A 72,089-nucleotide genomic window follows, 5' to 3' on the forward strand; every position below is an offset into this window, starting at 1 on the left:
CTGTTCTCGGGCGAACCCGACTAGGTGGGTCGATAACAAGAGTGGATCCGAACACTTAGAGTGTTGGACTATGCTGGAGCACTGGAGTACTCGGTTTACCTAGCCCAGGGGCTGCGGCTGCATAGGGTTCAAGTTGCGTTGGAAACCCTCGTTGAAGAACCAGGAGCCTGAAGAAAGAAGTTGCTGGCAGGCGGCCAGTGAAGAAGTTCGTGGTGATCCAAGCCTGGATCAGGGAAGAAGAGGGCCTGAAAGCAGAGGGGACCAAGTTCTGAATCACTAGCCAGTGATTTAGGTGGGCACCAGGGTGGCACCGGACGAAGTCACCTCGACCAGGTGAGTGGGCGCTGCTGGGCTCTGCAGTCTCTCGGACCAGGAGGCGTTGTCGGCGACCAGGATGGAGGTGCGAGCTGTCCCACGAAGGGATCTGCTTCTGACGTCGCTGGACCCAGGATTGGGGCAACAGTCTTGGCAAATGCAAGGCCCACGCGGTGGACCTAAAATGGCGTCTGGAGTGGACCAGGAGGGTCCAGGGTGCTCCTCTGTTGGAGGGGAGCAAGGGCTAGTCTGGAGCAACCAGACCAGCAGTGTTTGTCGTCGTGGAGCGTCGTAAAAGGGGCCACTAGCCAACGGGCAAGTGACCTCGACAACGCGGTGAGCAGCAAAGAGCAGAAGGGCCCCACGCAGATCTCGTGGATGCAGGGGGGCTGAACTTCGGTGCTGGAGCTGCTCAGGGTCGGGGCTTCTCTTACTCCAAAGCACTCAGTCAAGGGTCACTCGGTGGTCGTGCTGGACAAGCGTCGTGCAGTCTTTAAAGATGGCCGGTCCCTCGAGGTCTCGTCACACCCACGGATCACAGCTGGGCTGATGATGCAGGTTGAGGTCAGAGGTGCCAGGGAAGCCGGTTCTCGTCGTGCTGGGCAGTCTTGATCCGGAGGAGAGACTTACAGCAGACCGCGATGCTTGGTTGGTGCCTGCTGCTGCAGGGTGACTACTCCTTAGTCACAAGGGAGAAATCTTAGGAAGAGTCTTGAGTTCCTCTCGTAGAAAGTCGGTTCAGGATTCAAAGATTGATCTAGTTTGGAAGGGGGCCAGTTCCTACCTTTATCCTGAAAAAGGGGGCTGGCACGCGACTAAGTCCTGCCCTATGGGTGGGACTAGGAGGGGGGTGGTTACACCCCTCTCCTTTGGCGGGCTTTTCCCCAGCTCAGGGTCTGGAGTGCCCCTGGAACTGGTTCGAGCCGGCCTATGCATAGTGAGCACCGGGGTGCCACTTGCAGTCACCTTCCTCTGAAGCCCTGCCTACCTAGGATACACAAAATCCTGTCTGGGACGGTGCTGGCACCGCCCCTGACAGGAAACCCTTTGTCCTTGCCTCCTGCTCTGGGAGGACTCCCAGCAGCAGGAGGGCAGACTTGTGTCTCGGTGGCAGCATCCATCTTGTGGAGCTAAGGCTATGTCTGACTTTAACCGGGGTTACAGGTTACCAACATGTCGTGTCCCTCTAGAAGGGTGGAATGCTAACCCCGTCGCCAGAATTGGCGAGGGGTTAGTATTCCAATTCGTATGACACCTTACTCAACATGTTTTGATAAAGCGATACCAGAGTTGGCATATAACCGCGAGGATTATAATGCACTTAAGAGTATATGGTATGCGTTATCATGGAAACGGCTAAGGGATAGATCCCGAAAGCCGTAGACAGGCTCAGCTCATGCCAGAGCACCATCTCACACGATTTCAAGCACTCTGCCTTCAGGATTGTCAAGGCCTGCCATAGGAGTGACTGATAGGAGATCTGTGTGCCCATTTAGGTTTAGATATAGGTATACTATATCTACAGCAAAGGGTGAGTACACCACTTTGCCCCAGCTGTCAAGCAGCCAGTTGTGTCTGTTTAGTTAGTCAGCCCAGGGGTGGCATAATACATGCTGCAGCCCCTGAGAGACCTCTGGGTGCACCTCAGCCCTGGGTACAGGGACTTAGAGAGGGCCCAGTGCCAATTCAGTACCTGGGTACAATTTGGATTGGAGAGAACAGCTAGGCTGTGGGTCTGATTAGCAGGCCCACAGCCAGGGAAAGTCGTAAACCAGTGAAGCAAAAATCTGGGTGATCATAGGATTGCAGACCCTACTCTCCTACACCCCTGATCCCATTGCAGGGATTGTTAGTAAGCCAAAAGCAATCATTCTACTTTAACAATGTATTGGGTAGGGTTCTGAGCTACAATAACCTGCCTTTCACATTCAGCACTCGTGCATTGAACTGTTGGGCCAGCTGATACAATTGGTGCCCAGAAGGTTGGTGACCTCCTCTACAAGATAATTGGCTCCTTCGCCAAGCTCCGCATAAGGGCTGAGGAAATCTTTGTTGTTGGACACCTAAAGATCTTGCCAGGTTTGTTTATGATTTGATTAACTGGGATGCTTCATCTTCATGCCTTACAAACAGAAATTCTCCATATTCAGGCATGTATATGGTTCTACATTTGAACCTCTAGTCAGACCAACAGAGGGAGAGAGCAGCCAATCTTTCCTGCGCAATGCAACGGCACCAGCCAAATGCCTACACCCCGCCGGTGTAATGTCCATTGCCGTGCCAAAAATAGCTGGAGTTTTTCTCCCCTCAACAAGAATTGCTTCTCTGTCTGCCGTTATCATTAGTAAAGTAGTCACAATACGTCAAATATCTGACCAACTCAGAGCAATGGGTGCCCTAACTGATGTCGCTGTTGCCAAAAATTGCTTGCTGATATAGTTAAGCCCGCAGTCCGGTCAGTGCAGGGAGAACTGGGGTACTCGATCGTCGCCGGGCAACCTCCATTACTACTGTCTGCACAGGGTAGACCAACAAAACAAGCCAGAGTATCTTAAGGTGCTTTATATTTTTTGACCAGTCTAGAACTACTTAGATGGCTGGGGTTTTCATTACTTTGAAGTGCTTCTGACCAAACGTAATCAATTATTTGTATCATCCTCAATGTCTTTCTTGTACGTTCCTTAACCCCTTCCCTGCTGGGCTAATTCCCCCGCAGTGCTGGGGGGTGGGGGGCCGCGAGCGGCACAGCTGTGCTCATGACGAGCTGAGCTCGTCATGACCACGCCAGTTTAATGGAACGCCCAGCACAGCAGGGGAATTATTCTCACGTGGGCGTTCCGGGGCGGTCATGATGGCGTTCCGAGGCAGTCATGACGGCGTTCCGAGGCGGTCATGACGAGCTGAGCTCGTCATGAGCGTCCCAGGGCTTAAAGTAATACAGGAAGCAGTCAGTTTCTTTTGTTGACATTGGCAAATCAAACCTTTGACATCTTCTCAAATGGGCTCTATATAATCGCCCTTTTCCGTGCCAATATATTGTAGAGAAACTGGCCACATCTGACCTTTGTCTTGGTTATCATCAAAGTATGGGATCATCTGTGGCTGGCAGATTGAAATGAGTTGCCAAAGGGTAATGTTGACCAGAAGTGTTGAAGTACATGCCAAATAGGAATGTGTACAGTCAAAAGAGTAGTTGGTATTGTGTGAGGCTTCACTGAGGTGGAGACTAAGGTTTTTGAGGTTGGCTTAAAGGTTCGGATGTTGATTCTGGAAAGCACGTCTAGGTCTATGAGCATATTGCAGATCTCGGACTAATGCTATAGGAATCTGGATCATTGCCTCTTATGATGTCTGCATAGTGAGAGTATAAAGGTCATTCCTCATCTTGAAAAGGCTACCAAGAACCTCCAACAACAGAGTCTTGTGGCTAAGGTCAACTGAATAACGTCATCTGTCGGCCTGTATTTTTCTTCATCAGGGTCATGATATTGGACCGTCGCAATAATCTTCTGAGCCATCCTTCAATATAACAGATCCTTAGTAGCCCGTCAATTTTATGAGCCTTCCTTGGGCCCGGATGTTTGCACTTTGTTGTTGTCTTGGAAAAAGTCTTTGGAAGTCACGAGATAGGGGACTCCTCTTGTGGACAATAGTGCGCATGGACTCCATCTTCAGATTTTTCGGCCATAGGGCTCAGATGTGTTTGTCGCGCTCCAGTCGATTAACTTTCGACGCGCAATCCTTCACCCATTCTTCGGTATGGTTTTCGATCGCGTTTCCCATTTGACACGCAGCTCTACAAACTTAAATTCTTCAATTCCGGTGTTCGACGTAGGCCTTCGGGCCTATCTGCGCTATCAGGCCCTTTGGCTCACGGAAAGGACTGCTTTCAAAAAGTGTCCTCAATGTGGATCCAAGTTTCCACACGCTGATATTCACGAGGTGCGTAACCTCTGCCTTTCGCCTGAGCACGAGGCCAGAGACTGTCTAGCTTGTGCCTCTTTCCGCTCCAAGAAAACAATACGGGATCGTCGGGCTCAAAGAACTATGGTTTGATCAGCGACATCGGATGATATCTTCCAAGAAGGCATCAATGGGCAGGAGCAGATCGAAGAGGGCAACATTAGCGCCTCCGAAGCCGACGACTCCGACGTCAAAGACATCACTCCAGGGCAGCGGGTCGTAAGTACCGACGTCGACCCCCCCCCCTCAATTCTTAAAAAGTCTTCGGTAACACCTTCACCCTCGGGCCTAGGTGCACACCAGAACAAAACTTCCCACGCCCCGCCTTCGGGCCCAGCAAAGAAGTCAACACATAAGCCTTCAGGCGACTCTGGATCGAGCCAGCCTACCGTCGGTACCGAAACCCCATCCCCGAAAACAAAAGACAAACCCAAAGAGAAACCACTGTCTTCGTCCGTACAGAAGTCTTGTTCCAAATTGGCGCATTCGGCACCGAAATCCACTGGCACTGAACCTTTTGGTTCTGAAAAAATCATCGGAACCAAACAAACAACCGGTGCCAAAGACCCCAACTAAACCTTCAGAACCCAGGAAGTCTCCGGATTCGAAACCTAAGGAGCATAAAACCACTCCAAAACTTGTGCCACACAGTCGGACCCAAAAAAAAAAAAAAAAAAAATCGCCACCGAAGCAAGACACTCCAAAGGAGGAGCTTTTTCAACCTGATCCAACCCAAAAAACTCAAAATAGACCCAAAGACAGGTCACCTTATAGTTAGTCCTTCCAACAAAAGGAAAACGGGGCAAACCTGCACCAGCTCCACTCCCTTTAAAGATGAGACATTGCCACTTCCCCTTTAAGAAATCCTTCTCCACCTCCTCCTGCACATCTCTCTTATCCCATCTCCAGTACCCTCACAATCTCCTTCACCTCAGGATGATGACGACGTATTTGGGGAGGGGATGATGAACCTTTAGGGGAACCTAATCATCCTAATATCCCAAATGACCTATAGGACTGCTATGCCACACCAGATGTTCCTGACACACCACAAGATGATATCGACCCATCTAGACCATCCCCTCCAGAGGACACTATAAGGTTCACTCAGCTCATACACAGAGCTGCAGAATACCACAGTGTGAATTTGCACACAGACCCTATACAAGAAGATTTCCTCATGGTCACTTTTGCACCATCTCAAAGGTCCACTTCCATTCTCCCAATGTTAAAAGGGATAATCACACACGCTCCTGAAATCTTGAAAGATCCTGTAAGGGATAGAGTCATTCACCCCAGGGTGGAAAAGAAATACAAGTCTGCCCCAGCTGACCCTGTTTACATTAACGGGCAGATTCCCTTAAATTCCTTGGGACGCATCTGGTAAAATAACACTGTCCCAATCAGCCAACATATGGAGAATTGCCAACACACAGACTTTGCTGGCTAGCTATGATAGAGCACACTATGACGAACTACAGACCCTACTACAACACCTTCCAGATCAATATAAAACAAGGGCCGATGATCTCATCCAGGAAGGGAAACGTATAACTAATACATCTATTCAATGTGCTCTGCATGCTGCAAACACAGCCTCCAGAGCCATCAGTACCAGTATTCTTTTGCGCATGCATGAATGGCTACGTATTTCGGGGTCCAAACCCGAAGTTCAAACCACCATATTAAACCAACCCTTTGACCAGGAACATTTATTTGGAGCTTTGCAATCGGAAACTCCCAGAAGTTCAGAACAGCCAGTTCCCCAGCATTATTAAAAACACAGGTATGGGTCATTTGGGTTATTAGGAGGAAAAGGTTCCCCTAAAGGTTCATCATCCCCTCCCTCCCCAAAGTCGTCGTCGTCATCCTGAGGTGGAGGGACCGTTGACCCTGCCGCCAGGCTAGGTCGCCCCCAAGCGCTGCTGCCGACCTGCCGGTGCGATCAGCCGCTAATTGCCACCGCCGCTGCCTGCCTGGGACAGCCCAGCTGCGGCTGAGCCGCCCACCTCCTGTTTTTGCTCTTCCCGCCGCTGCCTCCCTGCGGCCCCGCCCCCCTCCAGCCCATTCGCCGCCCCGCTGCTCCTCCCTCCCGGTTCCACACTTATGGAGGCGGCGAAGCGGCCGCGCACTGCTGGCGCGCCAAAGGCAGTCAAGAGTTAGGGAAACTGGAAACCAAAGTCAAGAGTTAGGGAAACTGGAAACCAAAGTCAAGAGTTAGGGAAACTGGAAATCAAAGTCAAGAGTTAGGGAAACTGGAAACCAAAGTCAAGAGTTAGGGAAACTGGAAACCAAAGTCAAGAGTTAGGGAAACTGGAAACCAAAGTCAAGAGTTAGGGAAACTGGAAACCAAAGTCAAGAGTTAGGGAAACTGGAAACCAAAGTCAAGAGTTAGGGAAACTGGAAACCAAAGTCAAGAGTTAGGGAAACTGGAAATCAAAGTCAAGAGTTAGGGAAACTGGAAACCAAAGTCAAGAGTTAGGGAAACTGGAAACCAAAGTCAAGAGTTAGGGAAACTGGAAACCAAAGTCAAGAGTTAGGGAAACTGGAAACCAAAGTCAAGAGTTAGGGAATCTGAAAAACAAAGACAAGTAATGAGAATCTGAAAGCACAAAACAAGGGTTAGGGAATTTGAAAAGCAAAGCAAAGAGTTAGGGAAGCTGAGGGGTTTAAGGGAAAAGGACAGAGAGAGAGCGGCAGGAGGGGGAGAGAGAGAGAGAGACAGAGACAGAAAGGTCAGAGAGAGAGAAAGAGAAAGAGACAGAGTGGCAGAGGGGGGAGAGTGAGAGAGAGAGGGGCAGAGAGAGCTGTAGGAGAGGGAGGGAGAGGGAGAGAGAGAGAGTGACAGAGGGGGAGAGGAACGCAAAAGTGGCAGCAAGGGAGAGCTGAGTAGGGCAGGAGGCAGAGATACCAGAAATGGCAGAATCGAGGAGCCAGGGGGAGGAGTGTGGGGGGAGGGGGGGCGGGGACCTGCTTCGATCCTCCGTCCCTTTTCATTACTCTCCGTTTTAAGAGGATAATGAGAGATAAAGAGGCCGCATAAATGAAGGCGGCCGCGCTCTCGCCGCCAGCACAGATTCGGTTCATCCCCTCAGGGTCTGGCGATGGGTCCTGATGCTGCGGTCTGACCAATCAGCGCAGAGGAGGCGGGATGCTGGCACTGCGGTCACTCTGCCTCTCTCTCATTAAGGGGCACAGGATTCTCATCGAATCAGAGCGACCAGTGACAGGGGGGGGGGGGCCAGAGACAGTGACAGGAGGGCACGAGACAGGGGGGGCACGAGGCAGCGCCCATCACACAAAGGATGAAAAGCTTTGAGACGCTTGAAAAACACGAAACCCACAGATGAACACGGGACATATATTAACTATTTCACATGCTACCTTTACAACGCATACCATTACAACACATAACATTACATTGTATGTATGGCAAGTATTGGATAGTGTAGGGGTAAAAATTACTATTCTAACTCCAGGGGGTGAAACAGTAGGGTAAGTGTTGGATAGTGTAGGGGTAAAAACTACTATTCTAACTCCAGGGGTGCAACAGTAGGGTAAGTGCTGGATAGTGTAGGGGTAAAAATTACTATTCTAACTCCAAGGTGTGCAACAGTAGGGTAAGTGTTGGATAGTGTAGGGGTAAAAATTACTATTCTAACTCCAGGGGGGTACAACAGTAGGGTAAAGTGTTGGAAAGTGTAAGGGTACTATGCGTTGTAATGTTATGCGTTGTAATGGTATGCGTTGTAAGGACATGCGTTGTAGTGGTATGCGTTGTAGTGTCATGCGTTGTAATGGTTGCGTTGCAATGGCATGCGATGTAGTGGATGTTGCGTTGTAAAAGTTTTGTTGTAATGGTAGTGCGTTGTAAAAGTTGCGTTGTAAAGGTTGTTTCCCTCCTCACCATCCAATAAAAAAGGCCGCATCTATTTCCCCAATGCTCTCAAAGCTTGTGAATAAAGTTGGTTTTACATTTTATTAAAGACATTTAATACTTCCAGCAGTTGAGATGCAGGCAGTCAGAATACCACCCTTCATAACTGCTGGCCATGCTTTCTAGCACGGAGGGCGCTCTGTTGATAAATCGTAGGGGCGTATTTACAAGGGAACGGCGGAGCGTGGCGCGAAGCACAAAATGCCAACGCCTTGCTCCGCCATTCCGAAAACGCTGGGATGCACCGTATTTACAAAGATACGGTGCAGCCCTGCGTTTCCCCTAGCACAGGCGGTAAATTAAGGTACTAAGGGGCCGATTACGATGGCGGGCGGATCGCAGCTGTAAAAGGGACCGCTCGCCATAGGTGCGGCAGTCCCACCATACGAATTACGATGCATTCGCCAGTGTGGCGGGCGCATCCTGCATTTTAACATTGCAGCGGGTGGCAGCCCCCTCCACAATGTTAAAATACATGTTGTGCTTTTGTATGTACAACGTGACAGGCATCGTGCGGTGCCTGCCACCTTGAACATGCAAATGCAGGGGGGTACCATAGGTACCCCCCACGTGCAGCACCCACCCCCCGGGGGCCCACAACAGGCCCCCAAAGGCATTCACCGTCTGTCTTTTTGCCGCCGAAAAAGACAGGCATCCTAATGCCCATCCTAATAGCCCCATTGTACCTTGTCCCTCAAGGCGGGCGGAAAAGGCCCGCCTTGCAGGACCACGGCAGACGGTCTTTCCGTCCGCCGCGGTACCTTTACCATTCCCACCGCCATCCTAATTTGGCGGTGGGAATATTCAGGGTGATGGCGGGAAGTCGGCTCAGCGGTGGCGGACTTCCCGCCATCGTAATGACCCCCCTAGTGCGTTAAGGGAATTATTGTTTATGTGCAGGAAGGTCTCCCTTCCTGCACATAAACAATCCAGAATGGCGATTTTAAACTTTTGTGTGTGCTGCGTTGTGCAGCACGCATAGAAGCTGCAAATCGTCTTGTTTTTAAATGATTGTGTAAGTCCCGGAAGGGACACCTTCCTGCACATAAACAATCATTCATGGCGTTTTGCTGTTTCTATGTGCGCTGCGCAGTGCAGCACACACAGCAGCAGCAAAAACAAGGACCAATGACGCATTTCTCCTCGTTTCGCCCTGTTAAGACCAGGTTTTCCCTGGTCTTAATTTTGGCGCTACCCCTTATGTACGCCACCCTTCTAATTAGGGGGCATTGTCAAAATCAATGGGTGTTGGGGCAAAACACTCACCATAACCATTGCTCGCGCCTTTCACGCTACCCTTAGCCCCCCAATTGCCTTGCTCCCTCGTGACTTCACTCACTCTCCCCGTTCAGTCTCACCTTCCCTCTCCTGTCATCCTCATTAAGGCCCCTCCTGAATTGTTCCTTGAACCCAATCACCCCTTTTGGCTCTCACTGCTGTGCCTACCCTTCCGTACCTACGTCTCTGCCCTCTCAATGGGCACTCTATCTAATACTATCTCCGATTATTCTATTGCCCCACCTAGATGCTTCGACCCTAATCCTAGCCCGCATCATTGAATCCTAGAGTCGATTCCTCCACCCCTAGCGGTTCTCCTTCTTCAACCTTGTTGTCGAGGGCCTCCCCCAGAACCTCAGACCTGGTTTCATTTCTCAACTTTGGACCACCTGCCCCCCTCTCCCAAGATCGATCGATCGATCTCTCACCTTCGATCGATCTCCTCCTGTCCCAACCATCTTCCCAGCTTCACCCTCAAACACACTTCCTATTCAATTGCCTTCTCTTGGGTCTCCTACTGCTCTCTCCTCTATGTCTAATGACGCGACTTCTAACGAAATCCATTCCAAGCGATACGATGAGGTTTATTACCTCAATACACCTCTTACTTTCACTCTTCCAATTCCTCCCCATATCGTACGGCCGACTCGACGCACTTCACGCAGAGCCCATTAAAAACTTGTCCGAATGTCATTGACCACCAGCCTAATGTTTTGGGTCACAGCCCCCATCTCTGATCACCATCCCCTCGTGGGATCACCCTCCCCAGTCAACACAGAACCAACTTCATCCCTGCCACCTTCACTGCAGGACTCCTTCCTAACTTTATTGCACACATTCTGAACAGAACTGAACTCAAACTCAATTCTCTGGCTACAGAATTAACTCTTCTAAGAGGGGATCTTTCTAACCTTAACTCCCGGGCACCCATCTACATCTCTGATACTTCTCTCACAAGTTCTCCCAACTTCTCTCAACGCGCCCGGTGGCCGACCATCCCCCTTTGCAGACTGGCTCACAGGCCTTACCGTGCTATTTGCTCTGTCTCTCCACTGTTGACCTGAACACCCTTAGCAAATCCTATCTCCCTAAATCCCAGGAGACTGATCATCTCCCCTACTCCAACATCCCAGTAATAGTGGGCACCAACCGAATCCCTTCAACTCTCAACTCACCTAGACTTCCGGCGCAGCTGGAGGGATAGAAGAGGGAAGGGTTTACATTTATATAGCGATTGGTGTATAGCATCCGGATAATCCAAGGTGTGGCAGTAATCAGACGTGGAGCAAAGTCGCTGCGGTGGTTGCAAACAGGGTTTAGGAAAGGAATTTGCCCATAAGGAAGGTTGTGGCCTCCTTTTTAAAGCACGCCAGAGGTGGAATTCTTCTAATGACGGGCAGGAGTGAGTTCCATATTCTTGGTGCCACCCCAGAGAAGGTCCGGTTCTAGGTTTTTTTTTACGCAAATGTGCTGGTGGGAGCAAGAGGTTTCTGGTGGACCGGGAGTTTCTGGCTCCTCCGGATACCACGAGTTTCTGGTCGAGAAATGTCGGGGAATTTGAGAATAGAGCTTTGTGAGTGATACAAGCCAGTTTAAGTTGGATTCTTGCCTCAAGAAGAAGCCAGTTTAGAGCCAGTTATCAGTCATACTTAGGGGCATATGTATGAAGCCCATTTCCCGTTCACAAACAGGATGATTCTCAGAATCTGCACGTTTGCGAACGGGAAAAATACTTTTGGGATGTATCATCCCAAAGGGCCCTCACAAAATAGGGAATCGCAATATTAGCGATACCTTATTTTGCAAAAGCTTTTAAGGAATCGCAATTTGCGATTCCTTAAATACGATGTAAAAAGCACCCAAGTTGTGCGATTTCTCCTTAAGAAATCGCAAATTATCACCAATTTCAAGATGGTGGTAATATGCGATTTCTTTGAAAAATTCACTTTTTTTCATTTTTTAAAGTGCCATGTGGCACACATACATGCCCTTAGCCACATGTGCACACATGTACATTTCAGGGGTGCAACAGGGTGCCCTTTTGACATCCTGGCACCCTTGAAATTGCATTCTCAGTTTGCGATTCTCTAATTGAGAATCGCAAATTGAGATTGTCTTCCCATTCATTCCTATGGGCCTGTAGGCCCATAGGAATGAATCGGGAGGTATTCCTTAAGGAATATGTAGGATTCGTAAAATGATTTACAAATCCTACATACATTGCGTTTTGCGATTCTCAAATAGTGATTCTCTAAAGATCGCTATTTGAGAATCCCAAATGTATCCTTTGACACATATGCCCCTTAGTCACTATATTTATATGTGTGAACTACAGTGGGTGACAGACTACTACTAATGCTTACAATTCTCACTCGTGCTCTTTACCCGCAGCACGTTTTGCTTCCATTTAAAAAGTACTTCAAGGTGTGCAAACAGTCATCCTAAAGGAGCGCCTTTTGGCGAAGGGAAAACATATTTGTTTATCCTGTATCGACACTAGAGGCTGTCACCAAGGCAGAATTCCTAATGCTTGCCCCCTACACTTGAGGGGTTACAGTGAGCCTCTTCCTTAAGTGCAGGCGATGTAAAGTTTCAGTATGATCCTACCGTCTGTACCCAAACCTTTCTCCGATATGAGCCCATTGCCCCAACTCCAACCACTTTACCCATCGAGTCTTACTGGAGAGTATTCTAAAACGATGGCTTTGCGAGTCAGTCGTAGGAACAAATACTCCACAGCCTGGTGTAGTGAAAGATATTGAATACCACCTGCAGCGCCTCCACACTAAAATCCTAGGTGATCGTATGGCACAGCATGCAGAACTATTGCCCACATGCATCAAGCGTTTTTGCATTCGCAAACGGTGCGAATCGCAAAATTCGGCCGTTTGCGAATGCAAAAACCTTTTTTGGGATGTATCATTTTTTTTCTCCATTTTTCGCAATTTCAGAAATCAATTTTTTGCGATTTCTTAAATTGCTAGCATTTAAGAAATCGCACATTTTGCGATTCCTTAAATGCTATGCATGATTTTTTTTAAATTGCGAATTCGCAATTAGAAAGGGGAAAATTACCATGAAGTAAACCTTCATGGTAATTTGCGAAAAGTTTAAAAAATGCTCAAAAGTTCATTTTTTAAACTTATATTTTACACACACACATGCCCTTGGGACATGTGTGTGAGTAAAATGTACTTATGTGACATTTCAGGGGTGCAGCGGGGGGTCCTTTGGACCCCCCCTGCACCCTTGAAATTGCATTCTCATTTTGCGATTCCTTAATTGCGAATTCGCAAAATGAGAATGCCTTCCCATTGATTCCTATGGGCCTCTAGGCCCATAGGAATCAATGTAATGCGATTCCTTAATTGCGATTCGCAATTAAGGAATCGCAAATAAAGAAAATTAAGGAATCGCAAAAACATTTGCGATTTCTTGATGCATAGGATTTTCCAATTCCTAAATTGCGATTCCTTAATTTCCGCAATTTAGGAATCGCAAATTCCTACAATGATGCATGTGGGTGTAAATGCCCAGTTACTGGTGTTACAGAAGGCTGAATCGTAAGTTCTCAGCTTTATATGGGACAGGAACAAGTCGTCTTGACCCCGAGAATCTGATACTATCTGCTATGCACAAATCCTGGCAACGGGCACACCGTTTATTAGATTCAAGTCAACAAATTCATGAGAAGGCACCCTTATGGGATAATACAGGTATACGCATTAACAGACGAACAATATCTTGGCCCTTATGGAAGGCAGCAGGCATCCACACCCTGGATCAGCTTCTCCATGGCGATGATTTCAAAACATTTGAGCAACTAAGGCAGGAATTTGACTTTCCGACACAGCAATACTTGAAATACGTTCAGCTTCAGCATTGCTTGAAGAAGAATTTGGGTCCGTCCCCTTGGCTGCTTCAGAACTCACCAATAGTATCATATCTAAACACATGGGGTAAACATAAGGGAGTAACGTCTGGTCGTTACAGTACTCACATCACACCTCTTTTCACAGCCCCTTTCTCCGAACCTTCGTACCAAATGGCAAACTCGGCTTACGACATCCTACAGAGACGAGGAATGAGAGGAGCTAGTGTGGCTCACTGGTTAGAGGCGGCAGACCCTGAAGCAGAGGTCAGACCCGGGACCAGGGTTCAATTCCCGACGCGGCAGGGTCTTGAGCCCAAAATATCCACGGACTCGATAATTCTCGTTTCGGTGCCTACTCGAGTCACAGGTTCACGCTCTGGGCATTAGCTTGCTTAATCTCCACTACGGCCCCCTGCGGCGGGATGCCTGGCTTTCACCTTGGGGATGCCCAGTACAGGTATCTCACAGGGAAAAACCAGGACGGGTTCCCAAGGCAAGCGCCGAGATGCCTATGGGTAATCGAGCGCTATATAAGAACGCTTAATAATAATAATATTAATAATAGTGGAAGACTTGGCAAGGCTAAAATTTTGTTTCTTCAAAATTCTCCATGATTGGCATTGGTCGCCAACAAAAGTAGATAAGGCTGGACTACTTCCCCATGCTATCGGCTGGAGATGGGCTAACACCGGTTGTGATACAACCCATGTTATATGTGAGTGTCCAATGGTGCAATCCTTCTGGATTTATGTGAGCAAACTTTTACACACCACAATGCCTTAGCGTCTCCCGCTCACACCATCCACCTACACGATCTGCAACATTCCCCAAAGCTTTCAAAACCACTACGCCACCTCCTTCACACTGCACTGGCTACAGCAAAAATATGTATACTGCGACAATGGAAATCACTGTCGCCTCCACCGCAGGAGAAATGGCTGGTAGCTATGATACGCACAAGAGCGGGTAATTTACAATCTCCACAACCAGACTGACTTGTTCCTATAGATATGGTCACCTCTCCTGAATACAGAGATCGGCACTGAAAATAACTCCACAACTAACACTCCAACCCCTGCAGAGATAATGATGTAAGATAACGCCCTCTAGTCCAAAACAGGAGTAACGACTCCTTGTTTAAGACGTCATTTTCCCCCAACCATTCCCCCCCATTAGTGCTCATATATTCTTCCATATACTTCAATGCTCTTTCTCCTTCCTCCCTGGCTTTTTTCATCTTCATGTCCATTCACCCCCCGCTCTACTCTATTCTATTTTACTTTATTCTACTCTAATATACGCTAATCTACTCTGATCTATTATAGTCTATTCTTTTCTTCTATTCATCGCAGTTTTACACAATATTGCAGAAAGTTTACTAATATACCTACGTGGGGATCTTTCTCTGCAACTTGCAACAGTAGGTGAATATTAACCCCTCCTGTGCTCATGACGAGCTCAGCTCGTCATGAGCCACGGCGCTCCGGTGCGAGCTCGTCATGACCGCGCCCGTTTAATGGAACGTTCGCACGCTGGGCTGATTCCCCTGCTGTGCTGAGCATTCCATTAAAACGGGCGCAGGCATGACGAGCTGGGCTCGTCATGAGCACCGGGGCTCTGTGCTCCCCCCCCCCCCCCGCCCCCAGCACAGCGGGAGTGAAGGGGTTAACATTCTTTCCTCCTATGTTTGAGCATTTATTCATCACCAGGCACTGTAATCACATTTAGCAATAATACATTCCCCCAAGAGTAACAAGTTGATTTGCTACATTGAATATGGCCACATACGCCCAACCCAATTAATTATAAGGCCAAAATTTGCTTTGCTACCCCTAGGGCCGCAAGTATTAGATCAGTAGTGGATTTGCAATTATTGTTTTTTCATATATGTTAGCTCTCTCTTTTCTTTGTATCTCTCTCCCCCTCTCCCTCCCTCAGCTATATACCCATTTATGAATTTATATTTACGTATGACTATATGTTATTCATATTTTTATGCTTTTCATCATCAGCAAGAGGCACATGTTATGTGCATTTCCTATTTCTTAATAATTCATTTATTGTGAAAGTGCAGATATTACTATTGTTCTCATGACATTTTATGCAAAATGTCAATAAAGAATTACAACAGAAAAAAAAGTGTAGCAGTCCTAACCAAATCTTAAACCAAGATTAACGCAGATAACTTAATAGCCCAAAATACAGTCAAGCAAGGTGGGAAACCTCCTGCAGGCTTTCCTCCCAAATATTCCAACATCCCTAATTCAGAAAAAAATCTAGTAGTCACGAGAGAAGATAATACCCAATAATATGTCCAGGTTAGATTTAATCAAAGAAGCCCCTGAGGGATTGGCATCTGCTCATTTAGGTGTCAATGTAACCAGAACAATGCAACAACACTATTGGTGGCTTGGTTTATATAAACAGACTAATGATTATGTTAGGCAGTGTTACATTTGTCAGCAGATTAAACCCCCCACTGTCAAAAGACTATCAACTATTCTCGCAATCTCCAACATCCCCGTCCAGGTGATTTATTTGGATGACATCGGACTACTTAATTCAGCCAACCGATAGAAGTACATATTGATGGCAATCGATTCAGGTTCTCAATTCTCATGGATTTGGCCACAGAGAAATGCAAGTGCTTCAGCGGTAGAAAAGGATTTGCAGTGCCTGGTAGCAATGGGGGCAGTACATTCAGATAACAGCCCTGCGTTGTCCTATGGTCCAACTCCATTTTTAGGTCTCGCCTAGGCAGCGCGCATGCGCTGCTCTAGGAGATGACCTTTAGAAATAGGTCAGCTCTTTTCAAGCACTCGTCCTTGTGCTGGCTTCCACTTTGCAGGAGCGAGCAGTGGCGCGCGTGCTGATGGAAAACCGATGGCCCTCGCACCACTGCTCGCTCCCGGAAGGTGGATGCCAGCACAAGCACGAGTGCTTGAAAAGAGCGGTCATGCAGCGGCGCGTTTCGTTTTCAATTAGCTTCGGCTGCGCGTGCTTGCTCCTCCACTGCCTGTTTCACCCTCGCTCTCCCTTGTCCCCTCGACCCCGGGCTCCTTCACTAGTAATGCGATTTATTATTTATTCAAGCTTAAAAAATGTCAGCCCAGGCCACCGTGACCTGCCCTATAATTATTAAGAGCTGTCTGCCTGCATTCATCTGGGGAGGGGTACCCGGGGGTGCGTACTCCCCACCAACCACAACACAAACTCTTGACAAGCACACTACAAACGACCACAGAATGCACAACTCACAAGACCGCGCACTAAACGTGCATGAAACCCCACACTACAGGCATAGGGCTACAAAGCACCGTCATCTCACATACACAAAATTCTACTCACAAACCATCTCTACCACACACAACACGCACATGCAGACAACACCACTTCATAGGCACATGTCACAAACACAGACACAGCTGAGTATTACTATGCGAAACGTATGCAAAGCTGGAGACCTGGTAGAAGATGGGTGTCAAGAACAAAGGACAGCCCAGTTTTCACTATAGTTCAGTGCTGTGTATCACTTGCATAAGATGTCTTCTTTCTTTTCTGTTGGGTGTGCTGACATGTTAAACTGCGGATTATTTTTGTCCTGTGTGAATCAAACCTTCAGAGTGCTTGAAAAGAGCTGTTGTGCGTGTGTGCTTGCTTCTCCACTGCCTGTTTCACCCTCACTCTCCCTTTTCAACTTGTTGATCTGTCAACTTTTTCGTGCCCCCATCTTAAGCACTCCTTTCCTGCCACCTCTTTAGCACGCCTTTCCACGTCTTGTCTCCCCCCACCTTTCAGCACTGTTTTCCTGACCCCTTCTTCTGCACGCCTTCCCGGTCTCCCCTCTCGACCATGCACGCCTTTCTCCCTCTTCAACATTAACTTTAAATCAGACACTCATAAGTAGCCTTGATATAGCACTCTGGCCCAGCCCAGTGTGTGTATTCATTTTATTTTGTAATACTTTTAAGGTGAGTTGTTGCTGGTGGGCTGGGGAAGTAGTCTATTTCGCATTTGCAAACTTCAATCTAATGAGTGTTAAACGTCTGATTTTGTTTTTTTATTGTGTACTTTATAAAATACATCAGTCAACTATTATCATTTTTCTAGTAATGTCCATTTATTTGTTTCACAATGTCCTTCTATTTTGTATCATGCACTTTTATCCCAGTATTAAAATATGAACAATCTGTCCCAGAGCAACTCTAGTCTGACCTGCATTTTGCAGTGTTTCCCAGTTCTGAGGCAATAACCAGGCTCTCACAACGTAATTCATAGTGAACTGACCCATGCACCAATATCTCACATAAGACACCTCTATATTAATTTGTATCTTGCACTGGTGTACGGAGATGTCTGCGGTGCCCTAGAGCTTCTACAAAGCACCTTTATCCTCACTTGCATAATGAACTCGTATGTCAGTGCTGAGGCAGCAATAGGGGCTCTTCAGTACAACTGTCCCGATTTATAACTCAATCCTGGCCTTCCTCGTGCACTACGATAAGGAATGCCCGCCCACTGTATTAACAAGCATTGGCATAGCCAATAGGTCTCACCTTTGGAACCCTATAAGTATTTAGTTATACAGTACAATATCCTTGGTGCAACAGCATCAAGTGTTGCATGGCTACACACTTATAAGGTCCCATAGGCGAGACCTATTGGCTATACCAATGCTTGTTGAGTAGGCCCTGACTCTATCTTAGACAAAGTAAATGTCTGTCTTTACTGGGAAAAATCAATGTCATGTCTGCAATTAACGCAGATGTTGCTGGACCTTATCTTTCTAGGAATCGTGAAAGCGCCAAGTCATTGAGCTAAAGAGATAGATATAACACCTGATGCATCAATCGGGAACAAATGTCTACTTATCACCATGTCAAGGTCAAATATGAACAAATATAGACATATATCCATAATAGTTTAGTGTAAATTGACGCCCTTTCACCTTATATGTTCATAAGGAAACATCTGGGAGACACACTGTGGTGCACATAATCTACGTGAGACATTCCTAAACCTATGTAAAATATTCCAATCTCTGATAAGATTTAGTATAAAAGGGCTGCCACTTGTGAGGAGAGGTCCTTTGCCCAGATTACCGCACAAGATTCTGCCATAGTCGGTCTCACCTACTGCCAGAGCACTTCAAAGATGATACATTTTGCCTGTGGCGATGGAGCAGAGTTGGAGGAAGCCTGTTACCACAGTGCGTCCGTCCTTTGCAGGGAACACTGCCTTCACACCTCCACTGATAACGACCGCTCTTGCTATCAACAAGGTATGCAGTGTGTTGCTTCTCCCTAAGAAACTCTAGATGGCAAGTTACTCTTAACATAGCGCAAAGAAGTAGGTTTTAGAATACATTTTTATCATGTTTGAACTGTTCACAACGTGCCTTCTTGCCGTTTTTACAACAGCCTGTGAAGTTATTTTAGATGTGCTGAGAAACTGGTTCACCCGGTTTTAATATATGCTTTTAGTTAAAGCATCTATTCTTCTTAGTGCAGGGTTTGTGTGATACTGTGAATAACAAAATAGGTTTGTTTCCGTTACCACAGTGCCCCTGATCCCATCGCAGGGATTGTTAATAAACCAAAAGCAATCATTCTACTTTAACGATATATTGGGTAGGGTTCTGAGCTACAATAACCTGCCTTTCACATTCAGCACTCGTGCATTGAACTGTTGGGCCGGCTGATACAGTTGGGACCTAGAAGGTTGGTGACCTCCTCTACAAGATAATTGGCTCCTTCGCCAAGCTCCGCATAAGGGCGGAGGAAATCTTTGTTGTTGGACACCTAAAGATCTTGCCAGGTTTGTTTACGATTTGATTAACTGGAATGCTTCATATACATGCCTTACAAACAGAAGTTCTACATATTCAGGCATGTATATGGTTCTACTTTGAACCTCTAGTCAGACCAAAAGAGGTAGAGAGCAGCCAATCTTGCCGGCGCAATGCAACTGGACCAGCTAAATGCCTAAACCCTGACGGTGTAATGTCCATTGCCGTGCCAAAAATAGCTGGAGGTTTTCTCCCCCTCAACAAGAATTCCTTTTCTCTCTGCCGTTATCATCAGTAAAGTAGTCACAATACGTCAAATATCTGACCAACTCAGAGCAATGGGTGCCCTAACTGATGTCGCTGTTGTTGCCAAAAATCGCTTGCTGATATAGTTAAGCCCGCAGTCCTGTCGGGTGGCACAGTGCAGGGAGAACGGAGTTCCCGATCGTCGCTGGGCAACCTCTATTACTACTGTCTGCACAGGGTTGACCAACAAAACAAGCCAGAGTATTTTATGGTTCTTTATATTTTTTGACCAGTCTAGAACTACTTAGGTTACCGGGGCTAGGATTTTCATTACTTTGAAGTGCTTCTGACCAAACGTAATCAATTATTTGTATCATCCTCAATGTCTTTCTTGCCTTAACCCCTTCCCCGCGGGGCTAATTCCCCCGCGGAGCTGGGGACCACTGGGGGACCACTCGTTTTGGGAATTTTGAAGCCTTGAAGAAGTTACTAATGTAACAAAACACGTGTCCGCTGTTTTCATCAGAGACTACGTGAAGGCTATATGAACAGGAGCTCCGGAAATCTCAAACAAAATAATATTTGAAATTGTTGATTATTTTTATTGTATTACAAAATATGAGATTACCACAATTAGTAATGAAATATCAGTATATTAAAAATTGTAGTTTTTGCTCAAAAAGACTTATTGGATTATTTGCCTGTGAATTGTTACATAGATATCTATACAGACGGGTTACATTATTCAACTGTAGTGTTTTATAAACTTGAAGAGTGCCGAGGTAAATTTGTGTTACTTGAACTAGCATAGGAGTCCTTTGGTACTCCAATAGGGACGCATCCGTGGTAGCGGATGTTTGATATTACCTTGAGTGGCACCAACACTGATAGATGATTAAAAAACAATCTCAGAAAAATATTGTTTTACAACTGAGGTGCTACCCTGTATTCCACCGCTACCTTTATCTGTGCTTTCCTTGTCAGATATGCAGGTTTCTCCTGATCTAGATTTTTGGAGGCATAACAAAAGTCTACCCTCTCAATCTTTTAGGATTTATTTGAGCAATTACAACACATCATGCAATCCTTAGTTTTGTCGCCAGGATATAAGTAATATATACAGCCTTGTGGCCGGTTCTCAGAAAGAAGTCTTTCTGCCACAGGTTCCACGTGTTCTAAAAAGAACTTTTTAAGTAGGTTCAGCCATATTGGATTTTTAAAATGATGGAATATCTTCCCAGTATTACAGAAAAGTAGTAAGAACTCACTTAACCCGTAACTAAGCAGAGCTCACACACGACGTGCAGTAAAATCGGAGCATGGTGATCTGGGAGCAGAAGGGTGAATAATGTGCTGATTGGCTAACCTTCAAATCTTGGTAAAATGATGTGACCAGACTACTTCTGTGACTCTCAGCATTTTGACCAGGTTTGTCCTGCTCTTTGTTTAAAGGGTGACTCCCAGCCCATGACTGGGATGATTCAAGCATGTGATTCCAAGAAATATCCAACATTTGAAGAGCGGAATAACACAGCATTATGGTGAGATAGAAGGAAAATGCTACTTACCAGTATGCATCTGTTCTTGGCATGTAGAGCTGCAGATTCACACACTATGCATAGATCGCCATCTGGTGTTGGGCCCGGATGTTTGCACTTTGTTGTTGTCTAGGAAGAAGTCTTTGGAAGTCACGAGATGGGTGACTCCTCCTATAGACCGTAGTGCGAATGGGAATCGACTCCATCTTCAGATTGTTTTTCGCCAAGAAGGGAAATTATGGAGTTTTGTAATAAACAGAAAAAGATGCCTATATGATGTATATAAATAAGATAATACTGGGACAGATACAGGTAGCCGGGGAGGCGGGTGGGCGTGTGTGAATCTGCAGCTCTACATGCCAAGAACAGATGCATACTGGTAAGTAGCATTTTCCGTTCGAGGCATATGAGCTGCAGATCACACACTATGCATAGCTTGTATAGCAGTTTTCTCCGTTAGCAGTGACAACCAGTATCTGTTGCAGTAGTCTGAAATAGTATTTAGAGTACAGCCTGGCTCACACTAGCTTGTTGTTTTACCTGCACATCTACACAAGTGTTTTGTGAATATGTGCAGTGTAGACTATGCGGTGTAGGAAATGTTCCCTAAAAATGCCATTGAAGCCCCTATTTTGCAGGTAGATTGGGCTTTAGGGGGAATAGATAGTGTACTTTTTGCTTTGTGATAGCAAATTTGTATACATTTGACAATCCACCTTGCAATTCCAGACTTTGATATGGGATTGCCTTTATGTGGGGGTGAGAAGGATACAAAAAGTTTTGTTTTGCGAAAAGGTTTTGTTCTGTCAATATAGTAAAGAAGTGCTCTTTTTAGGTCCAGTGTATGAAGAGCTCTTTCTACTACTGTTTGTGGTTGCGAGAACAACACTGGTAACTCAACAGATTGGTTGAGATGGAAGGGAGAAATAACTTTAGGAAGGAATTTGTCCTAAGAGCCACTTTGTTAGGATGGAGTTGTAAAAATCGTTCTTGAATAGTTAGTGCCTGTAGCTCACTGACTCTTTTGAGAGATGTGATGGCCACAAGGAAAGCGACTTTCCATGTAAGAAATTGTAGCTCACATTTATGTAGAGGTTCGAATGGAGGACTCATTAATCTAGTGAGGACGATGTTTAGATTCCACACTGGAGAGGGTGGTACCGTGGGAGGAATTATTATTTTGAGGCCTTCCATGAATGCTTTAATGGCAGGTACCTTGAACAATGACAAATGTTGTCTATTTTGCAGGTAAGCTGCTATGGCAGCGAGATGTAATCTAATTGATGTGTATGCAAGATTACATATTTGAAGATGCAGGAGGTAACATATGATGTGATGAGTTGAATGGACGCATCAAGAGGATTGATTGTGTTATTGGTACAGTGTAGAACAAATCTTTTCCACTTGGCTGCATAGCAGGCTCTAGTGGTGGGACGCCTAGCCTTTATGATAACATTCTTACAATCCGGTTGAAAGATTGAGGTAACCAAATCCTAGGACTTCAGAAGCCAGATCGCTAGGTTGAGCTGTGCTGGATCTGGATGTCTCATCTCTCCATGGTTCTGTGTTAAGAGTTGTGGGGAGAGGCGTCGTTTTTGGTGCGGGACTACCGATAGTTCCAGTAACATTGTGTACCATGGTTGCCTGGCCTATGTTGAAGCAACTAGGATCAGCGTTGGTGACTGTTGTTGCAGCTTGCGCACCACTAATGGAATGAGTGGGAGAGGCAGAAAAGCTTAAGCAAATCTGCCTGACCAATTCATCCATATCGCATTGCCTTTGGACAATGGGTGTGGATATCTGGCGGCGAAGCTTGGGCATTTTGCATTTGAATGGGTGGCAAAGAGATCTATCCCTGGATGCCCCCACATTTGGAAAAACGGTTGAAGAACTTGTGGATGAAGTTCCCACTTGTGAATCTGTTGGCTTTGACGACTTAACAGATCTGCCATTTGATTCATTATTACTGAAAGATGTTGGGCTAAAAGGAATATGTTTTGAGGAATAGCCCACCTCCATATGCTCTGTGCTAGTTAAGAGAGCTGCAGAGTGCTTCCCCCCGTATTTGTAAATAATACATTGCTGTTATATTTTCCGTCCGGACTAAGACAGATTTGCCTGATAATTGTTTCTGGAATGATTTTGATGTAACTCCAAATGATTGATGTGGAGTAGCTTTTGCAGAGGTGTCCATATGCCCTGTGTGGTGTGATGTAGTAGATGAGCTCCCCACACGGTGAGCGATAAGTCTGCTGTTAGCATGATCTGGTGAACCGGCTCTAGGAACGGTCAACGTTTGGAAAGCTTTTGGGTGTTCCACCACTGCAGAGAGAATATGTGCGGCCGTCCACCAACACCGGATCCATTAGCTGACCTTGAGCTTGGTTCCACTGACGTGCTAAGCATTCCTGTAAGGTGCGCATCTGGAGTCTTGCCTGAGGTACTATGTATATGCAAGAGAGAATCATCCCTATTAGTTGCATAAACACTTGAGCTGGAGGTGAATGTTGCGGTAGGAATTTTGTTGTAAGGGCTTACATGCTTGCTATCCTGGCTGGATTGGGATATGCAAGGCCTTTTCAGGGGTTTATTGTGGCACCTAGATATTGTTGGATGTGGGATGGTTGGAGGTGAGACTTTGTGAGGTTTATTGTACACCCTAAGTAGTGGAGTAGTTGGATTGTGGTGCATGTGTGATTTACACACTGGGTATGAGACTTGGCTTTTATGAGCTGATCGTCCAAGTATGGAAAGACATGAATTTGTCATCTTCTTAAGCGGGCTGCTACCACTGCCAGACATTTTGTGAAGACTCTGGGTGCTGTGGTGACTCCGAATGGGAGAACCTTGAACTGGTCATACTGACAGTCCACTACAAACCGAAGATATTGCCTGTGAGCAGGGTGAATGGGAATGTGGAAGTAGGCGTCCTTGAGTTCTAAGGTGGCAAGGAAATCGCCTTGTTTGAGTAGAGGAAGGACCTGTTGAAGAGTGACCATATGAAAACGGTCTGATTGTATGTAGAGGTTTAATGGTCTGAGGTCCAAAGTGGGCCTCCGGGTTCAGTCCTTCTTTGGAATGAGAAAATACAGGGAGTAAACCCCTGTGTTTTGATGATGCAGGGGAACTGGTTCTATTGCATATTTTTGTAGGAGGGAAAGCACCTCTCGTTTTAGAAGTGTTAAATGCTCTGTTGACATTGGACGCTGTTTGGGTGGTATGTTTGGGGGAGTTGAAGTGAGCTCCAGGCAATAACTGGATTGTAGGATTTGTCTCACCCACCTGTCCGTAGTAATGGTGTTCCAGACAGGTAGGAACTGTAACAATCTTCCCCGAACTGAGTATAATGGCCCGGGGGGAGTGGAGGGGAGTCATTGTTTGGAGGTGGAGGCAGTGCGAGTATTGGTAGTTTTGCCTCTACCCTTGTTGTTATTGCCTCTGTAGCCTCCTCCGTAATAACCTCTGGTAGAGGAAGTCTGGGTGGGATTTTTATAGGAGGTGGAGGAGTTGTCGGTGGTAAAACCTTTAGAGACACCCCTATAAGAGCAGCGACGAAAGGAACTTCTGGGAGTTTGTGATTGCAAAGCTCCCATTGATCTGGCAGTATCAGTATCTTTTTTCATCTTTTCTAAAGATGAATCTACACTCGGCCCAAATACATGTTTCTGGTCAAAGGGTTGGTTTAATATGGTAGTTTGAACCCCGAAATACGTAGCCACGCATGTAGGTGCAAAAGAATACTGGTATTGCTAGCTCGGAAGGCTGTGTCTGCAGCATCCAGAGCACATTGAATAGATGTATTAGTTAGAAGTTTCCCTTCCTTGATGAGATCATTGGCCTTTGTTTTATAGAGATCTGGAAGGTGTTGTAGCAGGGTCTCTAGTGCGCCCTATCATACTAGCCAGCAAGCCTGTGTGTTGGCAATTCTCCATAAGTTGGCTGATTGGGACGCTGTTCTGTTACCAGATGGGTTCAACAGTTCGACTCCTTATCAGGAGGTGGGGCATCACCTAAGGTCTGAGAGTTAGCCCTTTTCCTGGCGTTGGAGACTACCAAGGAATTTAAGGGAAGCTGCCCTTTGATGTAAACAGGGTCAGCTGGGGCAGACTTGTATTTCTTTTACACTCTGGGGTTAATGACTCTAGCCCTTACAGGATCTTTAAAGATTTCAGGAGCGTGTTTGATTATCCCTTTTAACATTGGGAGAATGGAAGTGGACCTTTGAGATGGTGCAAAAGTGACCATGAGGAAATCTTCTTGTATAGGGTCTGTGTGCAGATTCACACTGTGGTATTCTGCAGCTCTGTGTATGAGCGGAGTGAATCTTATAGTGTCCTCTGGAGGGGATGGTCTAGATGGGTAAATATAATCTTGTGGTGTGTCAGGAACATCTGGTGTGGCATAGCAGTCCTATGGTTCATTTGGGATATTAGGATGATTAGGTTCCCCTAAAGGTTCACCATCTCCTCACTCCCCAAAGTTGTCATCATCCTGAGGTGCAGGAGATCGGGAGGGTACTGGAGATGGGATAGGAGAGATGTGGTGTGGAGGAGGTGGAGAAGGATTTTTTAAAGGGGAAGTGGCAATGTCTCTTATTCTTTAAAGGGAGTGGAACTGGTGAAGGTTTGGCCATTTTCCTTTTGTTGGAAGGACTAACTATCAGGTGACCTGTCTGGGTCTATTTCGAGAGTTTTTTGGGGTTGATCAGGTCGTAAAAAAGCTCCTCCTCTGTCTTGCTTCGGTGCCAATTTTTTCGGGTCCGACTGTTTGTGTGGCACAAGTTTTGGAGTTGTTTTATGCTCCTTAGGTTTCGAATCAGGAGGTTTCCTGGGTTCCGAAGGTTTAGTTGGGGTCTTCGGAACCGGCTGTATGTTTGGTTCTGATGATTTTTTCGGATCCAAAAAGTTCAGTGCCAGTGGATTTCGGTGCCGAATGCGCAGATTTGGAACCAGACTTCGGTTTGGACGAAGACAGTGGTTTTTCTTTGGGTTTGTCTTTTGTTTTCGGTGCCGGGAATGGGGTTTCAGTACAGACTGTAGGCTGGCTCGATCCAGAGTCGCCCAAAGGCTTATGTGTTGACTTCTTTGCCGTTCCCGAAGGCGAGGCGTGGGAAGTTTTGTCCTGGTGTGCACCTAGGTTCGAGGGTGAAGGTGTTACCGAAGCCTTTTTATGAATGGTTGGGGGAAGGGGGAGGAGAGGGGTTGACGTCAGTACTTACGACCCGCTGCCCTGGAGTGATGAATTCGACGGAGTCGTCGGCGCTAAAGTTGCCCTCTTCGATCTGCTCCTGCTCCAGTACATTGGTGCCTTCTTGGAAGATATCGTCCGGTATCGAGGTCGATGATCGAACCATAGTTCTTCGAGCCCGACTATCCCGTATTGTTTTCTTGGAGCGGAGAGAGGCACAAGCTAGACAGTCTTTGGCCTTGTGCTCAGGCGAAAGGTAGAGGTTACACACCTCGTGAAGATCAGCGTCAAGAAACTTGGATCCACATTGAGGAGTCCTTTCCATGAGCCAAAGGGCCTGACGGCGCAGATAGGCCCGAAGACCTACGTCGATGACCGGAATCAAAGAACTTAAGTTTGTAGAGATGCGCGTCGAATGGGAAACGCGATCGAAAACAATACCGAAGAATGGGTGAAGGATTGCGCGTCGAAAGTTAGATCGGTAACAACACCAAACTGGAACGCGGCAAACACGTCCAAGCCCGATGGACGAAAAAAACAATCTGGAGTTGATGCCCATGCGCACTATTGTCCACAGGAGGGGTCACCCATCTCGTGACTGCCAAAGACTTCTTCCAAGACAACAACGAAGTGCAAAAATTCCAACATCCGGGCCCAACACCAGATGGCGATCTATGCATAGTGTATGATCTGCAGCTCCTATGCCTCGAACATACTCTTCCAGGAGGAGCCAATGTGATGGACAGTGTCCCTAAGCAGTAGCTGGTAGGGGCAGTCATAAAAACAATTGATGAAAAAGCCAATCCAAAGCCCACTCTCAGAATTTGTATTAGACAATATGGCTAGCAGACAGTGGCATGGTCAAGCCTCACCTCTATTTTAATTTTATTTTAGGTGGTGTCAATTGAATCTGCAGACAGGGAACATCTAGGATTGATAGACTGGCACCAGCTCTTCTAAAAGTGCTTCAGGATCACACAAACGAGCAGGACTATTCAGTGTGTATTTGTCAAGAGAAGCAAGGTTTGTCTGTACTGTCAAGGTCTCACTAATGTTAGAGAGGGAAGAAGAGAGCCCAATATATAGAAAAGAACTAAGGAAGGAACTAACCCCTTCTAGTTCTCAGATCCTAGATGTGAAACGAAGGCGGCTTATGACCCAAGTTCCTCTGCTTGCGTGAACAAAAGCAGACAGTCTCCGCTTGTAAAATTAGATTATCTTCGAGTTTTTCTAGCACTGATACAATGAGCTCCATGTTTCCTATACAGGAGTTCACCACTTTGCCATGAAGGGAGGTGAACGCACCCATTGCAAGACCAGAGTGACGTCTGTGTTCTAGATCCACTGATTCCAAGAATACAATCCATTGACAGGCGAACATTACTGAACCTCTGGCTTCAGTCTTCGTACAGTCATGGGAAAGGAAGCAGTGGAAAGCTTTGAAGCAAATAAAGATTGGTCTCTGTGGTGAAGAGCTACTCGTGTCGCAGACAAACTGACTTTTAGCAAGAATCAAGAAAAAACTTTTAGCACATGGCTTGCAACAGAAACTGATTAAAACACCTGCACTTACCTGCATTTAAAATAAATAAATTCACCCACTGGTTGTTACATTGATCCCTAGAAAACAAACCATATGCCCATAGTAATAGATCACTGCCTCATTTATCTGGGTTTTTTCTGTATCCTTTGCAAAATCTTGCCCAGCAAAGCACTCCAACATGAATCTTGGATTAGAAGGCCTGTGGCTGAGAAGAATAAAGCCTCCAATGTAGTAAAGGTGAGAGGTAAACGGAATAGGCTTGCCATTGTATTTATTTAAAATACACAAAAGTAAAAATAGGAAAATGTTTTATAAACATAAATAACCAAAACATAAGGATGATGTGATAATCAAACCTTTGTTCCATTACAAACAAATTATACATTTCAAAAGAAACAGAGGCAGAGCTATTGGCTCAGATTTTTAGAATGGAATTCCAGTCATGTCCGAGACCCCTGAAATCTCCAATGCCAAATCCAGTCAGCCTCAATGTTCGCAAGAAAGGCTTGCATTCTTTCTCTGTGCACAGGCCACTGTACATGTCTGAATCCATGGGAGTTCCACATCCATGAATGCAGGCAGTCTTTGTCTGTAAAAACAAGTTTCGCCTTTGTTGAGGTCATCGGTGGATCTGTGTTCAAGAAATACCCCAGCGATTACCAATCTAGCCTGCAGACAAGCTGGATACTTGCGATGGAGCGCAGGAACCAGGCTCCTTACACAACCTTGCAGACGTCTATGATCCCCTGGGACTCACAAACAGGATGGGTATGTACACAGCCTTGCCATTTATAATCTCAACGCACACGTTTACGTACAGTTCCAACAACCCATGGAATTCTTTGAACAGTGGGGTTAGTAGGTCGGTCTATACCTTTGCATCCATGGTTTGAACTCTCTGCCGAGGGCGGTCTACCAGTGATCGGTCTAGATTTCTCTAATGAAAACGACTAGTTGTAGACTGACTATGTTTGTAAGACTGGTTCCTACGCTATATGCACAGGACTAGTCCTAAACACCCTGGAATTTAGGTGATTTAGCTACAGACAGTTTAGAGGTTTGTACTTTCAAGCCCTAGGTCCATGCTATGTTTTAGGAGCCCCTGGCATTTTTCCTAGTCAAGTGGCTAGAATGTTGCTTTTTTCATTTCAATATATTGTGCTAAATTTAGGATTGCCTAAAATACTCCAGGATGGATGGCTAGCTTCCAGACAGTCAGCGTTTGTAAACTTCGTTCACACTCTGTACACACAAGTCAAAGCCACCTAGAATTCACCAACTCATGAGGAAGAACGTAGATCATCTTGGCAGGTTAAAGCAAAACGTGTTCTGCATACAAAGGTTGTCCAAGTACAGGTCTGAAACTCACAGTTCCTGAACCAGGCTCAATCAATAGCACCAAGGTGGGCCAATGAGCGTCTCCACCTTACACGCTCCCTCTGGTAGGGCACAAGCTAAGGATGATAGAATGGTGCCCGTTTCAACCATCCTTTTGCCAGAGTGCGCCCTTTCACAGGGCCACTATCGAAGGCTGCTGTTGCTGCTGGCCTGAGAGCTTCCGACACCAGGGTGATCCGGGCTGTGACGGTTCTGCAGGAAATAAAAAGATATGTCATTAAGTTTAATGTTGCTATTGGGTCTGTCCAAGAGCACACAGCAGGCCTTTGACTTTGATGAAACACAAGCTGGAGGAAAGAGCCATCTGGAGCCTGGAGGAGTTAACTTAGGATCAATGTGGCAAGTGGATGTAGTAATTAAGTGACCCACAGAACACACATTAGTAAGAGGCAGCTGAAAAGGGGATCTGGGTACATGTTAAATACTGAGCTTCGTTCAGTGAAAACAGAGACATTGCCATAAAAATGCGCTCACCAGGGCTATACACAGGATAACAAGACTGAACAGGGTCTCCTCAGCACACGGGTAGCACAGGGAGATGATAACTACGAAAGGGATTAACCCAGACAACCCACATCAGGAAAACATAAGAGGAAATATGGGACAAGCCGAGCAATCGTACTGCAGGACCCGCATCAGGAAAACAAGTTGAAACGTGGGAGTGTAACTCTCCGAAAGACCCTCATGAAACATTCAGGTGGGAGTATGACCAACGCCAGAGCGCTCTCATTAGCAGGACAAGTGCAGATATGGGGCTGGGAGTGTGATCATGCAGCACGCCTTTAGGAAGGCACGTGGAAATGGGAACCTGGCGCCCCATCATCACTAGAGGACCCTTGTCGGTGATCCAGGGTGGAAATAAAAGCTCACCAATAGAGGACAACTGTCAGAGAGGCAGGGACGAAATAAGTGACAGGAAGGATCTGCCCCACAAGATATTGGGGTAGACAAAAGGAGAAGCAACTGATACCGGAAGTGAGAGTTCCAGCCAATACACGTGACAGACAAATCGAGCTACAATCGGAGCGTGTGATGGAATCTAAATGTGTGATTCGACAGCCATCAATACCAGGAGAGCGTGTAGACAGACTGACGTTAACTAAATGGTTTTACTGTGTCGGAGGACCATTCTCAGACTGCCAACAACCATGTCGGAAGACACTGGTAACACAAGGAGACGACTCATTGGGCAAATACTGTGAAGAACCAACACATTCATCACGTAGAAGCAAGTGAAGCCCAAACACAATATTCCACAGGGAGATCAGCCAGATTTGAGGCAGCAATTCTCCCAGTAGACGTCTGCAGGGCACAAGATCAAAGCCATGTGTCCTCGTCCCTGCCCCAGATGACGTGTCCTACCCCACGTCACTGACTAGAAAGTAACCAATGCTGTATTTTAAGGTAGTCTTGAGGTGTCAACATTCTCTCCTCACCTTTTTTTTCTTCTTTTCCTTTTTCTTCTTCTTCCGCTCTGGATCTTCCTCTTTCTTCTTTTTTTTCTTCTTGTGGTCAGAGTCGGAGGGGGTCTCTAGGGAAAAGGTTCATAGGAAAGACATATTAAGATAATCACATTTGACAGTCCTTAAGATACCGCCATTATTCCTCTGGCCTTTACAGTTTTTTGGGCCCCACCTGTAGTGCTCGCTATTAAAGGAGCGAAGCCAAGAAGGGACCGTCACTTCATTTTATAGAGAGGGGATCTCTCAGACCAGGAAACAATACTCTAGATAAAGCCCCTGCTAGAGACATTCACAGTGATAACAGATCTTGTATAGGATTTCCCGTTCCCCATCATAAACAGTTTTAATGAGTCAGAGGTCCATTCTCAAAAGGGCTTTATAAGCTTTTACTTGGTAGGACGAAAGAGGACATCTACCTGCAACCTGGTGTGTATCATGTATGAGCGGTCTCCCCTCTTCGACTAGGCAGTGTTGATTTCTACAGGGATTCACTTCATGGAGCCCCAGCATCAGCGCCTCTCACTTACAATCCCACTTTGGCTAGATTCGCGCCTGGATGAACTAAAAACATGTTGACGTTGAACTGGTTTAAGTCAGCAGTGCGAGGGAGGATGGTATTTCTCACTTAATGCCAGAATCTTTCGGGACTCCCGGGGAACCTGCCTAACCCCAGTATTGAAGGTTCAGAACTCGGGCCTCTATTACATTCAGATATTTCACTTGTTCCTCCTGTTGCAGCAGCCATGGACGGCTGTTTATTTTCTTCGTCACATAATTAAGAAATGTGTATTCCAGCTCACATTTCTTCAACAAACTCCAGTCGTAGGTCCTAGTGGACTCCAGCAGTGTATCTCTAGCTCTACAAGCAAGCTCAGGAGGGCACAGGTTTGCAGACCACAGCTGTGCAGGTTCTGTCATCACTGATTAAATAAGCAAGCCCAGGTCACCGGAGTGCAGACTACAGCACAGCAGATTCTGCCATCCCTGATGAAATAAGCAAGCTCAGGAGGTCAGGGGCAGTGCAGTCCACAGCACTGCAGGTTCTGCCATCCCTGATGAAAGATACAAGCTCAGGAGGTCACAGGAGTGCAGTCCACAGCACTGAGGGTTCACCAACCCCGATGAAAAAAGCATGCTCGGGAGGTGAAAAGGAGTGCAGGCCACAGCACTGCAGGTTACTGTGATCCCTGACAAAAGTCATGTTCCCCAGCTGCAAGAACCAGGAAAAAAAAAAGCATGGCAGCTGCACTGGGCCACAACATGACCACATTATCCTTAGCAGTAAAATGCTTTAAAAAGAACGCCCCAATCTATATACAGAAATGTAAACACCATAACAATCTTTTTCTTTGGATTTCACCTTTACACCATTCATTTTGATGTTTCTGTGCATAAACCCATGTGTACCTATTCTAACATCATGACCTTGGAGCACTGAACTTTCACCTTGTGCTGCTACTTCTGTGTCTTAAGCAGACCCTCCAGGATTTAGCTGTTGAAATTTGAGAATGCGACCCTCCTTGTATTGGTCCAGCGGTCGCCACTGGGTCAATACGAGGAAGGCTTCTAGCATTCCTGAGGGCCACGATGACGCTAATCCCCCTGGCCCACTGAGTGTCCCATGGGCCATAAACATTATAAAAAGTGAATGTCCACTGGGCCTGCTGAATTCACTGCGGGTCCAAAACTTGATACAAATAAATGCGCCCCTGGGCCCGCTGCCCACAAGGCACCTGAGGGGCAGTAACTTATCAAGTTTTCGGCCTGCTACCCCCAGGGCAACCTGATAAAAATACCTGCCCCCTTGGCCCACCGCATGCCCCGTTGGCGGCAGGCCCTAATCATTTTAAAGAATGCATGCCACTTTGGCCAGTCGTGTGGGCGACAGGCTAAAAACTTGATAAAAGTTAATGCCTCCAAACTGCCACGTGGGTAGATGGCTCAGGGTGGGCATTAATTTTTATTGTATTGTAACTGCATTTATATAGCGCTTACTACCCCTGATGAGGGGTTGAAGAGCTTTTTCGGTGAGTAGCACGCTACTCCGGAACTCATAACGAATTAGTGGTGAATTAGTATAGTGAAATATGAAAGTAATTTGAGCGGTGGATATCTTAGTCAGTTATTTGTATTGAAGAGAACAGTGGAGGGATAGAAGAGGGAAGGATTTAGAATTTTCTTTTGGTGCCCTCATAGCAGTAGGAGGAAGCATGGGATGAGTAAAAGGGGGGTGGAGTCAGAGAGATGGCTTTAGAAAGGCTTGTTGGGAAGATCTGAATAGTAATGAGGTATGAGATGATGCAATAAGGGGTAGAGTAGGAAAGAGTCCAGAAAGGGTTATTTTGAGGATCATAGCAGTGGTATGGGGTTTGGGATGAGGTAGAGATATAGGGTGAGAAATAGGGTTGTGCATTGGAAATAGTAGAATGAGGTTTGAGATGAGTAGGTAGAGGATATATTGAGTTTTGGACATGCGGCGGGCTTTATCCGCCTCCCCCTCGCCCCCGGGTAATAATGAACAGAGAAGGTGGAAATCAATGAAGATCCATGGAGTCTGCTCCTCACATTACCTGGTGGCACAGGGTCCTGCGTTCGGCTCTGCTTGTGCTTGTGTTTACTCTTTTTCTTTGGAGGCTGGATGTGCATCAAGCGACACTGCTCTGGCAACTAGAAAAAAAACAAAGCAGACATAGCAAAGGAGTGAAGCACAAAGGAGCAACGCAGGGGCCAGTTCTCCCTCCACTGCTAAATGGAGGAAACAACATATGTTTAGGACATCTGAAAAACCCTTTACCTTGACTCCATGCAGAATCCAGCATAAGCCAAGCTCTATCAAGCTGTCCTCGCCTACTATAGTGACAGTAAAAGTCCAAAAGGAGCCAGGCTCTATCAAACTGTCCTCTCCTACTAGAGAGGCAGCAAATCCTTTCCAGCATATAACTGAAGCAGAGCAGCACTCGTATCAAAAGACCCACAACTACATGGCAGTCTGTGAAAACCACCATAAGCCGGTGCGAATAAGGAGGGACCCCTCTTCTAGAATGGTAGCTAAGAGGGAAGATCCTGAGGTCTTAGAATCTCAGCCCCTGAGTGGATCAAGAGCAGGCGATGTTTTTACTGTCAAGATTCCAAAAAACAAGAGAGAGACCCATCTCACACAAAGAGAACTGGGTTTTGACAAGTATCAATCTTTTAATTTTTTTCTCTCCATTTTATACACCATAAAAAGTTCATTAAAGCAATTTCAATAACAACACATGCAATTCCGTAAGTGGAAGAAGCAAACTTCAGCTTGTGTGACACCAAATGCAACATATTTCCATAAGTACCAAGTCATTACTGTTGCTCCATCGCAATTCATGAGCATATTTCATTAAAATATATGATTATAGATAACACCAAAATACGCAATATAAAAGCACAAGTTACATACCTTCGGTAACGATATAACTAAGAAACATTAGTAGCGATAGATTAGTTATCTTAAAATTACCCCCAGGTGTCCGACTGGATCCAAAAAGGTTTTCATCAGCAGTACCCCCGCGCGTCGGTAGGCATCGTCGTGCAGCTCTGCTTGCGTCGTTGGCGTCGGGATGGTGTCGCTGGAGCTACTTAGACACGCCCATGCGCACTGACGTCAGTTCTGTACACGACTTTCCGCGCCAGGAACGCAGAGCCATGCAAGAAACTGACCACTGGTGCTATGAAACTAGAGCCCTGAAAAGGATAACCTTACCCTAGAAGTCAGTTCACAGAGCGGGGAGGATGGGTGGGGCGGTAAGGAATCTATCACTACTAATGTTTCTTACAGATATATCGTTCCCGTAGGTAAGTAACTTGTTCATCTGAAAGAAATACGTAGTGATAGATTCCTTACCTTAGAATAGATACCCCAGCAATACCAACCCTGGTCGTGGGTCTGCAAACCAAGATCACACCAGAAAGTTCTGGAGAACAGAACGGCCAAAGAAGCAGTCTTGAAGGTGGGCAAAGTGATGGCCTGCCCGATGTGAAAGGCAGTGACAAACTTTGGCAGAAAAGAAGGACGAGTCCTTAGAACAACTTTGTCCAGATGGACAGAGAGAAAAGGAGTCTTAGAAGAAAGAGCCTGGAGCTCACTCACTCTTCTGGCAGAGGTGATGGCAATCAGAAAAGCAGTCTTTAGAGTGAGGAAACAAAGAGGACAATTGTGAAGTGGCTCAAAAGGAGCACACATCAGAAAAGTAAGAACAAGATTCAAGTCCCACTGAGGCTTTACGAAAGGAACAGGAGGAAACATGTGCTTGATGCCTTTCAAGACTATTTACAGGGGACTTGAAAAGGGAAAGCTGATCTGGAAGCTTTAAAAAGCAGAAATGGCCGAGAGATAGCCCCTGATAGTGCCTAGAGCAGAGCCCTGCTGGGCCAAAGAGATAAGAAAAAGAAGGACCTCTGAAAGATGGGCATAAAGGGGATTCACAGCATTTGCTTTGCACCATGCCACAAACTTATTCCACCTGCAGGCGCATACCATCTTAGTGGAGGGACACCTGGCATCGCCCAAATCCTCTGCCCTGTCTGGATCATAAGCACAGTCCTGTGCTAGAGGGTCCTCAGACCCCTCCCAGTCCTCCCCTTCCTCCGAAGTCTGTGTAACAGGCTCAAAATAAGGAGGATTGACATAGGGCACAAAATGGCCCATTGGAATCGGGAGACGCCGATCTGGCACCGTGTCAGAGTCAGGGCTGAACCTGGGGACGATGACATCCAATGCGATATCGGAAGCGGTGCCGGGGAGATCGGCGCCGGTGGAGGTATCACTAGGTCAACCGGCGTCGATTGGGATCCCATCCCGTATCCCTTGTGGGCCTGCGGTGTCGGGGCCGCCGGAGATAGCAAAGCAGGAGCCCCAGTCGGGCCAGACGGCCCAAAGAGTCGGGCCATGGCAGCAAGAAACTCTTGCACCTGAGCAGGCGTTGCTCCTGCATCCGGGAAAGGGGGGGTAAGCTGGCGGCGACGGCCGTGGGGGTGGCACCGCCCACACCCTCAGCCGCGACGGGAGGTCGAGGAGTGACGATGCTTCTTCGACTTCTTTTGGGAATGCTTAGACTTTCCTTACCCCGAGTGCGAAGAATGATGACACCGACGCAACCGGTACCTCGTCCTCCCACGGGACGGGGACCTCCAGTGGCGCGGAGCCGACTTCCGGACTTCAAGCAACTTTCGGGACCGCTCCCGCAAAGTGTTCGGCGCCATGGCCTGGCAGTCGGGGCACAAATTGGGGTCGTGGTCGCGCCTCATGCAGTAGAGACACACGCGGTGGGGAACCGTCACCGACATCATGCAATGACAGTCCCCGCAGTTCTTGAAACTAGGCATCCCTACGACACCAGGAGTCGATCGACACGAAAAGATGAGGTAAGAGGCCTCGAAAAGCTCAGTCAAAAGATGATCTGCGCTTGCAGGTGCGGAAAAAGAACTGACGTCAGCGCAAGTGGGCGCGTCTAAGTAGCTCCAGCGATGCCATCCCGGCACCAACGATGCACGAGGAGCCGCACGACGACGCCTACCGATGCGCAGGTGTACTGCTGACGACAAACTTTCTTTGATCCAATCTGATGCCTGGGGGTAATTCTAAGGTAAGGAATCTATCACTACGTGTTTCTTTCAGAGACAATATTCAAAGAGAAAAAAGTTGTCAATGCAGCGTTTCAGTGGGATGAGATTGGTTGACACCACTTTCTTCAGGACAGTATTGTTAAATCTAAAATAGAATTGCGGTTCATGCATGGTTATATATACATTGTATAGATTTGATTTATCCCTGGGGTTCTGTTTACACCTCCGGTTTTCATAGGATTAATGCAGGAATAAGCAAATCCTATAGTTACAGGATGTCTAGATGCTTCAAAGTTTCAACAGTGGGATTCATCAATTTCTCTACACCGTAATCCAAGTTAAGTGTATACGTCCCTTCAGTTTATATAGGTTTTTCATACACTTAATCTGGCAGCGGTATAAAATATACGTCTGGTACATATGTTTCTCTCAGCGTTCTCCTTCGAAAGCCCCAATATTTACTGATACTTGGTAGCTGTTAGCAGGATTATTATACGCGTCTAAATCAATCGGGACGTCCTTCAAAAGGACGCTGAGAGAAATATACGTACGAGAACTATATTTTATAACACTGCAAGATTAAGTGTGGTCCCCCGCGATATTATATGAAAAACCTATATAAACTGAAAGGAGGTACAACTTTTTTCTCTTTGAATATTGTTTTTATATAGTGTATTTGGTGTGATCTATAATCATATATTTTAATGTTATATGCACATAAATTGCGATGGAACGAAGTAGCACGAAATGGTCGCCAACACTGGGGAACCCGGAATGATATTCAGGGCTGAGACACACAACCTATTTCCCTCCTTGGTGTGTAGCCCCGACCTCCAGCGTGATATGGCCCCCTTTTTCAGACTCCTGTTGTCATAGAGCTGGCAGCTGTTCTCTTGAGACTCCCTCACCCCTCCTTGCTTAAGTGGTCCTCCTTTTGTTGTACCCTATATCCAAGTTTGGCCTAAGATGCACTGCGTCAGAAATGTCTGCAAGCCGTCAAGAGGTAAGATTCTTAGGCGCTGCTACGCCTTTTGTACATGCGCGGTCAGGAGACTGCTTTTAACCTCTGTTACACAACCCATCTGTCCCCCCTTCTTTACGGATGGGCACTGGATAATGCAACACTTGCAAATAGCTACTCACGGTGTATAGGCATTGTTATGGTTGTATGCTTAAAATGTGCAAAATGTTGAGATTTAAATTGGGATGGAGCAACAGTAATGACTTGGTGCATAAGGAAATGTGTTGCATTTGGTGTCATACAAGCTAAAACCATATATATGTGAATGAGAGAGTATGAAAGTTTGCTTCTTCCACTTATGGAATTGCATGCGTTTTTAATGAAATTGCTTTTCTGAACTTTTTATGGTGTATAAAACGAAAATAAATTGTGAGACAATTTTTTTTAATAAAGGCGATATTTTTGTACTATCAACAAGGCATTTAGTCTGTATGTGGGGGCACGCAGGAGTGTATGTAAGAGGACAGCTTGAATTGATAGAATACAACAGGGGACATCTTATTCTTACTTTACTGCCAAGATGGCAGTCGTGTGCAATAACCGGTGAGACACGTGCTGCGCCCACAACCGTTATCCAGCTGCATAGAGGGCATTGGTGGGCCCCAATTTAGCTACACGTCTGATGAAATGCAACTCATCCGTGGCCACCCTGGGTCGTATTTTCCCTATAAACAATAAGGTAGTAGGTGCTGTGATTAATACTGCAATCCATTGGCATGTGAATTCACTGCTGCGCTCACCTGCTTCATGGCACCTACTCCACCCCAGGACCCCGAGTAATCTTCCCCCTAGCCAATAGCCCCAGCAAAGGTGGCTTAAGCATGTGAAAAGAACCAGTGGCCACTTCATAGATGAACCTGTTCAGAAAGAAGCAGCCACCCTTACCGGGCCTGGGTGGAGCCGGAAGCCGGTCAGCATGGTCCCCGTCAGGGGATTGAAGGAGTTCCCACAGATGGGAGGTTTCTCAATCAGTGAACGGAGGCTGCTGTTATCATGCGATCCTGGCATGTCAATCGTACCTGTACAGGATTGAAAAATACAGAGGGAATACAGACATCAATACCTCAGCAGCAACCCTCTTCCTGTGGCGGTATCACCGGTTCATGAACCTTCCCAAAGCTGTGGGCCCAGTGCTCTCTCAAATACCACTTGCTAATATAAATACATGTCCGGATTCAGGAATTCCCTGCATAATTAAGTAATCATGGTCCCAAATTCTTTTGTTCTACATCAACAATTCATTGCATTTCAATTTCCCCAGAAAGAACATTTAATAGAGTCACAGGACCTGCGTCCCGCATAAGAAAGCGGTTTGTTATACAAGAGCCTCTTTAGGGCCCACTCTGCGCTGATAAACACAGGGTTCCCGCTGGCCAGGCCCAGCGTCTCTACCTCCAACAGTAGTTCCTGCCAGCCAGGCCCAGCATCCATCCCTTCCTCCAACGAGATCTCCTGCCAGCCAGGCCCAGCATCCCTCCCTCAAATGGTAGCTCCTGCCGGCCAGGCCCAGCATCCCTCCCTCCAACGGTAGCTCCTGCGGCCAGGCCCAGCATCCCTCCCTCCAACGGTAGCTCCTGCCGGCCAGTCCTCAATCCCTGGGCTCACCTGGGAGGTCAGGCAGGAAGTTACTCAGCTTTTCCTTCACCTTCTTCCCACAGAACTTCATGAAGGCGTGCTCCAGGCTGAAGTGGGTGATGAGGTTTGTGCTTCCAGTCAGCTCGGTGGCACCTATGATGGGGTGAGAAGAACTTCCAATCTTAGAGCAGGTCTGGAGCACAGAGGGACAATCAAGGAAACGTGGCAAGCTATGGACGGGATGCCAGGACTTGGACACTACACTGGTTGTAACAAGCCAAGAAACTTCGGCACATGTTGTGCTTTAGAAGGAGCACCCCACAGACTATAAGCGAATACAGTACAGCTCTTGACAACATTGAAAAGGAAAGGATTGTGAGCTCTAATTTTAGCCTCTTCTCCGATGCGGAATCCTTTAACAGGGCTGTTTGGGGCACATGTGTACACAGTCCAGGCCCCGACATGGAGTTGGTTTTTCTGCAACATGATTCGGAGAGGGCACCAGAGTGCACAGTCCAGGGCACACTGGGGAGGAACATGTGATGATAAGCAATGGCTGGAATCTAAGACTCTTTTTGTTCTTGATAAGTACACAAAATGTCCATCACTACAGCAGTCTGGTAAACTAGACCTAACAAGCATTGTAAATGTAAATTGATACTTGTATAGCGCACTACTCACCCGCAAGGGTCTCAAGGCGCTTGTACGAATACCACTGTGGAACCCATCCTGGCTTTCCCTATGAGGTGTCCACTCCTGGGCACCCCCAAGGTGGAGGCCAGGCATCCTTAGCGTTGTGGGGGCCGTTGTGGCGATTAAGCAAGCTATTGCCGAGAGTTGCAGAGTGGGACTCCATGATTGAATAGGCACCGAGGCGAGAATTATCAGGTCCGTGGAATTTTTTAGCCCAAGACCCGCCGAGGCGGGGAATTGAACCCTGGTCCCGGGCTAGACCTCTGCATCAGGGTCTGCCGCTCTAACCATTGAGCCACACTTCTCCAAGCATTGGCACAGACAATAGGTTTGTCTCTGCAAAATCTATTGGCTTTGTCAATGTTTTTAGACATGTTACACAGCAGCGCTAGCCTCAGGTTTTAAAGTTAAAAGAAAGAAAAAGTCCTGAGATTTAGATGTTTTCCAAATTCTAGCTTTTTTTTTTTTTAACGTAAGCCATGTGGTACAGCAGCTAGAGCAGATGTGCAACGTCTTAAAAATCATTGACAAAACAAATAGATTTTGCAGAGGTGAAACCTATTGGTTTTGCCAATTCTTTTTTGTGTTTAGGCACAGGGTGATTAAGTGATTGCCCCAAGGCATACGCCCTCTGCCTTAATGGCAAGACGCCAATGTTTCATGACTCTTAAATGAACCATTATCCTGTAACCTAATGGTACATAAGCCGTCTTATATTTAAGTTTTTAAACTATGCCTGAACCATTATCCTGTAACCTAATGGTACATAAGCCGTCTTATATTTAAGTTTTTAAACTATGCCGTTTAACAACTTGTATTTATCTCTGTAAATATGTAATATTTCTCTGTGTAACCTGCTAATCTTGTTACTTGCAATATGTAATCTTGTAAATATATATAACTCACCCTCAGTAACCGTAGTAGCCATAAGTTTGGTCCACAACTACCTTATTACTCTAAACGTTCTCATGTAACATTCTTCATTCTCGTGTAAAATCACTCAACACCTCTGGTAACGTACGCTCTACATAAACTTCTATAAATAAATTAAACACATGATTGGAAGCTTCCGGGTCACATTAACCTTTTACGGATGTGTCAGATTATTGCCCAGCATAAGAATACCTTGCACAGTTTTCGGTTGATGTGAAGGGGTATGGAAACTGAAATTAACAGAAGAGGACTGGGATGGAAAAGCAAGGTCGGAGGTCAAACATTCCGTCTCACTCTCGCTTAACTATATGTTCTTTAGGTAGTACGGACCTCTACGACAACTTCAGCAAACCGACGAGGGACGGCACCTCCTCTCCCCCAATCGCTGCAGATCAACCAATGATGTCGACCTGGAAGCCCGCGACCGTCGAACACATCACCGCAACTATGCATAAAACCCACTCAGGAGCCCCTACGGACCCCTGCCCACCGCACATATTCCAGAGGGCTGCAGCCTCCATTGCACCCGAACTTGGACAGACCATCAACACCTCCCTCACGTCCGGCATCTTCCCAGACGACTGGAAGCGTGCAGAGGTTAAACCCCTCCTCAAGAAGTCCACGGCCGACCCAACGAACATGAAGAACTACGGGCCTATCTCTCTCCTCCCGTTCGCAGCCAAAGTCACCGAAAGACTCGTGAACGCCCAACTGACCGCCTTCATCGAAGAGAACTCCATCCTAGACACCTCCCTGTCCAGATTCCGCAGTAACCCAGCACCGAGACCGCTCTCCACGCCACCACAGATGACATCCGCATGCTACTTGACCAGGGACACACCGCAGCCCTCATCCTTCTTGACCTCTCCGCAGCCTTCGACACCGTCTCTCAACGCACCCTTGCAGCCAGACTTCACAACACTAGGATACAAGGAGCCACCCTCGACTGGATCCGATCCTTTCTCTGCGGCAGAACCCAGAGGATCAGACTCCCTCCCTTCCTCTCCAAACCCACTGACATCAACTGCGGAGTGCCCCAGGGATCATCACTCAGCCCCGCGCTTTTCAACATCTACATGGCCCCCCGCGCCGCCATCGGCAGACAGCATGGGCTCAGCATTGTTTCCTACGCAGACGACACCCAGCTCATCCTCTAACTGACAAAGAACCCCGACGGCACCAGACTCTGCTTTCAGGAGGGAATGAAGAACGTGGCAACCTGGATGAAAGACAGCTGCCTCAAGCTTAACTCTGAGAAGACCGAGGTTCTCACCCTCGGACCCTCCAACTCAGCCTGGAACATCTCCTGGTGGCCCTCTGCCCTCGGCAACCCACCCACTCCTATAGACCACGCATGCAACCTCTGCATAATCCTCGACGCTCCCTCTTCATGAACCGCCAGGTAAACGCCGTTGCTTCCAATAGGTTCAACTGCCTGTGCATCCTCCGCAAGACCTTCAAATGGATCCCGTTTGACTGCAGGAAGACCGTCACCCACGCGCTCATAACCAGCAGACTGGACTACGGTAACGCCCTTAATACTGGAATCAACAGATCCCTTCTTCACAGACTCCAGACCATCCAGAATGCTGCAGCCAGACTTGTCCTCGGGACTCCACGCCACGAACACATGACTCAACATCTACGAGATCTTCACTTGCTCCCTGTCGAGAATTTGCATCCTGGCCAGTCGGTCACCCTAGCGGGTGGGTTTAAAAACAACAGCGAGTTGCGTTTCAAACAATGGCGGATGTCAATCAGAGACTGCAGGCACATACACTCACTAGGAAAGCAGGACTACTATTAAAACAAGCATTTTCAATGCAATAGGTCTCGCATTTACTCAAGTTTGAGCTATTGGCACTGTAAATGACAATGCCTTTTATTTATGTTTTGGTTTTTAAAATGTAAATAAAAGGCATTGTCATTTACAATGCCAATAGGCTAAACTCTAGCAAATGCGAGACCTATTGCCTTGCAGGCGGTGAGACAGTTGATTAAATTTTACTAGTAGCGCTTAAGTGAAGCGTCCCACGTCCATGAAGTGTGTGTTGCAGAGATGTAGCACTGGCAAATGAATCGGCCGGGTACCCTTCAGCCTGCGGCAAGTAAAGAAAGCATGTATGATTAGAGGTGGCCACAACTGCGAAGGAGAGACTCTCCTACCCTCCTGCAGTAAGAGAGACTCATTAAAGAAAATAGTGCTTACTGTCTAAAGACGAACCGTGTAAGAACCGAAGCAAAAGGGTCAGTCCTCGTGGGAGGTTACAAATGAAGACAAGGAGGGACTGACAAGCCTATAAAGGAATCAGAAGCCAGCATTTCACGAAGGACAATGTACAAGCCAATGACGAATATGGGCGGAGAGTGTGCGGGCTTCACAGCCATACTCTACTACTGCATGCCTCACAGCAGTGCATGTGCTGCCCAGGCTCGTAGGAGAAAGAAGAAGGAGTACTTGGTGCAAGCTCCAAACTATGCATGGATGGCAAACTAGAGCAGGAAGTGAAAGCGGATGACGTGCAGTTGACATGCTAGGCAATCAGAAGCATGTCAATTAGAGCAACGTTGAAGTCAACGAATTGTAAGTATTAGGCGCATTCTAAGCCTTTTAAGATTTTATTTTTTTTTTAAGAGATTTTGCAAGCGCTGTGAAGGCAAAACTAAAAATGTGATTCTCATGGAGAAGAGATGTGGCCAGCAGCTCAAAATGGACTGCTTGTATTGGTGCATCTAGAGAGGCACACAGAGTTGTGCTGGCGGCTGTCACATCAACATTAGGGGCACAAATGCCTCAGGATGCGCCAGCCGGGTGCAACAGAAGTTCAATTGCAGAACATTAAAGGTATGGCAGCCGCAGACAGCATATCTGTGCTAACAAACATTTGTATTGCAGTGAATAAATGACGACCTCTAAGCCAATTCAAATGAGGGTGGAGTGGGGTAGGGTAGGGGGCACTATCAGCGTCGGATTGGTAACGCGGGCATTCGGGCAATGCCCGAGTGCTGCTGTGGGCCTCTTTTTGCTGGCCGGCCCATTAATGTGTGCACATACTGAGCGGGGGCAGGGGGCCTGAGTAGAAGTGGCCTCACTTGTTTCACAACTGTAAACTAACCCCTGCATTTTTTAACCCCCCCTCCTAAAGTTTTTTTTATAAGATTACGCCAAATCAGTGATTTGAGGAGTGATTATGCAAATGTGGGCCGATTTTCAATCCCAATCCAACCCTGGGCACTATACAGGTCTTCACTCACATACATCCCCACAAACAGCAGCCCAATTGGCATAATAAGAACGTTCAATCCCTAGTGTTCTAAGGGCGAGTAAGTTACAACCAGAGGAGAGCGGAGAGGGAGGGAAAAAAGCAAGTGAATAAAAGGTATGAAAAACACATTTAGGGAATAGCATGACAATAAACTAGTATCGTACATTACTAGTTAGTCAACAGAAAACTCTCCGCCTTCCTCGAGACCAACGGATCCCTCGACTCCTCTCAATCCGGGTTCCGAGCAAACCACAGCACAGAGACCGCCCTCATCGCAGCCACCGACGACATCAGGTCCCTGCTCGACAACGGGGAAACAGCTGCCCTCATCCTCCTGGACCTCTCAGCAGCCTTCGACACCGTATGCCACCGCACCCTGATACAGTGCCTCAGCAACACCGGAATCCAAGGAGCGGCCCTGGAGTGGATCATCTCGTTCCTCGACGGAAGAACCCAGAGAGTCCGCCTCCCCCGTTCCGATCCACGGCCACCGAAGTCATCTGCGGCGTTCCGCAAGGTTCCTCACTCAGCCCCACCCTCTTCAACGTCTACATGAGCCCTCTCGCAGCCATCGCACGCCAAACAACCTCAACATCCTCTCCTACGCCGACGACACCCAACTGATCCTCTCCCTCACCAACGACCCCACCACCGCCAAAGCCAACCTCCAGGAAGGAATGAAAGACATCGCGGAATGGATGAAGATCAGCCGTCTGAAACTGAACTCAGACAAGACGGAAGTCCTCATCCTCGGACCATCTCCTTCCGCCTTGGACGACTCCTGGTGGCCCCCTGCCCTGGGCACCTCACCCAAGCCAACGGACCACGCACGCAACCTGGGCTTCATCCTGGACTCCTCCCTCACGATGACCAAGCAAGTCAACGCCGTCTCGCCATCCTGCATCAACACCCTGCGCATGCTCCGAAAGATCTTCCGATGGATCCCCACCGAAACCAGGAAGAAGGTCACCCAGGCCCTCGTCACCAGCCGTCTGGACTACGGGAACACCCTCTATGCTGGAACCATAGCCAAACTCCAGAAAAGACTCCAGTGCATTCAGAACGCCTCAGCACGTCTCATCCTGGACATCCCCCGACACAGCCACATCTCTGCCCACCTGAAAGACCTGCACTGGCTCCCTGTCAACAAGAGGATCACGTTCAGACTCCTCACCCACGCACACAAGGCCCTTCACGACATGGGCCCGTAGTACCTCAACAGCCGCCTCACATTCTACACACCCACCCGCCAGCTCCGATCCGCCAGCCTCGCCCTCGCCTCCGTCCCACGTATCCGCAAATCCACCGTCGGAGGAAGATCCTTCTCCTACCTGGCGGCCAAGACATGGAACTCCCTCCCCACTCACCAACGGCTGACCCTGGACCATCTCTCCTTCAGGAAGAAGCTCAAGACCTGGCTGTTCGAGCAGTAGCAACCCCCTTCCCTCCCCCCCCAGCGCCTTGAGACCCTAACAGGTGAGTAGCGCGCTATACAAATTCTGCTGATTGATTGGTTGATATTATAACGGAGTGTCCCAGAGAGGTAGCACTGATGGGAGCCCCACTGTCACTCCAGAGGGCTAACGGGAGGTTACTAGTGGGTCAGCTCATTGTGGACCCCCGAGGGAGGTCAGCTCTTTGTGGGGTTCCCCAGGAGCCCCCACATTACTCCAGAGGCCTAGCACTGAAGTTATAAGTGGATCAGGTAACTGTGGGGTCCCCTAGTGAAGTCAGTTAGTTGTTTGTGGGGGGTGGGGGGGTCCCATCATCTCAGAGGGTTAGCACTGAGGTTACTAGTGGGTCCAATCCTTGTGATAATCCCGGGGAGGTTACTAGTGGGGCAGCTCTCTGTGGGGTCCCCCAGGAGCCCCCACACCACCCAAGAGGCCTAGCACGGAGGTTACTGGTGGGTCAGCAGGTTGTGGGGTTAGAACTAGTTAGTTCGGCCGGGTTAGTACGAAGGAGCCCCTCTCAGGCGTCACTAGGACCCCACAGTAAACAGAGGCGTCACTGATACAGTTTTTTTTTTAATGTATTTATTTATTTATTTATGTGTTTTTCTATAGCGCGGACTTTACCCGAAGGTGTCAGAGCGCTTCACAATAGGAACAGTAATGATACATGTAAGTTGTAAATAACCCCCCCCCTGCGGGCCCACAGGGGGAGTTAATTACAATTCTGCCAATTTAAAAGTTATAACGAGCAACGACGGGGGCTACTCAGCGCCCCCACCTCCCCAAAACACCGTAAGAGTGACCCCAATTGGTCGATACACACGTCACTCTAGAAGGCTGCGCCTTTGTGTCTGGTCAGTCCAGCCGTCACTCATACGCCCCGCTTCCGCTCCTTCGCACGACTCGCTCACCCCGCCCACCCTCTGCTCTGATTGGCTGTTACCTGGCAGCTCGCGCAGCAGATAGAAGGCCCCGCCTCCTCCGGAGCCCCCTTTCCGGGCTCCGTCCTCGGGTCCGGGAGGAGGCGGGGGTCCCGGTCCTGCTTGCGAAGGGGGCTTCCCGAAGCCCGAGGAGCCGCCCCCGCCCCCTGGCGAGGGGTCGGACTGCGGGGAGCCGAAGAGCGCGGAGAAGTGCTCCATCGCGCGGCGTCGCGAGCGCTCTGAACCGAGGCAGCGTAACAGAGAGAGCCTGCCACCAATCACCACAGGACGTACACACAATTGGCTAGGTGCGCAGCCAATGAGACGATGCGGAAATAGCCCGCAGCCAATCATCGGCAGAAATTTTTACCAGAGGCGAGAGCAACTGCACCAATCACTCGAACGCATAACTGCGCATGTGCGTGGTCAGCTCTGTATGGCCGCCATCTTCGGGTCAGGCAATTAAATCATCAGGACTAAGTTTTAGGGGGGGATTTGGAAATGGATATAGTGGCAAGGTTTTGTACAGTATGTCGCAGGAGCTAAAGTTATTAAATGCCAGAGATATGTGAAAGGCTATAATGAGAGCACTGGTTACCAAACAAAAATTGTGTTATGTGTATTTATAAAGGGCTCTATCATGGGCAAGGTGCTGTCTAGTCTAGATTTGACATGGACAAAAAGGGCAGCAGTTCTACGGTTGTGTACTTAGCTCCGTTTAATCAGGATTTGGTACATTAGACAGTGTCCACCTGCTCGGCCCTTCTGCGCTCCCTGCGCAAGATCATGCCACTTCTCCCCTATCAGGCACGGGCATTAATAGTCAGGTGTACCATTCTTAGTCGCTTTGACTATTGCAATGCGATGTTGCTTGAGGCCCCTGCTGTACTGCTAGACCGTCTCCAAAGAGTCCAAACGGCCGCTGCCAAACTGGCCCTTGGCTGGAATAGGAGATCCTCGGCCACTGCGGCACTGGCCGAGTTGCACTGGCTCCCCATGAAACAGCGAGTGGCTTTTAAATCACTCTGTCTTGTTTTTAAAGCACTGCACGGAGTCGGGCCTAGCTCCCTGCAAACCATGTTCACCTGGTACATCCCAACCAGAGCCCTCCGCTCCTCCACAGCCCGCCTGGTCACAGTACCAAGATTCAACAAAGTCAGGACCGGGGGAAGATCCTTCAGAGTTGCAGCCGCAAAACTCTGGAACAGCCTGCCCCCCGACATCCGCCAAACAACCGAACTTCTTCCTTTTAGAAAGCGGATCAAAACCTGGCTTTTTCCTAAATATTAATTCCTGTTACCCCGCTCCGTTGCCCCACTGTCTTCCACCTTAGGAGTTATTTGACAGCGCCAGGATACCTGCAAGGTGACAGCTGCGCTTTACAAATGTTTTAAATAAATAAATAATAGCCGCGATTTACCATGCAGGGCTCGACAAATCTGAGAAATGGTACTAGTCCTACAGGTCTAGTACTTTAAAAAAAAACCTCCTCGACCCAACAGTAACCTAAAAAGTCTATGAAAGCGGAGCAAATGTGACAAGATAACAAGATTTAAAGGCCTCTTTATTGCTCATTTACTTTGTGAGCAATAAAAAGGCCTTTAAATCTTACCTTGTCACATTTGCTCCGTTTTCAAAGATGGAGGACAAAAGTTAGTATGTTTTCCCACTCACTAGAAAGGGCAAGTAGGACCTAAAATTAGCTCAACCTCATAAAATTTCCCTCGCAAATGCGGTCGAGTGGATTTGTCGAGCCCTGCCAAGTAATGTAGCGTCTTCTCCAGCCTGTGTATACGCTAATGACTACGCCACATGCGGAGATTAGTATAACACTTCTTTATTTGTCTGCGTCTAACTGCAAACTCAACATTCTAAACCAGCATTCACTTCACTGCGCTCTAACGCCTACGTCACAGTTTATTGCGAACTCACAGGACAGTATAGCTCCCCTTCTATTAAAAAAAAAAAAAACTTTTTTAATAAATACATACGCAATTATAGCTCTTCAATAAGTCTTTGTGTTGCTTTGATCACTCGTCCTGACTGTGTCTTTGGAAACTGGAGACAGACAGTAGAATTGCCCTATGTCTGCCGTGGCGATGTAGGAACAGCAGCAGTCAGGGGGTTTTCACTTAACCTTTCAGACCCAGTCTCTCTCTACATTGACATCAGAGCCCGACAAGCGATGAGACACTCGTTGGAAATGCCACTAATCTTGTGTAATGGACTTCCCAGGACGTCGGGCAGTTACTATGTGTTCTTTGCTTGTCAAAACATGAAAGGGCTCAGCAGCAAAGGGAGAATCAGATGTTCATTTTCTAGGTTGACGGACAAGCACGCGATCTCTTTTAGTGAAAATAATGTCTTTTACATGTCTGCACTTGTCTACATAGCCTTCATTTTCCTTTTACGATCCAAGTCTTTTACACAGATTTCTACCTCAGTACTTGATCTTCTGGTGGTCTATTGAGGTAACTTGGTCGTCATGGCTCTCCTGAACATCAAGGTTGCTGGGCTTTCATCTGTGGTCGAGTGAGGGGTGAACAGTAAGCTCGAAGAGTAGAATTCAAGACAGTTTTAAGGTCGAGCTTTTCCAATGCAGCACGCTGAATAACTTTCTTAAGAGTACCAAAGAGGTGTGCTCTTCTGATGCTTCACATTGATGACTGAGAAAGTCTATGAATTCTCGACTGTTGAAAGGTGGGCCGTTGTCCGAATTTAAGATTGCAGGAACCTCCTATGTCGCGAAGATGCTGTCAAATCTCTTTATGATTCTTTCTTCAGTGACAGATGACAGATCTTCTAGCAATGGAAAACGGGAGTAATCACCATCAGGCGATGTCCATTGTCAAGAGGACCAAAGAATTTCACAGCAATTCTTTCCCATACATGCTTTGGCAACTCTGACATGTTTAAGGTATGTAGAGTGGTTTTCGATATAAGGCAGTTGCTGAGAACACAAGTCTTCAATTCTCTTTCAAATCTCTCAAGATGAGAAAACCAGACTCGGTCTCGGCGAGCTCGTTTTGTGGCAACGATTCTACGATGTTCTTCATAGTCCACATCAATTTTTTGGTGCTGCAGATTCTCCAGAATAAAATTTCTTAAACCTCTTAGGAAAATGCTTTCTTGAGTAATGGACATTTCGTCTTTGACATTTTTAAACTCAATGTCACTGGTAAGAGGTCAAGCATGCTGATTCCAAGAGTGCTGTGTAATGTCTTTTAGTTTTAACACGTCACTATCTTGACTCATGGCAGTGACAATTTGTTCCAGCGAAATGGCAGCTTGTGTCCTAAATTTCACAATGAAATGTATGTAGGCTTCAGCTGTCTTGGAAGGGCTAACATGGCACTGTAGAGGCACTCATGAGAAGTAGTCAGCAGGGTTTGAATCTTTCCCTGGACGGTGCATGATTGTGTAGTTGTAATCTTAGATCCCACATTCAATGCGAGTTGCCTTTGAGCCCAGTCTTGTGTGCTACTCCCCTTGGTCTCTGCGATTGATCCATGACAGCCCATTGAACAGTAACTGACCATTCAACAAAAAATGGGGGTGAAAGAGGTAGAAACTGGGTTTGCCCTCCTTGTAGCTATGTATTAAAAAAAAAGAAAAACCCAGCCTGGAGAAGGTTGCCTAAATAAGCACTAAATCTCCCCCGTGATTGTTTAGGAAAAAATAGTTTTTCCTACAGAACCCTCACCCACCAGGGTTGTCCCTTGATGGCATGCTTGATCATTGGGGTTCATCCCGATCCGCTGCGGCTCGAGATGACCAAATGTTTATACTGGCGCACTTGAAGATGGAATCTGTGATAAACACAATGTAGGTGAGGGAAGTTGAAACTAAGTAGGGGTAGGTTGAAAATACCTGACTAGTAGGACTCTCGTTTTAATCCCGCCTCTAGACGGTGTGTTTAAAAATCAGGGTTGTGTTTGAAGGAGTAGGTTATAATGAGTCTGTTCTCTTTAAAACGAATCGGTCAACATGTTTTGAGCATTTCCCGTATTGGCTCTTCTTCAAGACCTATAGGAAAACCCATTCCTATTTTTACCACTCCTCAAAGTCCTTAAATAGGAACGCAATGGATAGATGATTTATCCAGAGAAAAGAAGGGGAACTCTTAATCAACATGAACCCTACCACACCCTAATTCTACACCATTCCCAAGATCCACAAGTCACTAACAAATCCTCCAGGGCGACTGATTGTGTTGGGGATTAGCTCTATTTTATAGCCCTTCTCGAAATTTGCGGGTGCCTTCCTCAGACCTCTGATCCAGAGTACTAATACATACCTGCAAGATACAAAGGCAGTCCTGTGTCTCCTACAGGATTTTCCATTCAATCCCAACACCAATATTCTGATCGTACTTTATGTCGAAAGCCTCTATAGCAGTCTGCCCCTTCAAGAAACCCTTGACATCATCGAAGAGGTCCTTTTCGTAGAAAACTGGACCCATCATACACCCAGACACCTGGTCTAAGAATGCTGTAGATGGGCTCTTACCGAAATAGTTTTTCGTTTCGAAGGCATGCTGTTCCGCCAACAACACCAGACTAGCAGGGGAAGCACTTTTGCCCTGAGTATAGCAGGTTTGTACGTACATCACCTGGAGACACAAAATTCTCAATGAAACCAACCCCTTTCTCAATCACATAAAACCGTGGAAAAGATACATTGATGATATCCTTGTGATCTGGGAAGGCAAGGAGTCAACAGCTGAAGACTTCCTAACATGGCTCAATACAAAGAACACCTGAGATTCACCCATACCATGAGTAGGACAGAACTCGTTTTTCTGGATCTGAATATCAATGCAGAAGAAGGTATCCTGAAGACCAATCCCCATGAAAAACCAACAGCGAAAAATTGCATGCTACTCTATGACAGTTTCTATCCTAGACATCTGAAACAGAATCTACTGTTTGGACAATTTCTAAGACTCTGGAGAAACTGCACAGAACTCAACAACTTCAGAGGAATAGTTTCCAAAGCAAAGAAACATGCCTTAAACAACCATAGGGATACCCTACTTGAACCCCGTCCTACACGAAGGGAACAAAAAGAAACTAAACCTATCTGTATAACCACATACAGCGTAGCTTCAGACCGAGTCTCCAAAGTTGTCCAAAAACTCTGGCGGATTTTGAACAGTGGCAGTGTGAATATACCCAAGCCAATGTTCTCTCACAGAAAAGGATAATGCTTGAGGGATATGCTAGTACACACCCAGACCCAGCTTACAAACATGAGATCAGTGAGTCAATCCATTACTGGAACACCAACGGGCCACTACCCTTGCGGGAACTGCAGCGTTTGCCACCTCACCAGAATCACAAAAACATTTTTTTTAAACAATTGAAGAAATAGGAGATAACTGACAACCTGGAGTACCTATATACTCCTGTTTCCTATCACCCACAAACTCTATTTGAGACCACAGGGTCCACTCCCAGTGTGTATAGATATAATTTTTAATAAAAAAATCCCAAAATGGACCCGTCATTGGCCCGGGGCAGGTGGCCATTTTTCAGGTCTCTGAGCAGTCTAGGCTTTTATGTGAGCAAGACACGTGTGCGGAAGGCACCACCATGCGTCAGTTCAGAGTCTAAACCCGAGACATACATCGGTAAGATGCGGTCTCCAGGGATTTGAAAACGGCACAAAGGCAGAGGACGGCCTTGACGAAGTAAGTAAGCAGGGCGTTTTGTGTAGCATATCTCCTGATAGAAAGATAAGGGGGGTGGGAAAACCCAATATGCCCTTGCGAGCTTGGGCTGATACACACAGTATATAAATGATGCCAGCAAGGGACCTTATTTAGAGTAATTTCTTTCCAGTTTAAGATTCTGTCTTGAAATGACCATTCAATCTATTCTGAACAATCAGAGACTGCTACAAAACATCTGTAAATTAATTACACAAGACAAGATATTCAATTAAACTTAAATGCTTGAACACCCAAAATTATGAGATGATAAAGGCAAGGAGTAATAACGTTTTTTGTAAAAATCTTTTAGTTTATATATTACTTGTTTAAAGTCAAAGGGGTACAGATAAACAACTTATAGTAAGAATACGATATTAGACAAATGAAATAAAGAATTGTGTAATCAAACTATTATTCATTTGTACAAGAGTCCAGTCCTCAATTAATCAAGAAGATGACATCTATTTTCTCACAATAGGATAATCATCGGTGAAAATTAATCATAAATCAGGGGAAGGACTAAATCGTCGACGTTTCGGTCTTCGGTTGAATTAATCCTTAAGACCTTCCTCAGGACAGTAAAATAAGTAAACAGTTGTGACCCCTAAAAATGTGAATACAGAAAATTACTCATATATCATATTCACGACTTCCTCAATTAAAAATACTCCGTCAAAAACTTTCAAATTATCCATCTCATATCGATTTGTTTACCATATCCAAGTCTAGTTACTTTGTTATGTACAGAACAATGATGGAAAGTAAGCATTGCAAATCAACATTCTCATCGTCACAATTGGTACAACAAAGTTCATGTTATTTATATACAGAAAAAAAATTCTTGATCATACATTTTGTAAACAGCTTACTTTATAATACAATCCAAGTATGACTTCACAGGTAGCCACCTGTATAGATACACTTTTCTATGGTGGTCCTTGACGATTCTAAGATGAAACAATAATGTATATACTAATTATTGTTTGTTTATGTTCAATTATTGAAATGCTATAGTCTAGAAACAGTGTTGCAATTACCTGTTTGTTCAACAATTATCATGCTACTTTAATGCTGTTCGTGCTATTCAATCGTCACGGCGTGTGAGGCTTATTCTGTATGATTCTTTAGATCTAAAAGTGATACATAATGATTTGTTGTTATCACAATGCATATATTGCAATCATTTGAGCTATGATCTGAGAATTCTACTTCATACAGAATTGTCACGTGGTGGTACGAATCTAGGCGTGGCCTTTAGATAGCAGTAGTTTATTCCAATAGTATGAGAGAACATATGAAAGAGAGTCACTAAATATACTCTGTTCTTGAGGACGCGCTTCAATGTGCGATCTCTGACCAGGAGGCTCACCCTTCTCCGGCGACTGCTCAAGCGGTTCGATTGCGGAACGTTGAGTGGGTTTCCTACCAAAGGGAGTTGATACAGACCAGAATTCAAGCCTCCCGTCATAGGGTCTACGAGTTGGGCGATAAGGCCGGCAAGATGCTGGCCTGGCTCGACAGGAAAGAAAAAGCGGGCAGGGTGATTGCACACTTGACGCCACCAGGGGGACCCTCGATCTCGGACCCCGGTGCCATAGTTGAACTTCTGGCTGATCACTTTGAGGCGATCTACGCCCCACAGGCACCGTTCTCGACTGACGAAGCCTATGAATATATTCAGGATCTGACGATCCCCTGCCTCTCACCTGAGGCGGCATTAGAGCTTGAGGCGAACGTCACTGTGGAAGAGATACGTGAAGCGACTGGCGCACTGGCTTCAGGCAAGGCTCTGGGTCCCAATGGCCTTCCAATAGAACTGTTTAAACACACTGCCCAGATAACGGCCCCCCATCTTCTCCGAATGTTTACGGACAGTCTAGAAAATGGGGAACTCCCTAGGGATCAACGCCTTGCCACAGTAATTCCGATCCATAAACCTGGTAAGGCACCGGAATCATGCTCTTCCTACCGTCCCATCTTCTTATTGAACGCGGAACCAAAGATCCTTGCCAAATTACTGGCACAGTGTTTGGCTCCACACCTGAACACCCTGGTACACCCGGATCAGTCCGGATTTATGCCGAATCGTAATACCTCATATAATTTACGCCGTCTTCAGGCAGTAATGGCCCGCCGGGAGTGCCTACGGGAGCCGGCGGTACTTCTCTCGCTCGACGCCACTATGGCGTTCGATACGGTTGAGTGGCCCTATCTGTTTGCTGTGCTTCATCGCATGGGCTTCGGCCCCAAGTTCTGTGCGTGGGTCCGCTTGCTTTACACTAAGCCACTAGCCCAGATAGCGGCGAATGGTCACATCTCCAGAGATTTCCCGCTTGGTCGTGGGACAAGGCAGGGTTGCCCTTTATCCCCCTTACTGTTTACGCTGGTTCTTGAACCGCTGGCGATCTGGGTCAGGTGGGAGCCATCCATCAAAGGCATCAGATGGTCGCCGACGTGGGAGGACAGGATATCTCTCTACGCGGATGATATCCTTTTGTACCTCACCTCCCCCAAAAAATCTATTCTAGTCCTACTCAACGTCTGCGAGAAATTTGGAAGGGTCTCAGGATACAGGATTAATTGGACTAAATCAGTCTTATACGTTCTTGCTGGAACCCCACCCCCGCTTCCGGCGGACTGTCCATTGCAATATACTTGCAGCCCCTTCAGGTATCTGGGAATCCAGGTTTCTTCTGACCCGGACGAATTTCACGCCCTCAATTTGGGACCCCCTCTGGAGCGGTTCAAAAGGGACGTGAAGGTGTGGCGCTCCCTCCCTCTCACTCTCCCGGGCAAAGCCGCGTTATTCAAAATGATGACATTGCCCCGTTTTCTGTACCTCCTCGAGAACACACCGTTCCTGGTCTCCCCCACCTACTTTAAAAACATTGCGGCAGCTGTATCTGCTCTACTGTGGGACGGGAAACCGGCCCGGATCGCGCAATGCAAGCTGGTGAAGGACTGGTACGATGGGGGTATAGCGCTCCCCAACATTGGATTGTATTACTGGGCGGCCCACCTTAAGCAAATTAATTACTGGCTCCACGCCCCGCAGACTGAACCCGCCTTTTTGGCAGATAGGCATGGTGTTGAACCCAGGGGACTGTTGAGAAACCTGTATAGTCGTAGAGTTCCGTCTGATCTGATAGGCCCAACCCGTCACACGGTCCAGCTTTGGTACAAGGCACACAGACACCTTCAATGCGCACACACAATTACACTAATGACACCCCTGTGGGACTCACACAGGTTAGGGTTCATGGGTAATAGTAAGGGGTTCCAGGCATGGGACTCCATAGGCATATCCGTGGTGGGTGATCTCTGGAAAAAACGCACCATAGTGGACTTCGCTTTTCTACAAACCAAACATGGTATGGCCCAATCAGAATATTACAGATATATGCAAATAAGACACACGCTTCTCTCCACCATCCCGACCGGGACAACACTACAGGACTCCACCCCTCTAGAGGACAGACTGCTTACGGAACACATGCCCCACAAAGCGACATCCCTCACGTATCGGAAATTGGTCAACAACCTCCCTGACATGCTGTCTAAGTTACGCTTGTGTTGGGTGGGAGATGTTGGGGACCTTGATGACTCAGAATGGCAGGAGGCACTCTCCTCGACAAAGGAATCGGCGATTCCGTCCAGACTTAAACTGGTTCAGTTGAAAATCGTTCACCGCACATACTATACCAGAACGGTTCTTCATAAAATAGGGAGAACCTCTCACGAATTTTGCCTCCGTGGTTGCGGGGAGAGGGGGACATTCTACCACACTATCTGGGACTGTAGATATGTAGCCACGTACTGGGCGGCGGTTATGCGGACTATTTCCCAAACCACAGAGATTTCCCTGCTGCCCAACCTACGTCGCTGTCTGTTACACATTTGGGAGGCAGAAGATCTAACACATCGTCAGCAGGACTGGGCTGTGCTGGGCATGATGGTGGCGAAGCGCAATATTGCCACACTGTGGGGTTCCAACGTCCTGCCCACGCTGAGAGACTGGTGCAAAGATATGGATGACGCCATGGTGGCAGAAAGGGCGGTGTTTGTTCATCGCGGCTGCCCGGCGAAGTGGGGGCGAATATGGGGGGCATGGAATACATTTAGGGGGGATATATGTGAACCACCGCGAATTAACCAGGATGAAGCCCTTTCTGATTGAGGTTTGAGCCTGGTCTACTGTCCTGATGGCTGTGTCACCTAGTATGCTGCTTTCCGTCCCTTGATGGACGGATACAGTGAGGTGGGAGGGGGTTGGTGGCCACGCGGCTGGTTTACGATATACTGCAAGGTGTGACTGTCTGTTTTCTCATCTGCGAAAGATTGATTATGCTGCACGTGCCTTTACGTTTCACGGAAAAGTTTTGTTATTTGGTTGTTGTTTAAAACATAGACCTAAGCCATATCGTATGCCTGAATTACTCGATACACGATGCACCCAGTTTCTATTCGCCGCCGGACCCCCGGGTTGTCGGCCATGCGGCTGTGTTATCCTACTGTCAATACCGGACCTCGATTTCTGCTGCGGCCGGCCCGGACGGGTTGTAGGCATTACGCTGTGTCATGCAAGAAGTGTACAATAAAGGTCTTTTAAAAAAAAATATATATATACTCTGTTCACAAACTTTTCATTTAGGGAATCTAGAGACATAGATTCATATTCTGAAAACCGGATACCGTTTCAGAATCCAAATTGTGAAAAAAATGGAGCTGCCATCAACAAGAGACAAGTATGTGCCGCTCCATTAGTTCACGTTAGTACAACGATCAGAAGTACCGTTGCTTGCACATGTGTCATTGGCAACAAATGTCTACACGTCTGTCAAGATAAGTCTATCATTGTGGACATATCCGAAAACAGGAGTGTATAATTAGTCTACATGTGCTATACCATAAGGTTCAATTAGTATTGACACTTGGGGAAAGCTCAATGTAAAAAAGAGTACAGAGTGGTTGTTTAGAGTTGTGGTTGACTATAGTTCCCTTCCGCTCATTTTCAATGATACGCAATTGTAACGTGTAGAGAGGGGAGATAGGCGGCAGATAATTCAGACCCCAAAGCAATGTACCCGGCTTGCACTGACTTAAAAAAAAACGCTCAACAGCACACGATGTCAGGGTTTACGGAACACGGCATCCAGGATGTCCATAATGGAAGACCGCTCCCCGATTGGTGATTTAAACTGTCTGACCCGGAAGTGTTCGACACTCATTGTTTAGTGTTATCTAAAGAAACGGACGGCCATCTTAGAATGTCAAATGCTGATGACTTTTAACATCACAGTGATGTGGAACCAAAGCTCCGTTCGCTTTTACTTTAACAATCATCATGTCAATTTTCTGACTGCAATATTATGATAACATTTGCTAAAAAGCAATCCAAAGAATATGTAATATTTTGTAACCACACAGGGCGTTACTCATATTCAACTTTAAGCCAATAGTCTATTTGTCTAGAAAACAATATCTCACCCATAAATTGAGATAATAGAATACATTTAGCCGGTTCGTGGTCACATATCAAAGATTTGACCACAGAGTGGGTGGAGCAAAAGCAGGAATATAATACTGCGTTCCACAAATTCACTGATAAGGTAGAACGTAGTAGACACTCACTATTAAGATCTCATCGTGTCATCAATCATAAGTTGTTTCTATATGGCATTCATTCTTCCTAGAACCTAAGAGAACAGTTCGAGGACGTTATACATACAAATGATAGTGGAATCTTGTGCATTTAGATGCCCAACATAGGTAATATAACACTAAATTATTATGGCTACCGGACATAGATTATAAGGCAGAGTATTGCTGTCGCTGCTCAATGAAGCACGCGTGCACATTCTAAGTATTTGGAATAACAAATACATATGTCTGGCTAGAACATAGTCACATTTACTGTAAAACATTTAGCACAGGTTCAAAATTCAGTTTAAAGATTTACATAACTTTCATATGCAATATTTCAGATCATGCACGCTAAGCTGTGCCATTCAGTGGTGGAATTCAATCCGAATTTAATACTATCACTGTTACAGATCCATCTGTTCTCTCTTAATGTCAAGATCTTGTCAACATTATTCTGTCTGATCGTTGGTTTAATTACATCGATGACCCACCAGAGCATTTCTTTTTCTGTATGTTTATATTGAATGTAGTGCTCAACTAATGGGGCATTTTCAGTTTTGCACCGAATCCTGGATTGGTGTTGTAATATCCGCTTCTTCACCATCTGTGTGGTCTTCCCTGTATAGGGTAAGCCACAAGGGCATGTGATGCAATAGACCACATTAGTGGTATTACAATTAGAAAAATGTTTAATAGATGTTGTTTTGCCATTCAGTTAAAAAAATGTCATGTTCTTTGTAGTAGCACATGCGGTACAAAGATTACATTTCAAATGACCGACCACCGGTATTAATTGCCTCATGTTGTCCACGGTGTTTGTTTCTCGTATATTGTAGGCATGCACTAATCTGTCTTATATTGGGACCACGTTTGAAAGCAAACATGGGCTTTTCAGTTAATTCTGGCAATGCTGCAAGTAAAGGCCAGTGTTTATTAATTGTCTTTTTGATCTGGTTGGTAACAGTCCCAAACGTTGTTACACATACTAACCGTCTTAAGTTAGATTTCTCTTTTACCTCCAATAGGGCTTCCCTGTTATTATACCATGCCAGTTTCAGTGATCTTTTCAGTAGCTTGTTGGGATAGCCTCCGTCATGTAATTTAATTTTCAGTATTTTAGCTTCCTGAAAGTAGTCCACTTCCCTCGTGCAGTTTCTCCGCAGACGGAGAAATTACCCGAAGGGTAGACCATCCTTAAGAGACTGTGGATAGTGGCTAGAGTGTTCCTAGCCGTCGGCTTAGTGAATAGAGTCGTGATCAGTATGTTATCTTGCCCAGCTTGCACAGTAATATCTAAGAAATTCATGCTTTCATTACTATTATCCAGAGTGAATTTTAAATGGGAATTCCGGGCATTAAGCCACAGATGGAATTCCAGTAATAGCTCTTTGTTACCTCGTGAAATCAGAAAGACATCGTCTATGTAACGCAGCCAACATGATATGTTGGCCGCGAAAGGATTTAAAACATCATAGATATATTTGCTCTCAAAGTTGGAAACATAGATATTTGCTATATCGGGGGCGTAAACCGCCCCCAATGCTACTCCCTTCAACTGTTGATAGAATGTTTTCTCAAACAGAAAGAAGTTTTCACATAGCGAGATTTTGAAGCAATCTATTATGAATTCAGTTGGCACGTTATGAGGTCTTATTCTAGTCTCTAGCAGCTCATGTATGATCAATAGAGCCTCGTCTTGTGGAATATTGGTGTAGAGACTCTCAATGTCCATAGACACCAAGAGCTCACACGTGGGATCAAAATTATGATTTTCCAGGACTCTAATGACTGCAGATGTATATTTTATGTAAGTTGGAGACTCAGTAACAAAAGGTCTGATGAAGAAATCAGAATATTGTGCCAGGGGCTTGAGTATTAAATTACACCCTGACACAATTGGTCTGCCAGGTGGTAGCTCTGTATTTTTATGTACCTTGGGTAATATGTAGATTACCGGTACTGTTGGCGATTTGTTAACCAAAAAAGCAGACTCTTTTGCACCAAGCCAACAAAAGATAGTCCCGCTTTCAAGACTGATATTTCTGCCTCTGCCAGGAGATGTTATGATAGATTAAAAATAGGAATTGTTTGAGTTTGAGTTTTATCTACCACTCGTAGTATTAATTGCGAGTCTGCCTCTGACCTGGTGTGTATTGGTTGCGAAACCATCCTCGTTTGGCACCCCGGGACCTCCGAGGAGGACCCGACCCTCTCCTCTCCTGGCCTAAAAAAGACTGTCTTGAAGTGGAGGGTTGTTGATCATACGGTTGTCTGTGAGGTCCAGTTGATGTTTGTTCACCATCAGTGTCAGAGCCTGTATCTGAGAATGTTGTCCTTTTATTAAACACCCGGTTGCTCTCTTGAGCAGCACCTGGAGCTTGGAAAAAATCTTTGTTAGGATAGGGATAAGTTCTTACCTTGCTATATTTTCTGATATCTTTATGTAGCCTATCAGCTTTCTTGTGGGAGTTAAACTCCTCAAATTCCTATATTGTATGTGCCACTTTCTTTAGTAGGGTTTTTGCATTTGTGATGTTGGTATCACCATTTATTTTATTCTCAAGAGCCTCAATCTCTTTGACAAGAAGTTTAATTTGTTTAAAGGCAGTTTCAATACTTAGGACCATCCATGTGGAGGAGAATTTATTTGCCGCAAAACTGAACCCTATTTTTAAATCTTCATCATCAATAAATATGATGGGAATATTTTTAATTTGCAAGTCAGTTGGTATAATATTTAACTTCAAGCAATCTGTTAGAAACTTGGCATGAAGTTCAGTTCTAACTAGTTTTTTCTTTAATCGTTCCAGTTGGTTCAGGTCAGGTTCATAAGGCAGATGAACTGCTGCTCCCCTATTTCCCAAAAGGGATGGACCAGCTGCTATTTTAAGTACATCTCGTGATAGCCACGATTGGAGGCATTCATTCTCTTATCTTCACGTAAAATCATACCGACCGCCATTTGCCGGATATTAACGCTGACGATTCAGTGTCTCATTCTCTCCCTATGTAGGGTGTGACAACAGGGCCCATCCTCCCTGGCAAGACCATGACGCACTAGTAACCGCATGTATGTAATGTATGTAATTTGATGTCTGTGTGTTCGTTTTGTCTTAATGATGCCTCGCCAATTAAGTATAAGCATTTTTGCAACCACTGTGTAAAAACAATCATAGTGGGCTTGTTGGACCTGGCCCTTTTTGGCAGGTTCACCCCGAAACTTTTTGCTTTTTCCTAGCCTGTTTCTGGAACCTGGTGTTGGTGATTTTAGGCCTTCGTGCACTTTTTCACTGTGGTACAGTGTAAAGTGCGTGAGCTCTCTGTGTATGTATGGTGAGTGACCTGCCCTCCCATAGGAATGAATGGGGAATATGTATGCCCATGGTAGTTCCTGATGTGTGGGGAGTACAGGGTCGAGTTTGATATGTGCGAAGTCGTGAGATTGAATGCTGCGTAATGGTGTATGCGGCATGATTGTGTCTAGTCTAGAAGTGCCACTTTTAGAAGTTGGCATATTTGTGTAGTCTGTGGCTGGTGTGTGATTGGCTGGTGAGCCTGGCCCAGGTGTGCCTGGGCCTGCTTGTGGATTGACTGTCTGGTTTGAGGATGACAGGGGCTGGGGAGCCCCCAGGAGGTTGTCTGAGTCAGCCCGTGGATGAAAGGCTGCATCTGATGCCAGGGAAGTGGGAGGAGAAAGCACCTGGGAGTGAATGAGCTGTGCCTGCTTGCCACAATGCTGGCTCCACCTCCCCGCTGGGCGACTGTCACCTCTGTCCCTGACACTGAAAGGCATTCCCTATAACCAGTTCTAGCTGGTTCTCACACTGCCTGCACCCTCTAGACTTCAAAGACTTTTTTCTGTATAAAAAGGGGCTGTGTCCCCTTCCAAAATGTTCTTGTTTTTGGACTTGAATCTTTCCAGGGGCGTGGTGCTGCTTGGGCCCAGGGGAATCCCTGGGCCCTGCCCAGCCCCTGGACACCTGATGGACTTTCCTGGATGCTGGAGGACTCTTCCTTGTAGGGAGCTGTTTTGCTCCATCTTCATTCTTCCAGGACTGCTGGGACTTCTTTTTGCTGGCTGTTAAATGATGCCAGGACCTTGAGCAGCCCCCCAGCGCTTTGTTGTGGGCAGGAAGCGCTTTATTTTGTCTTTAGCGCTTGAGAGCGCTTTATTTTCCTTGCTGGGGAGCACTGTTTAACTCTTACAGCGCCGGGCGCTGTTGTTGCCTATTGCCCGTGTTTTAATTATTTTTATTGATGGGTGCCACCCGATTTAATTAAGTGCCTAACGGGTGCTCACCCCGTAACTATGTTTATTTTTGTAACCGAGGGTGCCCACCCCTCGTTATGCCCCTTTGTTCACCGCCGCGGCCCGAGCTATGTTTAATGGCCGCGGAGAGAAGACACCGAAGGAGCTGAGCCCTGATTGGCTCAGAGAGACGAGCCCCCCTCAGCGAGCCACGCTGTGATTGGCGCATCGCCGAGGGCTCAACAGAGGAGCCGCGCACCGATTGGGGCTCGGCCAAGGGAAGAGTCACGTGGTCGGTTCCCTTTGTTAGCCCCGCACTGGGATTGGTCCAGCGCTCATGAGCCAGCCGCGAAGGAGAAACTGCCCGGTTGAGGAAGTGCGGGCTGTTGCGGGGCTCCCGTGTGCTGAGGGAGCCCCGTGAAAGGGAGAAGTGCGGCAGAGATGACGCGGGGCTCCCGTGAGGTTGGGAGAGCCCCGCACCAAGGGAAGAAGCCGTCCTGTGTGGGCCGTACCTGGCTGGTCTCCCGTGAGGTGAGGGAGACCAGCGCCAAGCCCGCGTGCCACCTCTGCAGAGGAGCCCAGCCGAAGAAAGCCCAGTGAGTAGAAAGGGCTGGGGGGGCTCCGTAAGGCCAAGTGGTGGCTGTGCCAGGGCAGGCGCAGAGTCAGAGCGGCCCGTGTGCTTAGTGGGCCGCCCCAACGATGGAGCATTATTATTTAAGAGCCGGTCGAGGTTCGAGGGGGCAGTTCTTCGTAGTCAGGACCCCAGAGAGGCTCACAGTTGTTTCTGAGTCCCCATGTGAAGGGCTCCATCATCGTGAGGCGGCATATGTGTCTTGTTAGGGCCTAGAAGGCTCTGGGGGCATGTGTGAGATTCCGAGTCCCCAGGAGAGGGACTCCGACGAGTGGAGCATTCTTTTTGATTGAGCGCCAGAGAGGCTCCCCGCCCGTAGTTGTTTAAGAGCCTGTGTGGCTCCAACGTTTGGGGCATGTGATATGCCCAGAGCCTGTGTGGCTCCTACATGTTGGCGCAGTGCTGTACCTAGGGCCAGTGAGGGCCCTGCCACAGTTTTGCTGATGTCCCAGCTGCCCAGCAATTAGTGGGCAGCTGCACCGTTTAGGCACTTGGGATTGTCCACAGGTGCCCAGCAAGTAGTGGGCACCTGCACCGTTTAGGCCCCTGACTTTTGGACTACATGGCGTCCTAGCCTCAACAAGGCCAGTTGGCCTAGGGACTGCCACAGGTGGTGGCTTATGTAAGGTTTTGCACAATTGTGTGGTTTTTCCTTGCACCTCTGAATGTTTTAGGCATCATGTGTCTTTGCGCTATTGAGTTGTGTTTTCTTTCCTGTCACCTCTGAATGTTTTTAATGCATCATGCGTCTTCCTTGATTTTGCACCTCTGAATGTGTTTTTGATGCGTAGGTTAATCAAAAAAGGGCCACCTCACATTGGGTGGATGTGTATCCAGATGTCATTGGAATACACCATCTTTGTTAAAATACCCCTCACACACCAAAAGGGCCCTTGGTGTCATGCTTCATCATCGGGGTCTTCCCGTCCCGCTGCGGGGCGGGGCAGTGCTGCGACAAGCGGATACGCCGGAGCACCTTTAGATGGAGGTGCTATGTGTTGGGAGTGAGTGTCAGTGGGGTCAGGAGTGATATAAGTGTGAGTTAAAAAATACCTGGCCTAGTGGAAAAAAGAATTTTATTAAACACTGGCTGGTATTATTAAAAGAAAAGTGAAGCGGAGAGATGGAGCAGGTTAATGGGCTCTCTCTCCTAAGTGGGTCAACATGTTTCGAGGCGCGGGGCCTCTTCGTCAGGACCTAGGGGAGATCCCCCTGTCACTCACTAGTGTTTCTCCACATAGGTAGAAAAGTGTATGTACAAAAAGTGAACAAAAAAGGACTATGTGAGTAACTACAATTAATAATTACAACACATATGCTACCACACTAATAATGTAGTTTGCCTGCAAGGTAAGAACAGTAGATTAAAAATGCGCCGATCCCAAGGTGCGCTTAACTCTAATTCACCTGTAATGGAAAATGAGAAACACACAAAAATATACAAGATAGGGGTATGGGATCAAGCGTAAACAGTGAAGATTGTTGAAGCATTTCATCAGAAAACACAAGGTCAGTCACACACAGAATAAGTAACACAAGGAGGTTGAGAATAGCCAGGGGTGAAGGTATTCAAATGCATACTTATCAGTGGGGGGGTCAATGCCTCATGAGCCAGCTTAAGACAGAAGGGTATGGTGGGGTCCCAACTGCAAAGAGGGAGAAGAGGGAGTATAATGTAATTTTGTCCCAAAAAGTTATATAGTTCAGCTCAACCCGGTAAGGTTGGGATACAGGCTTCATCCCAGTGGAGACGGCTATGCCGTACTTACTGTGCCCCTAGCACGCTTGTGCTTCCTCCTTCGTCCGCGGCTTCCGTGGATATGAGGGAGGGAGAGGGCGGCGTGTTTATATACTGGATAGTAATTGGTTAATTGCTCAATTAAGTACTGCGAAAGCCTGCCGAATATATAAGGGCCAGAAAGAGAAATAAAGCGGGCGGCCATGTTAAAGTGTTAGGTAGTGCCTATGGATGTAGTCAGGATCTTCGGTTCTCAGATCGGGTACCCGGTTAATACCGGGTGATGACACTATTCTTATGTCTACGGCAAATCTTAGGTTACTGGTTTAACGGGCTCAGAAGATCAGCCGGTAACAGCGCACAGTGCAGTCCGCTATGTCCCCGCGCATGCGCCGTAGCATTTGCACAGTGCGCATGCGCGTCGGACAGTCACTGAGGCCGGCGCGCATGCGCACAGTTACCCTAGTCCGGTGTCTCTAGCAGACACGCGCGACTCGGGAAGGATTGACAATACTATTAGGTTAGACATATTATGGCTGTAGAAACGCTGATACAGATAGAAATAAATCTTGTCCATATTAATATTACTCTATTACATCAATGAGTCACTGAAACTGCAATGTCCGATATAAGAGGACCAGTGGGGTTAGAATTTTAAGGTGCTCAGATGTTTAAGCAGGAGTGTGCCAATTGTTATGATATGTTCATATATATAAACACAATTAAGTTCCGGGGGGAAGGCTGGAAGGGGTGGAACCTAAGGGGAACTTTTACTGTAGTACCTTTATGCTACAGTGGCTATTTTTTCAAAAGGAAATTTCTTTTTTGGATATAGAGGTGTCTGCAGAAATAACACATAGCGAGCTCTAAGTGTTCAATTGAGCCCACGGGATGTCATCGTTCAAGCCAGTGCGATGTGTCCCTAAGCGGAACACCCAACGTTGTTCTTTCGATAGAAGGTCTCTATCGTTGGGAAAGGCCTCAATGACAGTTCACTTCAGGTCATGGACACTGTGTCCTACAGTGGCAAAATGTGCAGACATTTTCGTAGTAGACCTGTTGCAGCGTACATTGCTGCGGTGTTCACCCATTCGAATTTTCACGGGTCTGCTGGTCATACCTACATACTCCTTGTTGCAGGGACAGGTGATTAGGTACACCACATTGCGACTATTGCAATTAGTGAAGGCTCGCTGCTCCCATGTAGTCTGGTTAGAAAAAGTGATGCTCCTGCTCTTCCTTGTGTATTGGCAAGATACACAGGTCCCACAAGGGTGGTGTCCACTGACCCCTACGACTCTAGAGGGGTCAATTGCACCCGTTGCTTTTGGTCTGGTGTGGACCAGGAGATCCTTGAGGTTCATTCCTCTCCTATGTGCAAACATGGGTTTGGGAAAGTCCAGTTGGCCACATGATAACACCCTCCAATGTTTGTTCACGATCGGTTCCTAAAATTTACTCACACTGCTTCTAACGAAAATCTGGTGTTTCTAGATCTAAACATCTTCCCCAAAGGAGGTAAACTTGCAACTAGCACTCACTTCAAACCCACAGCCAAGAACAGTCTGCTTTTGTACAGTAGTTTCCATCCGCGCCACTTACGTGAGAACCTTCCGTACGGACAATTTCTCCGCCTACGGCGCAATTGTAGCAAGATAGAGGATTTTAAGACACAAGCAGCAGACCTGGAGTGCAAACTCCTGAACAGACAGTACCCGGCGAACATTGTTCGTAAAGGCCTTAAGCGTGCACGCAATAACAACAGGGAAGCCCTCTTGGATGCCACGGAAGCGAAAGAACCAGACCTACGCCCAATCTGCGTAACCACCTACAACACCAACTCCAACCAGATCACGAAGATCGTGAACAAACATTGGAGGGTGTTATCATGTGGCCAACTGGACTTTCCCAAACCCATGTTTGCACATAGGAGAGGAATGAACCTCAAGGATCTCCTGGTCCACACCAGACCAAAAGCAACGGGTGCAATTGAACCCTCTAGAGTCGTAGGGGTCAGTGGACACCACCCTTGTGGGACCTGTGTATCTTGCCAATACACAAGGAAGAGCAGGAGCATCACTTTTTCTAACCAGACTACATGGGAGCAGCGAGCCTTCACTAATTGCAATAGTCGCAATGTGGTGTACCTAATCACCTGTCCCTGCAACAAGGAGTATGTAGGTATGACCAGCAGACCCGTGAAAATTCGAATGGGTGAACACCGCAGCAATGTATGCTGCAACAGGTCTACTACGAAAATGTCTGCACATTTTGCCACTGTAGGACACAGTGTCCATTACCTGAAGTGGACTGTCATTGAGTCCTTTCCCAACGATAGAGACCTTCTATCGAAAGAACAACGTTGGGTGTTCCGCTTAGGGACACATCGCACTGGCTTGAATGATGACATCCCGTGGGCTCAATTGAACACTTAGAGCTCGCTATGTGTTATTACTGCAGACACCTCTATATCCAAAAAAGAAATTTCCTTTTGAAAAAATAGCCACTGTAGCATAAAGGTACTACAGTAAAAGTTCCCCTTAGGTTCCACCCCTTCCAGCCCCCCCCCCGGAACTTAATTGTGTTTATATATATGAACATATCATAACAATTGGCACACTCCTGCTTAAACATCTGAGCACCTTAAAATTCTAACCCCACTGGTCCTCTTATATCGGACATTGCAGTTTCAGTGACTCATTGATGTAATAGAGTAATATTAATATGGACAAGATTTATTTCTATCTGTATCAGCGTTTCTACAGCCATAATATGTCTAACCTAATAGTATTGTCAATCCTTCCCGAGTCGCGCGTGTCAGCTAGAGACACCGGACTAGGGTAACTGTGCGCATGCGCGCCGGCCTCAGTGACTGTCCGACGCGCATGCGCACTGTGCAAATGCTACGGCGCATGCGCGGGGACATAGCGGACTGCACTGTGCGCTGTTACCGGCTGATCTTCTGAGCCCGTTAAACCAGTAACCTAAGATTTGCCGTAGACATAAGAATAGTGTCATCACCCGGTATTAACCGGGTACCCGATCTGAGAAACGAAGATCCTGACTACATCCATAGGCACTACCTAACACTTTAACATGGCCGCCCGCTTTATTTCTCTTTCTGGCCCTTATATATTCGGCAGGCTTTCGCAGTACTTAATTGAGCAATTAACCAATTACTATCCAGTATATAAACACGCCGCCCTCTCCCTCCCTCATATCCACGGAAGCCGCGGACGAAGGAGGAAGCACAAGCGTGCTAGGGGCACAGTAAGTACGGCATAGCCGTCTCCACTGGGATGAAGCCTGTATCCCAACCTTACCGGGTTGAGCTGAACTATATAACTTTTTGGGACAGAATTACATTATACTCCCTCTTCTCCCTCTTTGCAGTTGGGACCCCACCATACCCTTCTGTCTTAAGCTGGCTCATGAGGCATTGACCCCCCCACTGATAAGTATGCATTTGAATACCTTCACCCCTGGCTATTCTCAACCTCCTTGTGTTACTTATTCTGTGTGTGACTGACCTTGTGTTTTCTGATGAAATGCTTCAACAATCTTCACTGTTTACGCTTGATCCCATACCCCTATCTTGTATATTTTTGTGTGTTTCTCATTTTCCATTACAGGTGAATTAGAGTTAAGCGCACCTTGGGATCGGCGCATTTTTAATCTACTGTTCTTACCTTGCAGGCAAACTACATTATTAGTGTGGTAGCATATGTGTTGTAATTATTAATTGTAGTTACTCACATAGTCCTTTTTTGTTCACTTTTTGTACATACACTTTTCTACCTATGTGGAGAAACACTAGTGAGTGACAGGGGGATCTCCCCTAGGTCCTGACGAAGAGGCCCCGCGCCTCGAAACATGTTGACCCACTTAGGAGAGAGAGCCCATTAACCTGCTCCATCTCTCCGCTTCACTTTTCTTTTAATAATACCAGCCAGTGTTTAATAAAATTCTTTTTTCCACTAGGCCAGGTATTTTTTAACTCACACTTATATCACTCCTGACCCCACTGACACTCACTCCCAACACATAGGACCTCCATCTAAAGGTGCTCCGGCGTATCCGCTTGTCGCAGCACTGCCCCGCCCCGCAGCGGGACGGGAAGACCCCGATGATGAAGCATGACACCAAGGGCCCTTTTGGTGTGTGAGGGGTATTTTAACAAAGATGGTGTATTCCAATGACATCTGGATACACATCCACCCAATGTGAGGTGGCCCTTTTTTGATTAACCTACAACCCTGATAAGAGGAGGACGTGCCCACCTCGGTGCCCACCGGCACCACCTCTTCACTCCCCCTTTTGATTTCCTTTGTGTTTTTGATGCATCATGTGCCTTGTTATTACACCGCTGAATGTATGTTTTATGCATCATGTGTTTTTCCTTCCCTACACCTCTGAATGTTTGATGCATCATGTGTAATGTGTTCTTGCTTCTACCCCTAAATGTATTTTATTCTTAGGTGGTTGTGTTTTGCCTAGTATAGTTTATACTAGAGAGGTTGTGTGTCCATGCGTGATCTAGGCCTATGGTTATTAGTATTGCGTAGTGTGTACCTACCTTTACCAGTAGTTTCTGGTTGTGATTTATAACTGTTATTTGTGCTACAGTGATTTTATATCCTTTTATTCTAACTTCTGACAGTATTTCTATTTCTAAAGATGCTGACAGTGGCCCATGTGGCCCTGTCTTGTAAATAGTCCCTTGTGAATATTGCCCGTGCCAGTTGGCACAATGTACATGTGTGATTTCTATCTGATGTGTTTTGACAATACAAAAGTTATTGTAATATAACCTTGTGTGGAGTTCCTTTTGTGGTGTGCCTAGGATGTTGTTGCTGTTGTGTGCTGGCGCAAATGCTTTACACATTGCCTCCGAGTTTAGCCTTACTGCTCGTGCCAAGCTACCAAGGGGGTGAGCAGGGGTTATCTTGGTGTGTGACTCCCTTGCCCTGACTAGAATGGTGGTTTCTGCCTGGCTTTGGCGTCAGCCTTAGCCTACCAGAAATAGCCAGTTCTAACATTGGTGGTCAGCGGTGCGGATTTGGACTTGTGTTTGCGCAGTGCCACAGCGACAGCTGGCTACATTACAAAACTCTGCATTTTTCAGATAGTCACATGTTTGGGATTATTGTTTTTGATTTTGTTTTTTTCCTCAAGTGTGTTATTTTCAAATGGTGTTCCTGCGCTTTATGTTTAGTGGCAGATGAGAGAAAGTGACAGGGCGGAACGCCAGTAGAGGGGGAGGTTCCCATAGATTAGGAATCCCTTGCTGGGTCCAGTGTCCAATCCCTGTTCCTGTTCCTGTGTGGGTAGATGGAAGAGAGGGAGTGTGGAGGAGAAATGGCTTGTTTGGGAGGGTGGTTATCCCCTGAGTGTAGTGTGTGTGTCTGGATTCCCCAGTATGGTAGGATCCAGTGGTGGCAGCTAAAATGTGTCCAGTGCGTGAAGTCCCATTCCCAGTTCCCAGAGTATGGTGCCTGGTGCTCAGTAAGAGGGGTACAGGTTGAGAGTCAGGGGCAGTGAGGAACTGTCTCGCCAGTCTGGAGGGGGAGTGTGTGGATGAGTGCTGTGTTAAACTGGAGGAGTTGGTGTGAGTTTTTTTTAAAGGAGCTTGCACTGGAAGTGTACCTCTGGTGGTGTGCAGGAGGTCCTGCAGAGGCACTGGATAAGAAGGTGGATTTCTGGCGGTGTGCTAGATGTCTTGCAGAGACATTAGGGAGTGATTCTAAAAGTAGTGGCTTGTGTATCTGATGATCCTGTGTAGGTGAAGAGGTTCATGTGTAGCCCAGCTAGGTCCCAGTAGGATGGTAGGGGTGTCCCGCCCCTACCATCCTACTGGGACCTAGTAGGACTCACGCCCTGTCTCAGTGGAGGCGGAGTGAGTGTGGGACGGTGTGTCCCACGTTGGCCCGAAACCCTGTCTCAGGGCCTGGAGGGTTCCCTAAGGGAGCGCCAGGTCAGGGGCCTAGGCTGTACATACAGGTCATTGGAGGAGGATCTTCCTGTGTCTAGAGGACGGGGAGTGTCTGTAACCAGAACTCCGGCGGTCCTGGTGTTGGGTAGTACCGCTCCTAAGTGGAGGGTGCAGAACTCTGGAAGGGGGTGCAGAGGGACGGTGTACTTCTGACCCCGGTGCAACCTGAGGGTTTAGATCCTAGGTTGGGAGATTAGGAAGCTTCCAGGTCAAGAGGAATCTCTACCAAAGGGGATCAGCTGAAGAGACTGAGGGGGCTGCCCTTGCTGTGTGATCTGGGGCTCACCTGCAGTTTGTTGTTTCCGCTAAGGTGGAGGAAAGGGGACTTTGCTGTGTGCTGTGTCCCCCCACCTGCTTGAAGAGGAACTGTGCTATGTGCTTTGTACCTTAGAAGTGAAATAGTTTCTAGGTGGTAGACCAGTGATGGAGTGAGGTCCTGATCTGGTAGGAGAATTGTGTTCTGGTGAGTGCTTCCCTGTGAGGGTGCGGAAACCCAGAAGTAGAGCTAGGGTGGCGCATTCTTGCCCGTGACCTCTGGTCAGCCTGGGGGTGTGGACCCTAGGTTGTTGGATCAGTGGTAGTTGTAGCTACCCTGAGAGGGAGAGTGGAGAGTGGCTATTGTGTGCCAGGGGTTGCTGCCCCCCACTCTGTGGTTTGGACAGGACCTGTGAGATTTGGATGGCCTAGGGCCTGGTCCTGGCCGTGGATGGCTAGAGAGTACCAGTGGGGTGTTCTAGTTGTGCCAGAGAGCTTTTGTTGAGAGAAATCTATGTGGGTTCAGAGTGGCGAAAAACCGGAGGGTGTCCCTGCCTTCCGGGCCCGTGTCCGTGTTTTGTCGCCCAAAGCAAGGAAGCCCATCAGTGGAGTGATTGGTCTACCCTGCGTTTTGGCTGGAAGGGGGTTGTGTTGGACCTGGCCCTTTTTGGCAGGTTCACCCCGAAACCTTTTGCTTTTTCCTAGCCTGTTTTTGGAGCCTAATGTTGGTGATTTTAGGCCTTCGTGCACTTTTCCACTGTGGTACAGTGTAAAGTGCGTGAGCTCTCTGTGTATGTATGGTAAGTGACCTGCCCTCCCATAGGAATGAATGGGGAATATGTATGCCCATGGTAGTTCCTGATGTGTGGGGAGTGCAGGGTCGAGTTTGATATGTGCAAACTCGTGAGATTGAATGCTGCGTAATGGTGTATGCGGCATGATTGTGTCTAGTGTAGAAGTGCCACTTTTAGAAGTTGGCATATTTGTGTAGTCTGTGGCTGGTGTGTGATTGGCTGGTGAGCCTGGCCCAGGTGTGCCTGGGCCTGCTTGTGGATTGACTGTCTGGTTTGAGGATGACAGGGGCTGGGGAGCCCCCAGGAGGTTGTCTGAGTCAGCCCGTGGATGAAAGGTTGCATCTGCTGCCAGGGAAGTGGGAGGAGATAGCACCTGGGAGTGAATGAGGCTGTGCCTGCCTGCCACAATGCTGGCTCCACCTCCCCGCTGGGCGACTGTCACCTCTGTCCCTGACACTGAAAGGCATTCCCTATAACCAGTTCTAGCTGGTTCTCACACTGCCTGCACCCTCTAGACTTCAAAGACTTTTTTCTGTATAAAAAGGGGCTGTGTCCCCTTCCAAAATGTTCTTGTTTTTGGACTTGAATCTTGCCAGGGGCGTGCTGCTGCTTGGGCCCAGGGGAATCCCTGGGCCCTGCCCAGCCCCTGGACACCTGATGGACTTTCCTGGATGCTGGAGGACTCTTCTTTGTAGGGAGCTGTTTTGCTCCATCTTTATTCTTCCAGGACTGCTGGGACTTCTTTTTGCTGGCTGTTAAATGATGCCAGGACCTTGAGCAGCCCCCCAGCGCTTTATTGTGGGCAGGAAGCGCTTTATTTTGTCTTTAGCGCTTGAGAGCGCTTTATTTTCCTTGCTGGGGAGCACTGTTTAACTCTTACAGCGCCGGGCGCTGTTGTTGCCTATTGCCCGTGTTTTAATTATTTTTATTGATGGGTGCCACCCCATTTATTTAAGTGCCTAACGGGTGCTCACCCCGTTTCTACGTTTATTTTTGTAACCGAGGGTGCCCACCCCTCGTTATGCCCCTTTGTTCACCGCCGCGGCCCGAGCTGTGTTTAATGGCCGCGGAGAGAAGACACCGA

The 72,089-nt window shown here is 47.0% G+C and overlaps 1 protein-coding gene across 1 annotated transcript; it reads right to left on the bottom strand.

The window, feature by feature from the left end:
• Nucleotides 1–27,923: 27,923 nt before the first annotated feature.
• MED19 (mediator complex subunit 19) lies at nt 27,924–46,275 on the bottom strand. The gene is made up of 6 exons (XM_078674107.1): nt 46,014–46,275; nt 38,755–38,877; nt 38,035–38,168; nt 33,101–33,197; nt 30,504–30,598; nt 27,924–29,259 (listed from the first exon to the last, which is right to left on the bottom strand). Exons 1-6 carry the CDS (start codon nt 46,207–46,209, stop codon nt 29,191–29,193), a joined length of 714 nt encoding a protein of 237 aa, XP_078530233.1. The 5' UTR covers nt 46,210–46,275; the 3' UTR covers nt 27,924–29,190.
• Nucleotides 46,276–72,089: the final 25,814 nt, after the last annotated feature.

This window comes from Lissotriton helveticus, chromosome 1_1 (genome assembly GCF_964261635.1).
Source record: "Lissotriton helveticus chromosome 1_1, aLisHel1.1, whole genome shotgun sequence".
NCBI classification, from domain to species: Eukaryota; Metazoa; Chordata; class Amphibia; order Caudata; family Salamandridae; genus Lissotriton; species Lissotriton helveticus.

Bases quoted from the DNA above. Each gene is read 5' to 3' on its own strand.
- MED19 (XM_078674107.1), bottom strand. From the start codon at position 46,209: ATGGAGCACTTCTCCGCGCTCTTCGGCTCCCCGCAGTCCGACCCCTCG. The intron at 38,878-46,013 runs GTAACAGCCAAT...ACCCCATCATAG, and splicing joins TCTGCTGCGCGAGCTGCCAG to GTGCCACCGAGCTGACTGGA. The intron at 38,169-38,754 runs GTGAGCCCAGGG...AATCCTGTACAG, and splicing joins CTTCCTGCCTGACCTCCCAG to GTACGATTGACATGCCAGGA.